The following is a 67,749-nucleotide window of genomic DNA, read 5'->3' as shown; positions in this document are numbered from 1 at the left end:
GGGGGGTGCAAACCACGCTTTCTAGTCCTTGTGTCCTGGTGCTTGGATGTCTGGGACCTGGCTGACCCTGGAGGACCTGCCTCCCCCGACCCTGCCCCGGGGTTAGCTGATTCCTGCAGATAGTTGACTACTCCCCGAGCTTTCGGTAGGAGCCAACCAAAGCCAGCCACACCTCGACTGCCTCCTGTATCAGTCTATCAGGATCTCACACTGGAGGGGGGGGTCGGCTCTCCACCTGCCCTAATCACCCCAGGGCAGGTGCCAGACAACAGGGGCAGCCCCCAGGTTACTCAGACATCCGATCCTAAACCCGAGCCGCCTGCCTCCCCAATTCCTTCCCCTCGAAACCACAACAAAGGCACTTGCCAGGCTCCTCCCTCAGCCCCTCTGCCTCCTTCACTGACCCACGTGGCTCCTCATGGCTGAGTGTGACCTGCTCCCTCTGACCATGAGTGATAAATTCTGTCTACAGTGACAGTCATCCCCTCATCTGTTGGCCTTATCGTAGCTGAATAATCATAACACCCGCATTTTAGAACATGGATATAAAGCGACTATTCATTCGCCAAGGAGGCCGTAGTGTAGGACGGGTTGGAGCTTAGGTGGAGGCTGTGGCTGGGGACATCCTGCCCCAGGGAGCAGCAGGACAAGGTTCGTGGAAAGGGCCCAAGTCAAGGCAGAGGGAGGCGCTGTGCAGAACAGGTAACTGAGGGCACCCACCTTCCAGGACTCCCCTCCAGTGGGCTGAGGCGTGTCCCAGAGACTTTTCGAGGAGGAAAAACAGAAGGATGAGTCGTCAGATCTGGTTAAAATAGCAATGTGCTATTGCTATTGTGCACCTGATGTGTCAGTATTCCTCATTATTTGGAGTCAGTTGTATCCTTTTATCCATCTGAGGTATGCAAATATACTTTATGATTTTTCTAGGTATTATATGGATTTTGTTCTTGTGGTTATGTGTGGTGGCACAGTTTGCTTTGAGGTGTTAGTTGCAACTGTGACTGGGATCTTTCGCTGTGTTTAGGAAGAGGCTACACTACACACACATACACAGAAATTTAAATATTTGAGTTACAAAGAATTCTCAACCTCTGTAGATTTAGACTGGCTAAATTGGAAAAGCTTGGCAATGATGGAGGAACACAGGGCTAGCTGAGGACAAGGCACCAGCCTGGGGCAGCACATTGACAAGTCCTTACAACAGGCAGAGGGACATTTCTCTACGGACTCAACTGCCTCGATGCTCATACTTTGCTGAGGGCAAGAGGCAATCTTAGCCAGACTCCCAGGATCCTGTGAGTCTACTTTAACATATAAAAATTCCTTTAGAAGTTTCCCTTTATCTCCAAACCCCCAAGATACATGTTGGCGATCATCCCCCAAGCACATGGCCCACCGATACACATCTGAAGGGTCTCATGACTCAGGTTTTACTAGACGGTAATAAGTCACCTTCTCCCGACAACAGCCAGCCCCCTCAGGGGCGTGGAGACCTTGCTTCCAAAATTCCTTAGAGAGTAAGCTCTCCCCAAACCCCTCCTAACTCCCAGGTATATAACCAGCCACTCCTCACTGTCCCAGGGCAGCCGCTCTTCCTGCCCACGGGTCCTGTCCCTGGGCTTTAATAAAACCACCATTTTGCACCAAAGACATCTCAAGAATTCTTTCTTGGTTGTTGGCTCCGGACCTCACCCCATCAAACCTCATCTAGATTCCAAAATTTCATCAGGAAGACCTAATTTGGGAGAGAATATGGAGAAAGACACATGTTAATGCTCTCCTGGTGGGATTTTGAGTTCCTGTAAATTTTCTTATGGAGCATTTGACTACACACATATTTAAAAATATATATATACCCCACTTGACTTAGCAATACCAATTCTACAGATTCAGCCAAAAGATTAAACTGGACAGTTCACAAAAATATGTCCAAGTTCATCATGTTATTGCTCATAATAGTGGAAAGGTGGAATCAATGCAAATGTGCATTGTAGGAGAATTATGAAATAAATCATGATATGGTCTTTGGAGGTAAAGCCTCGCAGCCGTGGGTATGGTAATGTAGCTAAACACATATGCACATGTTGACCTATTGTCCTAGAGAATTGTCCTTGAGTGGTTATTGGAGGAATAAGGCAAGTATCGATCAGCATATATTCTGTGGTACCACACAGAAAATATGCGTCTAAGTACACTTGAAGCAGGAGAGCGAGGTTCTTGTCTCAGGGAGTGGAAGAATGATTCTCCTGGACAAAGGAGAGTGAGTAAAGTGAGAGAAGTTTATTAAGCAAGCATACAGAGAGAGCTCTCAGGAATGAAAGGGGTCCAGACAGGGCTGCCCAGGGGGCCTGTAGGGCCGGTCTTTTATTGAAAGCCCCCCAGGGAACCTAAATCCTTTTCACACCTCTATTGATCTCACCATTGAGTAAGGACTAATGTTAACACCTTCGATGGCTTACTTGCTTTTTAGGGTCTGGTAATTCTTCATTGGTCACAAGTAGCTGTTCTAGCAAGACCCCACCTCTGACACCGGGACAGGATGGTCTGGTTTATTTATCTCTGGTTTACTTTCATCTCCACATTTCTGGGATCTTTGTGAGCCTGATCCCATAGCCCCCTACCCATCTGTCCCTGCCTGTCCCTTACTCACCCTCAGCGTCCAAAAAGATATTAAACATTTAACTGGGATTTCAGGCCACTTATAGATTTTTTTCAAACTCTCTTAACTTTTTAATTTATTTTTTTTAAAGCATGAATCATTTTAAACTCCCTTCCTCCGCCCACCCAGCTCCCTCGGCACAGAACTAAGTTGTATCATTGTAAAAAGCAACAAAAAATTAAGAAGATGATAACACGTACTAAACCAAAGTGCTGGAAAGAAAGCGTGGGTTGAAATAACAGGTCAAAATAAATAGTCCTAGAGGGCGTTTTCTGCCCTAACTCACAATAGCTATTGTTTAACATTGGGTTCTAGGCAATCGCTGACGACTTTCCATGGCTGATCTCATTCGGTGTCAGGACTGGCTTGGTCAGGTGGTATATTGTTTCCCCCACCAGGAGCTGGAAGTGCTCACAAACTTGGGATGGAGGGGAGCCAGCAGGGCAGGCTTGCCTGAAATCAGGAGCCAGCGGGGCCTCCCTCCTCCTCTGGGTCCCCTTTCCACATCCACTCTCCCTGTAGCTGACCATGCTCGGGGTGACATATTAAATATAATCCTGGATATATCCCAGATCTTTCTTTTCTTTTTTCCTGTTTGCTGTTTTATTGCTTCTACTTTTTTTCTTATCACAAAAGCAACTCATACTTAACATAGGGGAAAAAAATCTGAAAATACAGATTACAAGAGGATCCTGACAACCACCTGTAACCCATCCCTTCTGGGAGGATTGCCATCTATTTATACTGTTTAAACGACCTCGTATATATTCTTCTGGACCCTGTTCTGTATATATTTATTGTAGTTCAGTAAAGTGATATCCATGTATGCTGTTCTGTGACCAGGGATGATTTATCTGTTGCATTTTCCTCTATTTGGATGCTTGGTTTGTATCCTTTTTAAAAATTTGCTGTTATTACAACTAACACAGGGACGACTCTCTGATAATGAAAGAAATAAGAGAGCAAAGGGAAAGAAAAAAGAGGAAGACGCTTCACAATTCTGAAAAACTGGCCAAAATGGTCAAAACCCTGATAAGACTATAAAACTAGTCGGTAGTGTACCAAAATTATCAAGACTGGATAAACCAGGGACTGGGGATATTTGTTTCTGACAAATTATCATTTAAGCCAGCTTGGGTTGGTTCACATTGTTCCTGTCTGTCCGTCTCTAAAATAGATGTACTACTTATATGTGTGGATATATATGTATGTGAATATGTATAATATATATTTAAGCACATTATCTGGCTCCAGAAAGTGCAGAGTCTATCTGTGGGAAGCCTCGTTTTCCAGGAGGGGCTCCCCAGCTTCAGGAAGTAGCATCCCCCTCTCTCTAACAGATGAGACTGAGACAGCCTCCTTCCCGCTGTTTCTCCCCTCCCTCCACTCGGGCCCTTTGACCTGGTTTTTAGTACGACTCTGTCCTGGGGAGCTTTGGTCTCGTCCGAGACGTGTGCATTGAGTTCAGCCTAGCTTGGGGGCCCTGGAGGGAGCCAGGCGTGCCCTCTGGGGTGTTCCGAAAGGAAAGAGACCCTCCCTTCTCCCCACATGGGCCTGGCCTCAGAGAAAGGCCCAGAAGAGAAGTACAGTCGTTGCACCGACTTCCACGTGCGTGGCAGGGGCTCCCGCCTGGAGGGCAGCGAGCAAGCCAGAGGCCTACAGGCTGCGCAGGAAGGCAAACGTGGGCCTGCCCACGGGGTGAAACCTCAGACACAGCCGTGGCCCCCTGAAGGGGGAACCGAATCATCAAGAGGCTCCAGGTGTGTCCAGGGGGGTGGGATGGTGCTTAGGGCACCGCTCCTGACTTGTCTGCTTCTTGTTCTCCTGGGGCCTCACTCCTAGCTTCACAGTGATGCCAAAAGGAGCTGCTGATGGTCTTGTGCTGCGCTAGGGTTTCCAGGGAGGATGTCAGAAGAAATATCCTGCACTCCACTGTATCAAGAGGTTTGTTCTGAGAAGTGTGGGGGATCCAGCTGCAGGTGTGTGGACGAAGAGCATCTCTGGAACCAGAATTTGGTGTCTGGTGACCATACGCAGTAGTAAGCCTAGCAGAAGCTGGACTTACAGGTTTGCAAAGTAAGGAGGTCTTCCTGACTCCACACAGCCTTAGAGAATTCTGGAAAACCTAGAGACATGAAATCCAGAAAGTCAGTTTCTCCAACATCTAGCAACAGGAACCTGGGCCCTGGGCTGCTGATGGGGCCAGGCCTACCATTTCCAGAGATGAACTGGCAAGTGTAAAGAGGGGGCACTTGATGGGATGAGCACTGGGTGTTATGCTATATGTTGGCAAATTGAACTCCAATTAAAAATATATATATATGCAAAAAAGTAAATACATAAAAATGCAAAATTTAAAACTGAAAAAAAAAAAAAAGAAAGAAAGGCTCAGATTTCAAGACACTTTCAAGTGGGAAGGATCCAAGAGGTGATTTGAGAGCTGATTGGCAGCAAACATGACAGGACTTTGAGCCCCAAATTGTGGTGTCTGGGGCTTTTGAAAATAATGTTTAGAGGATATTTTTATTATAAAGGAAATAAACACAAAAGTGATGACCTTAAATCTAACCATTAGGTAGCTCCGTGGACGAGTTAAGAAAAAAGGAATCATATATCCCTTCAACAAATGTTTACTGCGTTTCTAGTTTCTTCTATGTTCCAGAGCTCTAAGCCCTCGAGGTATAGCAGAGAACAAACAGGACAAAAGTCCCTGCCAGCACAGAGCTTACATCTCAGTGTGTGAGAGAGAGAGAGACAGGAATAAAAACACGATGACAGGAGAATAAAACAGTGTTATGGGATGAATGGTGTCCCCCAGAATGCGTAGGCTGAAGTCCTAACTACCGGGACCTCAGAATGTGACTCTGTTTGGAGATGGGGCCTTTTAGGGATGATTCAGCTAAAATGAGGCCATTAGAGTGGGCTGGATCAGGTATGACTTCTGGACACAGGAAGCGATATGTCACACAGAGGGAAGGCCGTGGAGGGCACGACAAGAAGGCGGCCACCAACCTGCAAGACAAGGAGAGGGGCCTCAGGAGAAACCAATCTTGGGACACTTTGATGTTGCATTTCTAACTTCCTGACCCTTGAGAAAGAAATTCCTGTTGTTTAAGTCACCTGGTCTGTGGTATTTCCTTATGGCAGCAAATAGGTCATAGGATGTCCAATGCAATGGAGAAGGGTAAAACGAGGTCAGGGGCACAGGGCCGTGCAGGTGCCTGGGGGAAGAGCGTTCCAGGCAGAGGCTGCCAAGGCCGCGTGTGGGAGCCAGCATGAGGCAGTTGAGGGTGAGAATAACCACGTGAGAGCTGAATATGTGAAGATTTGGGATTTACTCTGATTAAACCCATTTTCCTAATTAATAAAAAATCCTTTTGAAGTGAGAGAGTAAGGTTCTTGTCTCACGGACTCAAAGAATGAATCTCAAGGACAAAGGAGCATGAGCAAAGCGAGGGAAGCTCAGTAAGCAAGGATCCAGAGAGAGCTCTCAGGAGTGAGAGGGGACCCACAGGGCTGCCCACGGGGGCCTCCACCGACAGTCTTGTATTTAGGACTGACCAGGGAGCTTGTGGCCTTATTCTTGTGATGTCCTGGTTTGAGTAAGGACTGGTGAGAATATGTTTAATGGCTTCCTTCTTTTTAGGGTCTGGTTATTCTTTGTTCATCACAGGTGATTGTCATAAAAAGACCCCCTCCCCACCCCACACACACCTAGGGCAGGGTGGTCTGGAGTGTTCCCTATCTCTGGTTTCCTTACATCTCTACATTTTGGGGATTTCTGTGAGCTGGATCCCATAGCCCCTGTCTATCTCTCCCTACCTAGCCCTATCTGTCCCTTACTCATTTTTGGTGTCCTTTACTGGCTTTATGAGATAGTAAGATAGCTAGGCAGATGTTAGTTAGATAATATCAAATTTAAGAAACTTTGACTTAAAATAATTTTGAATTTCTCAATCTCTGATTGTGATATCCCTTTGTATTTGTTAAAAATCTTATTTTGTAAAAAAAAAATAATAAAATAAAATCTTATTTTGTGTCCTCACTAAATGTTAATATTTTTATTCATCTATTTCTTACACATCCATTATTAGGTTTCAAAATATTTTCTGTGTTGATATCATAAATGGTATCTTTTTCCGCTATAATTTCAAAGGAATCAATCAACCTCTTTCTCTGTCGGTTCCCTGTAGTGCACAGTGACCTACGTAGCAACGTTCGCTTCCTCCCCGCTCCCTTTTACTAGCCAATTTTAGTGTTGAATATCACTTTTCTTTTACTTCGGTATGTGTCCATTGATTTCTCAGGCTTAAATGAAGTTTTCTGATTTCCAGCTATAAAAGCAAAGGGGAGGAGCGTCAGGTGGCATTTTGTCCCCTCCTTCCCATCACTGGCTAGTTGTAGAATTCCACAGTTCACCATCTGTGACACTTGCACTGGGTTCTGTACCCATCATCACTGCATTCCCCTCTTTAGCTCTAGGATCATACCAGCTTGATACTCCCAACGCCTTATCCTACACCGTATCCTTCCCGGAAGTGAGTCCTCCAGCACGCTTCCCCGGGCTAGCCCCCCATGGGAGCTACACTCCTTGAGTCCTTTTGTTGAAAGATGCCTGCTGCCTTTAAAATGGAAAGCTGGGATGAGCACTGGGTGTTATTCTGTATGTTGGCAAATTGAACACCAATAAAAAATAAATTTATTATTAAAAATAAAATAAAATAAAATAAAATAATAAAATAATAAAATAAAATAAAATAAAATAAAATAAAATAAAATAAAATAAATAAAATAAAATAAAATGAAAAGCCAGTTGTCTGACTTAAAGAATTTATGGGCTCACATTTCCTGTTCTTGAAGGCTTTGCTGGCATTGCTCCTTGTCTTCTAGGGCTGAAGGTACTTGGTAGAAGTCTCCACCTTCCTGGTAATATCGGCAACTCGACTGTTTTGCCTTGCTGTTCTGGAGATTCTTTCTATTAAAAATCCAGAAGTTTTATGGAGATGTTAAGATAGAATTTGTTATTGATGGCTCTGTGCCAAATTTTCTTGGGATACCACTTTAATTTTGTAGACTGGAGTCTTCTGATCGCCTGAACATCTTTCTAAAAATTTTATCTTTAAAGTTTTCCCAATTACCTCTTAGAGACACTGATTATATGAACGGCAACTCCATTTTGTTGACCAGGACTGTCGTTCCTTCCTGCTCCACCATGTGAACTCTGATGTATTCTTTTTTTTAAAAATAAATTTATTTTTTATTGGTGTTCAATTTGCCAACATATAGAATAAAACCAGTGCTCATCCCATCAAGTGCCCCCCTCAGTGCCCATCACCCAGTCACCCCCACCGCCCGCCCTCCTCCCCTTCCACCACCCCTAGTTCGTTTCCCAGAGTTAGGAGTCTCTCATGTTCTGTCTCCCTTTCTGATATTTCCCACACATTTTTTCTCCTTTCCCCTTTATTCCCTTTCACTATTATTTATATTCCCCAAATGAATGAGACCATATAATGTTTGTCCTTCTCCCATTGACTTACTTCACTCAGCACAATACCCTCCAGGTCCATCCACCTCGAAGCACATGGTGGGTATTTGTCGTTCCTAATGGCTGAGGAATGTTCCATTGTATACAGAGACCGCAGCTTCTCTATCCATTACTCTGATGTATTCCCATTTCATTTCACCCGCTCTTCTCCGTCTGTCCTGGTTGTCCTCTGCTCTGGCTCCAAAACTGTGCACTCTCTTCCGCATGCCTCCATTCGGTCGCGGTTTGATTTTCTTCTTTCACTTCTCCCCTGGTTCTACAAGCTCAGCTTTCTTATCTCTTCTTATCTCAAAATATCTTTTCTGAGTGAAAGTGTCTCTGATTTGTGGATTATCTCTGTTTTAAAACAAATACTTGCTTCATCATCTTCATCAACTTAGCGTGCTCTGTTAGGCCAGAATCTTTGTCCATTTCATGGCAATATTTTCAGCTGGGGGTTTCTATTCTACCAATTGTTTCTCCTGTTCCTTTATCACTTTAAAAAATGTTTTGTTGTTGTTTTTTTATTTTATTATATATATATTTTTTGCTAATGTCTTTAGGGAGATTCTGTTTAGTTTCTTTTTTTATCTAAAGATAACTCATCTTTGTTTGGTGAAATATTCCTGGACTATCTATTTTTAAGAGGTTTTTGTGGGCAACAGACAAAAATGGATTTCAGACACCTGAGAGTCCTCCCTATGACACACGATTATAGATAAGAATACGTCCTGTTAGTGGTTAATGAATCAGGGTGACATACCATATGCCGTCTTCCTTTTCATAACCAGACTGTTTCCTACAACTACGGACTCGTGTGATTGCTTCTTCAGCACGTCCTTTCAACCCCATGAAATGTGGTGTGTGTCTGGATTCAGAGATTCTCCTACTACCCACTCACTCACCTGATCCCACCATTTCGGATAAGAGATTGTTGGTTTGTCTTTAGGGTGAAGGCATGATTTCACATAACTGTGCTCTGCAGCATTGTCCAGGACTGCCAGATACACGTAGCCTTTCTCCTCTCCCATCCGGCCTCATCTCGAATGTGATGACACTTCACTATTATTTACCCTATTTTGGAGCAATAGATATCTACTAGTTTTGCAGATAATGAAGTTTCCATCTTTATTTCTTCTTCCTTTTCTCTTTCTTTTTTTTTTTTTTTGTTTTTTTTTTTTTTTGTTTTTGTTTTTGTTTTTGTTTTTGTGGAGTTTCTGAGAGAAGAGGAGAATCACGATCTTTACTAACCCACTTTATTTATTTTTTTTTTAATTTTTTTTTACTAACCCACTTTAAAAAGAAGTTCTGGCTCATAATAGTCCTTTACCTGGGCCTCCAGAGTCCATCTTACATACTACCACCAAGTCATGTCTAAGCTGCACATTCGGCAATGTCATCTTCTTGTTTAAAATCCTTCAACATCTTCTCTTTGCTTACAGGAGAAATTCAAACAACTAAGATCTGATTCTATATATCCTATAGTTCCTTTTTCCTGTACCTTAGCTGAAGGACATACTTATGATTTCCCAAATTCACACTGAATCTATGCCTTTAGATCTTTGCCCGTGATCTTTTCTCCTGGACTCGCTTCACCACTGTGACTGCCTCATATATGGCAACTCACCTCTTAGGACACAGATGGAGTGTAAACCACCTAGCAAAAATTTCCCAGTTTCTCTCCTCCACCTGCCAGGACACAAAAAGAGCAACAACCATTCTTTCCTGTAAGATCCCTTATGCTTACTACACTTTATAACCATGAACCATTACAGAGTGAATCTATTTAATCGAGCCCAAGTCCCCTCACGTTCTGAGATCATATTTTGTTCCTTTTGTACCCTGGTTCTGGATAAGTAACTGGCAAACTGTAGGAGCAGAGAGACTGGTTTTCCTGATGAATGGTGCTGAGCCAAGCATGCTGTGTCCTTGGAAATGGGGCGAGGAGATACAAATTGAGAATCAGGTGAGAGCTGATAGCACCCACTTGACTTCTATCTCTATAAATCCTCTGACTTGACTGCTGTGCTATTCCTGCAAATATCCTCAGAAATTCTGATTTAGTCTTTTCATTTTCCAGATGAAACACTAAGGCCCATAACCGAGAAACTGTCTGTTCAGGTGGTGTCCCTGAAGCCACAACCCAGGTATTTTGACTCCAGTGTTTCCCTTGGTTAATCCAAACGACTCAATAGTGATATATTTTCTTTTATGGACACTTTTAATAAAAAGATTTTATTTTATTTATATGAGAACGAGCGAGCACGAGCATGGGGGAGAGGCACTTTTTAATAATATTCCCAAATGATTTCTGTGGTTTTCAACCCAAACCGGTTTTTGTCCATTTATTTCAAATGCATTCCTATGGAGCACACTCCATACCCCGACCAAGCCACCAAAGGGAGCAAAACTCTTCTCGCCTTCTCAGGTAGATGACATTACCGCCCTCCCCACTGCCCTCTGACATCACTGCTCACTCCATAGCTAAAGCTTTGCTCAAGGCACAGTTCAGTGCTTCATTTCACTATCTGTCTCCCCAGACCTACTTTTATTTCTTTTTGCTCCTGGTACATGTCACTATTTCCTTTCGATTTACTCCCTTCTGCACAGAGATCTTACCTTTTCCATTTGTTTACCATTTTAGCCCTCACAAAGTCCCACAGTTTCATAGATTATCTTTCCCCTCCTCATCTGTTCCACGTCTCCCAGTTCTCACAGTCTGTTTCCCTTCTTGCAACGTGCTCTCCAAGGCAGTGCTCTGGCCCCTGACACACCTCAGGCCTCCTACACAAGGGTGGGTTCCTGTTCAGCTCTTGGTGTGAGCAAGTAGCTCTGCCGGGACTTTCCTGAGAAGCAGTGACCGTGCTAAGTCCTCTGGCACCTTCGTGGGCTCCTGTCCCCTAAAACTTTTGTGGATTAGCCTAGGCTTCCATGGGGAAAACCACATTTACAAATGCTAATGGGAATACCTGCCCTAGCCCTTGGGTCACAGCCAGGAGCATGCCGCTCCTCTGGAAATTATCCACTCAATGGTTTCTCTGGTTCACTAGCTCAGTGTGATCAGAACAAGGTCAGGCCATTAAGGGCACCTCCAGGTACAAGCACTGGGAATGAAGAAGAGGTTGAGGAAGCCGCCCTGCTGCCCACAGGAGGGAGAGGAGGTGAGTGCTCGGCAGGGAGCAGACTGGGGAGGATCTGGGACAGGCTGTGTGTTCAAGGCCAAGTTCCCTCTTTCTCAAGCAGAAGGTCCCATCCATCCACTGAGCAAGCATTTCCTTCTCAAATTTCCCTCTCTTTCCTTGGGCCCATGTACACCTCCCAGAAGTGCCTAGGACCACTCATCTCAGAACTCAGGAGGGGACCTTGGGATGTCGCCTACCCCAGTTCTGTGATTTCACAGTTGAGGGATGGAGGTGACATTACTTGTAAGTCCGAAGCAGAGCCGGACCCAGAACCTACCATCCAAAATCTGAATGTTCTGCTTATTTCCTGCATAATATTCTTGAGACACATGAAGCTATTTTGTGGAAAAGTCTAGGCTGCATGAAGTGAATTTGCACGATGGCTATGAGCATAGGTTTGACTCAAACTTGAGTTCAATTCCTACTTGGCCACTATGTGGCCCTGTTGCCTCATCTCTAGAACCGAGTCATCATTAGAACCTACTTCTAAGGGTTGTCTTAAGGATGAAATGCAAGGATCATGAACAGAATGTAGCATAATGCTTTGCTTGTGGTGAGGGATTAATGTCTGTTACTTGTCACTGGGCCCATCGGGCGCTCCTTTTCAGATGTACAGCTCTGTTGCAGAAGACCACAAGCCACCTATCTACAGGTATAAGATAATACAGTTCACTTAAACTGACCTAAAGTAAAATATTGGGAGCTTGAAAGGCCACCTGCCTGGATTCTCACATGAAGCAGGACATTAGCAAAGTGGAGTATACTCAGAGGTGGGCAGTGATTCCCCTCTCTGGGGAGTGAGGTTCAGAGGCTCTTCAGAGCAGAGAAAGGAAGGCTCAGGAGAGCCTACTATGCATCTGCAGACAGGTGACACGTTAGCACGGGGAGGAGAGATGAGTTCCAGGTCTGTAGCTTTGTGAAAAGTGTTTCTTATTCCTATTGAAGCTAAAGTTGTTCTCTGTCTAGTTCATACTGAAGAGTTCAATGCTGAGGAGACAAAGAGTTAACAGACCCAGTCTCGAATTTTTAAGACCTCGTGGTCTCTTAGGTATCATATGGATCAACAATTGATAGGACATCCAGCTGATTCCTGATCAAGGAGATGGTTCTATTTCTCTAGTGAGAAGGGGATGGGGGGCTCGTTTAGTGAGACCCGTCTGCTCAGAGTGGCGCTGGTAAGCTCAGATCTCTGTAGGCCAGAGAGTGGGCTGAGAACACAGCAGCCAGTATTTTGTTTTCTCTTTAGAGAAGAGAACAAAAGTGCTGAACTGGGACCATCTGCTCTGTGGCCTGCCCTTCTGGAAGGAACCCTACCAGGGAAGCAGACTCAGGGGACTTTACTACCCCAATGTTCAGGGAGAATTTTATGAGATTCCCATGATCTCTCTCATTCTCTCTCTCTCAGTCTCACCTTCTCTCTTCCTGTCCTCCTCCCTCCCTTCATTTCTACTTTCTTCCTTAAAAACATCAATCACCCTTCCTTTTGACAATTTTTCTCCCTTTCCCTAATCCTCCAGAGATTTCTCTCAGAGCTTATAAACAGTAGTAGCCCAAATTCCTAGACCCAAAGTAGACTTTCTCTAACTCTCATTTGTCAAATGGGAATCTTGACATAAACTAAATCATGTCAACTCTGGGTCCTGAGAGAGTGGTGGCCTGAGTCCAGGGGTCACAGAAGCATTGAATGATAGTGTTGTTATTAAAAACCTTTCAATCCCTTCACTGGTTTCTGATCCCAAGGGACATCTGGGCTGAACCACAGCCTGTGCTTAATGCATGAGTTGAAATTCATAATCAAGCCCTGGAAGAAAAATCAAAGGCTTTCATGGAAGAAATCACATGTAACAACAACAACAACAAAAAACTACTGAAGCGTCTATTTTTAAAAAACTTTTCTTTAAGCCCTATTTTTGAAAAATCTTGTTTGGTTTTGGGGATTAAGGACGTTGATCTTTGACACAGGAAGGGAGGAATAAAAGAATAAGAAAGGAAAATGGGAGGAAATAAGGCAAAATTCGCTTTGTGGTGACTGGGAAGGAGTCTGGGAGAATGAGGGGCATCTCCTGCAGGCGTGGCCGTGACATCATCTTGACCATAGTTCCTCTCTCTCTGGTAAGCAAGCAGGTTGGGTGAAGGGATCTCTGAAGCCTCCAGTGATTACAAGTCTTTGCAATTCAATGAGAGGAGAAAATAGCAAGTCTATACCTTAAAATCAGGGAAGTTAAATCATAATTAGTGAAGGTTTATAATTTTATGCTTGAAAAACCATTGAGAAGTCACACACACAAGACGACAATAAAAGTCCTACCAGTGGGACAAGTGACAAAATCATTGTATATCATCAATTGCATTTTCTGTGCAGACAGTAGCCAATTCTAAAATACTAAGTGAGAAGAATGTGACTCAAATACAAAGAGAAACCGTAAAATATCTAGAAATGAAGTCACAAGAAGTGTTCCGGATCTAGATGAAGAAATGTATTGAAGGACACAAAAAGGGTATGTCCAAAATCGCAAAAATGTGGAAGCTGAAACTTTGTTCTTGGAAAGACTCAATCAACCACAGTCAGTTTTTTTTTTTTTTTTTAATAAAACCTGTCATTTCAGTGCAGTATCAGTTAACAAAGCAATAACTTGTTTTTAACTTGATTAAGGAGTTAACTTATTTTGTAAGATTGAATCACTGAGAGTGCCTGTGAATTCTGACAAAGACTATAAGGTAGGCTTGACTTCTTTCTTTAGTGTCACATTAAAAAATATATATTAGGAAGATTATACAGTTGGTCCTTGACCCCACACAGCTGAAAATCAACCTATAACTTTCTTTCCTTTTCTTTTCTTTAAAATTTTTATTTAAATTCTTGTTGGGAGCAGCCCTGGTGGCTCAGTGGTTCAGCGCCGCCTTTAGCCCAGGGCATGATCCTGGAGACCTGGGATCGAGTCCCCACATCAGGCTCTCTGCAGGGAGCCTGCTTCTCCCTCTGCCTGGGTCTCTGCCTCTCTCTGTGTGTCGCTCATGAATAAATAAATAAAATCTTAAAAAAAAAATAAATTCCAGTTGGTTAACATACAGTGTTAAATTGGTTTCAGCTGTACAATGTAGTGATTCAACACTTTCATACAACACCCAGAGAACATCAGGACAGCTGCACACCTTCATCATCATCACCTGTTTCCCCTGCCCCCACCTCCCCACTGGGAACCATCAATTTGTTCTTTAGAGTTAAGAGTCTATTTCTTGGCTTGTCTCACTCTTTTTTTTCCCTTAGCTCATTTATTTTGTTTCTTAAATTCCACATATGAATGAAATCATTTGATATTTCTCTCTCTGACTTATTTTGCTTAGCATAATACCCTCAAGTTCCATCCACATCATTGCAAGTGGCAAGATTTCATTTTTTTTATGTCCAAGTAATATTCCATGATGATGAATGCCGGTTAACATCATGCAGCATGGCACAGGAAGAGACACACAGAAAAATGGACAAGAACAGAATCCACCCCATGACCTGAGCCTTTTTGGGCATTTGACATCTGACAAAGTTAGGATTTAAGTGCTGTGGCTCATATGCAAAATGCCCCGTCTGTTCTCTCCAGGGTGTCCTGTGGTACTGTCACATCCGGGCAGTCTTGGTCATTGTCCATCCCTTCCCATCATGTGTGGTTTTGTTTCTCTTCTCTGCAAGACTCAGTGTTTTATGAGAACAGAGACATGAACTCAGACATGTGCCTTTCCTGAGATAGCACATGATTAGAGAGTGGAGGCATTTCTGTGGGCTTGGGAAATTCATATTTCCTAGCAAAGCATGAACCAGTCTTCCTATCACTGCTAGGGACCCACATCTGTCAGAGCTTTTCAGAACAGCTTCTATCTCTGCATCTAATAATTGAAGATGAAACTGGAAATGCAGACATAATTTAGGTAAACACACAGATAAAACAAATATCTTTAAGAAAAACTAAACGTGAGCAAAGAAAAAAGCCATCAATTCTGGCTACTAGATGAGTGGGTGCAAAACAAAAGGAAACCAGAAATAGTTTTTGCAAGACATGTGATAAAGGATTAATGACCTTATATAAGCATAGAGTTCTCAGAAATCAGTAAGAACACAGGAGTAGGAAAATGAGGAAACAAGTGAACTGTGTGAACAGGTAACAAGACATAAAAATAACCAGTGAATGTTGGTGAAAATGCTCAACCTCAGAAATGATGTTAAAGAGATATATTGAAGCAAACAGGAAATATTATTATTCACTAATGTGATTTGCAAAGATTGGAACAATCGATAATAATCAGTATTGATAAAAATATTAACAGTCAAAGAAAGGTATTTTTATACACAGTAAGTGGATAAGTAGTACAACAGTTTCTCAAGTGGGCAGGTGGGCAATACCCATAATATTGGGGAGGTTGATATTTCGTGTCTAGAGATTTTTACAAAAGTTAAGAGTCCTATGAATTTCTAAAGATATATGTATAGTCATACAAATATGTGAAGTAAATGTATTTGCATAGACATTAAATAATGTCCCAGATAATATTCAAGTGAGGGAAAAAACTGCAATGGATCTGGTTGTGAAGTATGATTCTATGTTTTAAAGTTAAAGATTAATATTTACATGATTTAATTCACAAGGGAGAAGAACAGAAGCACTCTGAATTGTAAACAGTGGTTATAATGGAAAGGTAGGGTTATGTGTTTTGTTTTTTTCACCTTCCAGTTCTTACATTTCTCTATTAATTGGCAGTTTTCCAGTGTGTAAGTATTATTTTTTATAATCAGAAAAGTAATTGGTTGAAGTGAAAGTAAAAGATAAAATTCAAATCTTAGGAATATTTTTTTTCGGGCGTATTTTTTTCCCCAAATTTTTAACCAATATTCACTATCCCTTCCTTCAACATGGATTCTCTAGGAAGGTTAGAGCCAAGCCACCACCATTCCGGAGCTTCTGTAAGAAGCCCTGCACCATCCCGTCAGCTTGCCTCAAACTCTTTTCTAATGAACATCCTTCCCTGTAAGGAACTCTCTTGACTCTCCTGTTCTAACAGCTTGACTCCCCGTCCTCCTACTCACCCTCAGGGACTGCATCTTTGGCTTTGCCAGGACAGATGCCAGCCTCGCTCAGTGTGGTCAGATAGCAGTGCCTCTAAAAATGGAACTACTCTACCATCTGATAATTACACATTTTGGCATTTACCCCAAAATGCAAAACACTAATTCAAAGGGATACATGCACCCCTATGTTCATAGCGGCATTATTTACAAAAGCCAAGATACGGGAAGAGCCCATGTGCCCACTGAGTGGATTTTAAAGAAAATATGGGGTATATATTTTAGGGTATACCATATATATTATATACACATACATATGCTATAATAATATCTATAATGGAATATTACTTAGCCATAAAGAGGATGAAATCTTGCCATTTGCAATGACATGGATGGAGCTAGAGATTATCGTGCTCAGTGAAATAAGTCAGAGGAAGAGAAACATCATATGATCTCAGTCATATGTGCAATTTAAGAAACAAGGCAGATGAGCAAAGGGAAAAAAAGAGAGAGGCAAACCAAGAAACGGACTCTTACCTCTAGAGAACCAACTGAGGGTGGCCAGGTGGGAGGACGGTGGAGCGGCGGGGGAAACGGGGTGGCGGTGAAGGCTGCACCTGTCCTGATGCCACCGGGTGTTGTGTGGAAGTGTTGAATCTGCACCGTCCACTACCATCACGTGTATGTTAACGATACTGGAATCACAACTAAAACAAACCACGGCTTTAGTAGAATAGGTATGGTTTCTTCTTTAAACGTTTGATAGAGTTCCCCAGGGAAACCATCTAGTCCTGGACTTTTGTGTCTTGGGAGGTTTTTGATGACTGCTTCCATTTCCTCCCTGGTTATTGGCCTATGAAGCTGTGGTCTCTGTATACACTGGAATATTCCTCAGCCATTAGAAACGACAAATACCCACCATTTGCTTCAACGTGGATGGACCTGGAGGGTATTATGCTGAGTGAAATAAGTCAATCGGGGAAGGACAAACATTATATGTTTCATTCATTTGAGGAATATAAAAATAGTGAAAGGGAATAAAGGGGAAAGGAGAAAAAATGAGTGGGAAATATCAGAAAGGGAGACAGAACATGAAAGACTCTGAACTCTGGGAAACAAACTAGGGGTGGTGGAAAGGGAGGTGGATGGGGGATTTGGGGTGACTGGGTGACGGGCACTGAGGGGGGCACTTGATGGGATGAGCACTGGGTGTTATTCTGTATGTTGGCAAGTTGAACACCAATAAAAAATAAATTTATAAAAAATAAATAAAACAAACCACAGCGGTGCGTCCACCCTCAGGCCGAGAGGAAAGGTGACGAGCAGCCGGGCCCGCGGAGCAGAAGGGCCGGGAAGCTGCGGCTGCACCTGCCGCGGAGGAGCCGGGCTCGGGGAGGGGCGCTCGTTCCCACGCGGGTCCCTGGGCCGCCCGGACCTCCTCTGGCCCGGAGCCTTGGGCGTCTGACTGTCCTGCTTCTCGCCATCAGCCCCAGGAAGCCCGGCTCTGTCACAATGAGACTCCTCCATGTGGTCCTCACGGCCGCCTTCCTCCTCTCCCAGGTACTGCCCGGTAAATACCAGCCCCCCCAACCCGCCTGTTCGTGTTACTTTGCTCCCTGCTTCCCCCGAGGCCGCCACAGTCCAAGGGTAGAGGTGGGGGCTGCTCAAGGGCATCTCTAACCCGCCCCCCAAATAACTTCCCGATGAGTCTAGAAATTCCTGGAAGGGGGTGTAAAGCATCCTGCTGAAGGCTTGCTGGGCTGTCTTGCGCTCCCTCCCCTTCCCTGGGGAGGAATGAACTGGGTGATCAGGAACAATCCGTTGAATCACCTGCTGGAGGCAAAGATCCTTTACCCTGGCCCTGCCTGGGGACCGCTTGCTGCCCGTGTGGCGGTGGTGACCTGGCATCTCGCCGGGCAAAGCTTCCTGCAGACTCGGGTTGTCGGGGCGCCGCAGGTGGGGGGCCAGCGAGGAGCAGCAGGTGGCCCGGGTTACCCTCCGTGGACTCCCAGAGGTTCCCGCTGCAGGAAGGACTGTGTGTCCCCGCCAGTGCTGTCTTGGGGCAGAGTGACAGGGGCGGCGGTGGGGTGTCGGCCTGGGATGGAGGGGGCTTCCCTCCGGGCGGTCTCCCCAGGGGCCCTCTCCGGCCTTCAGGTGCATGCAAGCCCCCGTTCATTTTCCAGACAGCACCAGGGCCTTCAATTTTGAAAGGCCCTGCTACCTGCGGGGCGGAAACTGCCTGAAGCGAGGGACGCCAAACTGTGAGCCCTTCCGAGGCCCCTGCCGAGCCTTCACCGTCTGCTGCAAAGCGAAGGGGAGCGGCAGGAAGAGGAGCAGCCAAGGAACCCTGGCTCCCCGAGCCGAAGCGTAGCTCCCCTTGTCCAAGTAGCTGCAAACAACGTGCAAGTCTATTTAATCAGTTATTTTGTCCTTAGGATTGATTGGAGGCACAGTTGTGTACTGTGTGTGTGTGTGTGGTGGGGGGTAGTCAGTGAGAGGGAGAAGATGTAAGAATAAAATCTCTGTTATGCTTTAAATTTTGCAAATCCTTTCATTCGCACAATGTGTAATCCTTAGAGGGTTTTGGTTTGTCAACCCCACTTGGTGGATGTAGAAACCAGACTTAGTTAAATAACAAGATGACACCATCGGTAAAAGGAGAGTAATGAACACTTCTGTTTTGGCTGGTGTATAGTACTCTACCCAAATGCAAGGGAAGTTATGGTTTTCCTTAACAATTGCAGGGACTCTGGGTAGGAAAGGGTCCCCTAGAGTAGGGCGAGGCGATGTGAGGACAGGACTGGGTCCCGGGACTGGCTGGTGCAGCAGGGCAAGTGCCCAGTGGGAAGGAAGGCGCTAAGGAGGGAGCCCAGGGCTAGGGGTGTGGTGCTGGCCCCGCAGGTGTACAGAGAGACCACCCAGAGGGGAAGCCCCACCTCAGGGCAAGCCTGGGAGACGTGTGATTATTTTGTCTTTCTTGATCATTTTTCTTGTTCGGGGCACAGTATCTGCTGTAGTGTCCTGAGTAAGGCACCTCTCCACTCCGAATGTCACTGTCCCACCTCTGCAGAGGGAGCAAACCCAGGGATGACTGTGGCTTTCTATGATCTACAAAGCCAACTTGGAAGCAGTGGGGAGAGGAGGCAGGAGGTAGGGCCAGGTGTCCCGGGAAGCTGGAGGACACAGAGAAAAGATAAGTTTTACTAACACCCTTCCAAAACCTAAACGGTCACAGGAAAAAGAAAGGAGCGTGAAAGGAATTGTGACAAGCAACAAAGAGAACCCTCTCTACCACCAAGGCCCCATCAATGAACAACTAAAGAACATCCAGTGCAAGTTTGTACAGGAGCAGTGGATTATTAGCAGCTGTAAATCAGCGTATATAAGATACCCCGATCCAGATGCAAATGTTAGTTTCCTTGGTGTTCTTCATCGGCCCGGGCCTCCCATACAGTCTGCCCACAGGGGTTACAGGACTGGAGCATTCCTGGTGTCTGTAACGTGAGGCCACAGTGTGCCCTGTCGGAATGATTTCTCCATCCAGTCACAGAATGATCCACGACCACCAGGGGAATTTAGGATCCGATGGGTTATTTATTTTAGAGCCACCCAGGCGCCTCCCCATGAGTCATTTTAAAATTACTCATTTTCTTGTTTATATTTCTTCAACCTAAAGTAAAAACATCCTTCACTTTCTCATATATCTGCCACCATGCACAGACTCATTGACATCTCTGTCTTATAAACTCTCTAGAAAACCCCAGGCACGGCCCTAGGCCTCTATTCCCTGCTCCTCCTTCCCTTTTGCTCTTGAGTCAAGCACTGTCTTGGCGACAGCAGAATAAGCACGGAGCATCAGAGGGCAGAGGAGGGATAGGAGCTCTCATGGGAAATCTGGAACTCTGTCACAGGGAAGGAAGAGAAGAGGCAAAGAAGAAGAACCAAATATAAATTTTGTTTGTACATGTTGGATCTCTGACGATCCTTTTCTCAGCAAAACAGTCGAAAGACATTATGGTTCAGATCGGGCTGCCCATTCTGCTGAACTGTGCAGAGGAAATGCAGTGATTACATCAACTTTCATTAATTTATTTTTCTTAACTTGTATTCATTGAGCAGTAAGCAAAACAAAACAAAACAAAACAAAAAATCCCTACCTTCGTGGTGCTTATATTCTAATAGAGGAGATAAACAATAGACACACAAACATTTAATATTTTAAATATTTAGAAGTGCAAAATGTGAAAAAATCAGGGAAAAGAGATAGGAAGTCCTGGGTGTGTGGGCAGGTGTGCAGGGTCGGCCTCACAGGGGAGCGTGTGGCTGATGAAATCCCTTTGCTCCATCTAACTCCATCTGGTATGGGTTTTAGTTAGTTATCCCGAATCTGAGGCTGCGCTCACTCTGGGGCAATCCCTAGGAATTGTTAGGTCTCTTAAAATAAAGAGGCACATTCTGGAATATGTTGACTCAAAATGCTGTCCAGCATGCCCATGCATGTTGTCTTTTTGCTGTGTCCTCGCGTGATGGTAGGGACAAGGAGCTCTCTGGGGTCTCATCCATAGGGACCTAATCATCTGCCACAGGCCACCCAAATACCATCACACTGGGGGATTAGGCATTAAAGTATGAATTTTAGGAGGACACATTCAGATAACTCTAAAAACCTTGACATATTTCATCCTTCTGACATTTTAGGAATTTTGGTAATAAATATTAAGTCTTGATTTTTTTTCAGTTATATAAGTAATGCATTCTTGTTCTCTACAAAACACTCAAAAATCAAAATTATGTAGAAAAATGTTATAACCTATTTTCATGCCTCTACTTAGATTATCAAATAGTTTTTCTCTAGATGAATATTCAGTCAACTCTACATGCTTTTTCAGAGAAATAGTCCACGGCCTTCCCTCCCAACTCACATAAAGTCACCTTTATCATAAACTGTCAGTGTGTGCATGGTCTGTTTGTGGCTTCTCTGTCCTGGTATTTTTTCCTTTTTGGAGCCTCTGTCACATATTTCAAGCCTCACTGTCATTTTAAACAATAATAAGTGGTAGTGGAAGTCACCATTGTTACTCTTTATAAAAATATTCCTTCTTCTTACACATTTTCCCTATAGAGTGGATGTTTACGTTGCCTGGGTTAATGTCATAAAAACCTTTATTTTTAAGCCCTAATTTCTAAATGATCACTAGTCTATGGAAAGTTACTATTTGCCAGTTTATTATTCTTTTAAAATGTATACTTTTTACTGGATCCTAAGAGCCAATCCTTATGTAAAGAGATTAGTGGAATACCTTGCAGTAAGAAAGCACTCAGAATCCGGAACCACACTTCTGACTCTGACTTCACCACATACAAATATTATCACTGTAATAAGTATCTCCAGTCTTATTTTCCTCATGTGTACATTTAGGGATCATATTAGTACCTGCATAACGTAGGGCTACTTCTCCCCTGGCCACAGGGGAAGGTGGTAATAACGCCCTTCGGTATGTCTTCCTCATTGGTTCTAACTACTTATACAAATATAAGGTAAGTTACTATAAGGTAAAGTAAGGTAAGGTAAGGTAATGTAAGGTAAATTAATGTAAGATAAATCATATCTAGGGAGAAGAGGCAAAGGTATGAAAATTCTTGAGTCAACAATTCCCAAGGACACTTGTTGTAGACAAGGGTTCATCCAGAGTCTGGGGAGATCATTGTTTTTTGAGGAACCCAAGATTTTCTCGGTGAGGAATAACTGAAATCTCATCCCCAGCTCCGTGACACTGAGTCAGGGTCAGCTAGCCACACCCCAGTTATAGAGAAGAGAGGCAGCAGGTTAAATAAAACATAAGGGGTAGATTGCCTTAAATCACCCTGCCTCAAGACAAAGGCCTAATTTGGGAAGAGAACTTGTCACTCTTCAGGCTTCGGTTAGGGAGGAAAGCCCCTCTGCTTTCACCTACACTGGAAATTATGTTTGCTTTGCAGGACAAGAGCCAAGAACACGAGGTTTTCTGTCATGAGACATTACCATGGCCAGAATCAGCAGGGTCATCGCTGGAACAGGAGAATTTCCCTGAGCAGAGTGGGCAGGACCAGTCCTTATTAAGACCACGTGGCATGGCCGAGCACAGCGTAGATTTCAGATCGAGAGACCAGAAGGACCACCTCTTCAGGGGGAGTAGGGCCTTGGGAGGTGAGTCATAAGAGGTAGGTGACGGTTTTCATTCTACCAAGCACTAGAAAGATGATTGGAAAAATATGAGGTCCTCTTATGACTGTGTCTCTACTCGGAGTTGCAGTACAGACTCTCCGAGTTCCCTGAGAATAACTGGGAAAAAAAGTTATGCAAACCGTCCCAGGTTTTTCAGAGTAAATGCTGCATGAATCCCATGTTTATTTGACGGCCATTACCGTCCTTCCTTGGGCCTTAATTCATTAGGTGCTAACAAAAGAAATTCCTCCAGCTCTGAACCAAACGTTGCTAATCGCCGTCCTTGTTTATTTTACGTGCATTCATTGTCCACTATGTATTTCTGTTGGTTCTGTGATTACAATGGACATTCTCTTCTGTATTTAGTCAGCCCGATCAGACTTATAAAAGAGGAGGCTTTAAATGACTTTTTATTCAACCCCGTTACTCTGTCATTTGTCTTCTCTTTTCAAGGAACTTCAAAGAGGTCTCCACGGACTCGGCACCATGAAACTATTCTCCCTTCTCATTTTCGTTGTCCTCTTCATCTCTCAAGTCATGCCAGGTAAACCCTCTTTGGCATCTGCTTAAGCTGTGACCTGCTTTCTTGTCCAATCTGATGACATTTCTACAAATATGCTCTCCTTTCTTGAAGCTTCTACCTGCTGAGCTGTGTTTGAACTAAAGTCCTCCATCCTCATTCTCCAGATACTGTGTTTAGTGACTGGCTGTAAGAGCAGGAAAAGAGAGATCTTAAAGGTTTTCTAGAAGGAGGCAATTCATGTATTTAAAACCATGGTATTTTGGAAGAAACCTGAAGGTGTGTGCTCTTCCAAGCAAGAATAAAGGGAGTGGCAAGAAAAAAGGGAGAGAGGTAGAGAGGGCCTCACTTCCTGCCTGGTGTTCATTCCTGACATCCCAGAAGTACTGAATATCACAGAACAGCTCAGGGGCTTTATAGGGTATTATAACTCCTTGGATTTGGGGGGAGAAAATTGGCTTGAATGGTGAGCATCATGAAGGTCTGATGGGTCACTGAGAGTTTGAACGTTACTTCTTCCAGAAAACCAGCCATTCTCTTTTGTTGTCATATTGTGCTTTGTGTTCACCCACCTGAATCTTCCACCTCTACTTTTCTCCTCCTCTATATTCTATCTTTATATAAATGAATTCACCCAAATAGTCCATTCCTGTGTCTCATGGTTGGGGCTCCTATGCCTTCTAGAAGAGCACCACTTCGCAGAACTGACAGATGATGAGCCAAGGGGACAGGAGCTGGGTAGGGCAGGGTGCCCTAAGACACTGTCTTCCTTCCTGCTTTGTGTCAACAAGTCTGTTCACTGTGGACCCACTGAACATGATGATTGGTTTTGTTGCATCACTCAGAATAATGACCCAACCTCAGCTTCCTCATTGAACTGGTTTTTAATCCAAGAGCAGAGGAGAAGAGAGTATATTGGGCTATGAGAGAATGTATTTGGGGAAGAATAAGGAGAGGATTACAGGACTGCTCTTAGTGTAACTCTTGGTGACAGAGCTAGGGCAAAGAGATACTAGTGTTCTTAAGGATGGGTGGCCCTGATGCCCGAGCTGCTATGGTCATAGATGAAGACAAGATGGGCAGGGGGCCTTACATGATAGCTTTGACAATGTGGTGTGAAGATAGGGTGCAAAAGCCCATGATAAGCAGGTTTATGAAAGCTCTCTAGTAAATGCGCAGCTCTAACTATTTGCCCCAGTAGAAGGGGGGCAGGTTAAAGACAACGTAAACAGAGCAGAGACCCAAGAATGAAGTGAAGGAAGGGAGTAAACCTGCCTTCGACCCTTGAGTTCTTCCACAAAGGATATGCATGGCCCTATGGCTAGTCTGAGGCTCCACGTCTACAGCCTGGGTCCAAAGTTGGTGAATTAGCTAATAACCCATGGTGGGCAAACTGGACAATTGGCAGCACCAAGGCCCTTCTTTCTTGGGGCTGAGTGTAGGTTTTCTCTCTCCCACCTTCTAAGAGGCAGGAAAGGAAGACTTCTTCAGGACTAGTTTGAGACACATAGGATTTTTTTTCCCCTTCTGGAAACCTCTCTTACCTCAACCAGTGCCTGTGGGTCTTTTCCTTCAGAGACTTGGATTTTAGATCTTTAATCTTATTTTTAAGACATATCTGATAAACCCTAAAGACAGGGATTCTTTTTTTTTTTTTTAATTTTTATTTATTTATGATAGTCACACACAGAGAGAGAAAGAGAGGCAGAGACACAGGCAGAGGGAGAAGCAGGCTCCATGCACCGGGAGCCCGACGTGGGATTCAATCCCGGGTCTCCAGGATCGCGCCCTGGGCCAAAGGCAGGCGCTAAACCGCTGTGCCACCCAGGGATCCCAAGACAGGGATTCTAAGCCTCAGAATTATGGGTAAACTTCAGAGAGCTGGTGACATCCCTTAAATACTTTGAGGCACATTGTGTGAGTATACTTTTATATTTGACCAAATATGCATACAGATCTTTCTTCCTCAGATGAAGGGCTGTATTATCATCTTCTCAGTGGAATCCTATCCCAGGAAGATAAAAACCAAAGTCTTTTGAAGGACATTGACAATCCCATAATCAATCACTAGGGGCACACTTGCCACTCTTTGGTATGTCAACCCAAGAGGAATATTTGAGGACTTTGATTTCAGCCTCCAAATAACATCATAAATTTCTGTTCTTAACAAGCTCTCAAAGAGGCATTGTCCTCCTGTTTAACAAGCAAGCAGGAGTGACAAGGCAGGGAGGAGGAGGTGCAGGTGACAGTGTAGGTTCTTGAGCAATAAAGTCTCGGGGTTTCTGCTTAGACTGAATTATTTCTCCCCTGTATGGGGGGCTTGAGACTTTCTTCACAAAATAAATAGTTTTTGCTCTTTCTACAGGTTATAGGCACGGTGAAGTGTATCATTTTTGTGACTCACAAACAAGCGTATGCCTGAGAAGGAAAAAAAATTGTATGACTCGCATGCCAGGGATGTGCCCTGGAAGAAGCTTCTGTTGCGTAAGAATGAAATGAATGGAAGAATTCATGTTTAATGAATCTACCCTGAATTAAGTAAACTGAAAAAGTCATGCTTACTGTAGCTACCCTGAATTAAACTGGAAGGCTGAGGCCTCGTGATATCATTTTCTTCATTCAGTGATTCATTAATCTTGTTAGTACTTCTTAACCACCTACTCTGTGCTAGGAACTGTACTGGTGTATGGGGGGCTGGAGTATGGATTCAAGGTGTTTTCTGCTAAGAAAACTCACAGACGTGGAAATCATATCCAAGTTGGGTGGTTCAAAGATGTCTTCCCAGTGAATGCCATATATGAGCTGAGTCTTAAAAAAATGGGTAAGAATTAGCAAGAGGAAGTTGAAGAAGTGATGTGTTCCAATGTGAAGAGAGCGAGGTCATTATAGCACACACATGCCTGGCCTCACATTAGGGGGTAGCTTGAGAACCAGAATGTGATGAAATGAAACTAGAGAATATATGGCCCATAGATGGAGGACTTCAGATTCCATCTACCAGAAGAAATTTTACTTTATCTTTGAAGCTTTATGGAAACAACAAAAAAATTTAAATGGAAGTGGGGAAGAGAGATTGACTTGTACCAATATGGCCCCATGGCTGTTTAAGGTTTGAGTTGTAATTCAACAGTTCATTTTTTGGATGAAATTGTTTCAGGTTGGCCCATTGGGAGCTCTTTCAGGTCTCTCTTGGGTCCTCTCAACATGCCCCATTTTCTGAGCACTTTGTTTTCTTCTGGCCTCACCTTGCATTTTCTCAGTCCCAGTCCTGGAGCCAGTTAGCTCCTCAAAGATCCTTGGTTCCATCTACAGAGAACGGTATTTAGAAACAGAAATCTGAGGAGTGCCTGGCTGGCTTAGTTGATACAGCATGAAACCCTAGATCTCAGGGTTGTGAGTTAATGCCCCATCCTGAGTATAGAACCTACCTTAAAAAAAGACGTAAAAAAAAAAAAAAAAATGAAACAGAGATCTGAGTACTCGATATGCTCATTGATGCTGACATGTGCCTGATCCTTGTTTCTCTCTCTTGTTTATACACACACTTGAATATATCTGTATTTTAAAAACCCATGGTCTTCTTCAGTGTCTCCAGCATCAATCCAGCACCATGATGGTCCTTCTCACCTCCCTCATTCCTTATTTATAACCTTTTTTCCTCCATCAGTGACAAAACTGGCTCTTATTTACAGTGCATTTTCTCCTTTGTTCAACTCTGATATATACAAGTAGTTTTAGAATTGCTAATCCAAACCCTTGAAAAATAAATCAAACAACCAACTCCACTTTTCATGTAAGGTCTTTTCATCTTTAGTCTCGGATTATCAGATCAAAACAGTTTCTCAAAATCAGTTAGGTTAGTTCTTTCTTCTCCACTGCCTTTCGTGTGGTCATGATTAATGTATAATACCATTAGATCCAATTGTTGTAGTCTGCATTTCGTTTTTCTGCCCACGTCGAGCTGATTATTTTTAAAAATGTATATATATACTAAAAATCAAACTTCATGGTGTAGCATCATTTGAAGGGATTTGCAAATGCAGAGTGTCCCCTACCATACATCTATACATGATAGTCCTATCACCTACATTCCCCTTGTTTTATTCCTTATTGTCAGTCTCCGATGATCCCTTCCCTTGGCCACCACTGACCTGGCTTCCAACCCTATGGTTTTGCTTTTCACGAGTGCTATATAGATGAAATCAAATAATCTGTAGTCTTTATAGCTGGCTTCTTGAACTCAGCAGAAGGCCTTTGAAATCGGGATCCCTGGGTGGTGCAGCGGTTTGGCGCCTGCCTTTGGCCCAGGGCGCGATCCTGGAGACCCAGGATCGAATCCCACATCAGGCTCCCGGTGCATGGAGCCTGCTTCTCCCTCTGCCTATGTCTCTGCCTCTCTCTCTCTCTCTGTGACTATCATAAAATAAATAAAAAAAAAAAAGAAGGCCTTTGAAATCCATTCACGTTACTGGAATCAATCATTTGTTCCTTTTTATTGTGGCATGGCACTGCATTATGTGATGTGCCACAGTTAATTCACTAGTTAAAGGACATCTGTATTGTTAACTATTTTTAGCAAACATAAGCTGCTAACATTTGGATACATGTTTTTTTTTTTTTAAGATTTTTTATTTATTTATTTATTTTTTTTTTTTTTAAGATTTTTTATTTATTTATTCAGAGAGAGAGAGAGAGAGAGAGGCAGAGAGAGAAGCAGGCTCCATGCAGGGAGCCTGACGTGGGACTCGATCCCGGGTCTCCAGGATCACACCCCAGGCTGCAGGCGGCGCTAAACCGCTGCGCCACAGGGGCTGCCCTGGATACAGGTTTTTTAATGGGAATGTAAGTTTCCATTTCCCCTGGGTAAACACCCAGGAGTGGGATTGATGAGTGATATGACAAGCATACATCCAACTTCATAAGAAAGCACCAAATGAGCTTCCAAACTAGCCTTACAACTTTGCATCCCCAGCAGCAGTGTCCAAGAGTTTCATTTGTTATCAAAAGAAAGTCATTAAGAAAAGAAAAATTGTACTCTATTTCAAAATTAAAGAGTTTCTGCTAAAGATGGCATTTCCCCCTTCTAATCAGCTTCTAATCAGGCTTCTGCTACACAATCCAAATCCTATCTGTGTGGAAAATCATTCTGTGTGTTCTAAGAAAGTGAATCTAAAGGAATCCGCTATTTGGAAAGGCATCTTTGGAGAGAGAAAACTAACACTACCTGCTAAATCTTGGTTGCCTATGAAACAGTGGGTTGGTTTCTAGAATCTCTGAGTTCTGATTCTATGGCTGGATGCCTGGGTACCAACTTCGAGCTTTCTGCACCCTTAGGCCCTTCTGATCCATTTATTTCCCTTGTTCTTCAATAACCAACTGGGAGCCATTGCTTGATACGCAACAGTCATTAAGGGGTATGAAAATGAGAACAAAATCTCAGTGGATTTTCCCACATATTGTCAATACACACACATATGCATGAACACGCATGTGCGCACACACACAACTCAAGCTCTTATCCTCAATCAATTGATTGATAGGTATATATGAACAGATTACAAGGGGCTTGGAGAACCATTTGAATTCTGTAACTACAGAAGATGGAAGCTGAGACATAGAAAAGGAGAGGCCTTGTCCAAAGTCAATCAGGTAATTAGTGGTGGGGACTGAGCTTATAACTTCAATCCCACACTGCCCCTGCCCTCCATTAGTTCCATGACCTGCCACCTAACCATGCCCTCAGAAAAACCTGATGCAGGACCCACGTGAGTGGCAATGTTTTATTCAGCAGAAGTCAGCAGTGGAGAGTCTGGACCCTGCTCTGAAGATTCACTGGAGGCTAAAGCTAAACTCGGCAACAGTGCTTATTCCGACTTTTGCATTCTGCAGGCAGGATGGAGCATCCATGGGTCTTTTGGTGCTTACAGACACCACCCATTCTCTCACATTCAAGAGATTTCCGCCTTTTTTCACGCCCTGAAAAGGAAGGAGAGGTGAAAACAAAAAACAAAAAACAATAAAGCATGTTTAACCAAAGCTACCAGAATTGATCTTGTACAGCAAGGATCTGCAACCTGCAGTCCACAGGGACAAAACCAACCCTCTACCCATTTTGGTGTGACTTGTCAGCTTAGAATCACTTTTTATTTTTTAATTGTAAAAAAAAACTTCAGAAGAATAAAAATATTTGATGATATATGAAAATTATATGAAATTTAAATTCAAATGCCCATAAATAGTTTCATAGACATTCATTCACAACTTGTTCATTTACATATTGTCTATGGTTGCTTCTCATGGCAAAGATAAGTTGTCATGACAGACCTCATGGCCCAGAAAGCTTAAAATATTACCTGGTCATTTACCAAAAAAGTTTATTGACCTCTGCACCATAGTGTCTTTCTTTTTCAGATGAAGGAACTTTAGATGAGAGAAAGCAAGTGACTTGGTTATGCTACATGGTTAGGGACACAGTCCACATGTTCTTCATAAAAGCTTCCCAATCGCCTTCTCTTTTTCAAAAAAGCAAAATCTTACAAGTGTGTAGCACAAGTTAGACAATAAGCATTAGACAATAAGTGGGCATTCTCACTCCTGAATACTGTCCCTCCCATCTCTCATGCTATGAGAGAGTCGTTGAATACATCGGGACATTTTAAATGCCACCACCATGGCATGTAGCTAGCACTGGTCTTCTTGGCTTCTGTGAGCTAAGCTGGAAAGAACATGGTACAGGATCAAGTTGGTTGACTATAGCAATTCAGGAAAAAACTTGAGAGTAGCGACAGCCTGAATGATGCCAAAGATTAAGAGAGCAAGAAAGACAATGATGATCAGCCACAAGGAAACTATGAATAAGTCAGAGGCTATGGCTTCTAAAAGCACTATGTTGTGATGGAAAGCACACTTGGCCAGGAATTAGGACACCTGGCTTCTGGTTCCTGTTCCACCAGGACCAGAGTTTTTCTCTGAGAGTCACAGATTCTCCTAATATTTCATAAGAAGGCAAGGTAAAATTAATTATATATATGTAATTACAAGTTATATATGTAATACATATGCTTATAAATAAGAATGTATATATGTGAATGTGTTGTGTTCATGTATATTTATGATTGATATCATTTATAAAAATATGAATATATATCCACCTATATTCATATCTATATCTCTCTATTTATCTATATCCAACTGCCTATGTCCATTAGGCTGTTCACCAAATAGGTCTGGCTCTTTAGGTTCTTCTCACAAAGTAGGATTTATCTTTTGTATGATTGGGTGGGGCCATAAGACTTGCTCAGTTAATAAATTTTAATCAGAAGTAATGTGTCCTTTCAGGGCTAGAGCCTTTCACTGACAATGTTGGGTTCCTCAGAGCTCTTTTCTTTGACATGGCAACCAGCAATATCCAGGGTGGTGGCTGTTCCATCAGCTAGGTCTGAGCAGCTGCAGTAAACAGACCCATGATGGGTTTGTATCATTTGAGCAACAATTAAATCATGACTCTCTGAAGATGCCAAGATTCAGACCACAGCATAACCTGGCGCATGCTGAAGTATGCATAGGGTTGCCAGGTAAAATGTAGGATTTCCAGCTGAATGTGAATTTCGGATAAATAACATACTCTTTTAGTATGTATAAGTATATTCCAAATATTGCATGGGATGTACTCATCCTAAAAAGGTATTTAATGTTTACATATAATCCAATAAGTAAATTTATTTTATGAGATTATTGAATATTTAGTGAAAACATCATCTGAGACTAAACCCACTTAAGCTTGAGTCAAATGCTCCTACATAGAACCTGAAAAGACTTTGAACGAGTTACTTCATTTTTTAGTCTCATTTACAAGACAGAGAACACTTACCCATAGTGTTATGAGGTACCTGGGGGACACTACATTAAAAATTTTTATTGTGATGTTTGGTAAAGAGGGAGCGGTCAATATTATATTTTGTTATTGTTAGTGTTGTTGTTACTTCATATGGAAATAATTTGTAAGCTGTAGAGATCCTGTAAGTGTTATCTACCACCGTTATGACTTATGGGTTTACTACCAACGAATTAAGAGCAATCTTGGGAAAATCTTTTAATTTTTCTTAAGCTACCCTTCTCCTTATTTGTAAAATGGAATGTGTAGTACATGCTATGCTTCTTTCAACTTTGTCACTCAGTTTTTGTACTCTGGTACCTCACTGGATCATGTGTCAACGTGGCCCTATTCCTCTCCATGACCATCAGTCATATCATCTGACCAGTAGGAGCTGCAGCTTACCTGATGTCATCTGGACAAGACACACAAGGAGGAGAAACAGGAGGAACAGTAGCCTCATAATGGGAAATTAATTCTTGGGATTATAGGAAGAACTCCCAAAGTCTGATGGTGGCTCTTTCCTCAGGGCGCATCAATGGGGGCAGGGGACCTAGAGAAAGAGTGAAAAACTCGGTTAGAGAAGAAAAGCATTCCTAGTCCAGATGTGTCATTAGGGCCTGGGTATTACTGGAGACTGTTACAACTATGGACACATGATTACAGATCCAGCTTTCCTCCTGTCACAAAGGAAGAGCTTTACAGTAAGTCAGCACTTTCTAGTTGATTTTCACTTCTGCTTATGACTCTGAGGCTTTTTATTTTTGAGAAAAAAAATCACTAAAATATGGAATTATTTTAGCAAATCACCTATCTATCCATTCACTTTTACTGCACGTCTCTACACCTGACAGCTTCCCCTTTAGAAATACAAAAAATGTTCCCTTTTTAGGAGTTAAAAAAGAAGGAACTATCTAAATGGGAATGAGCTTCTCTGCTTTTTTTTTTTTTTAACTCCTAATAATTTGGTTTTTTTTCTGCTACCCATTTAAAAGACAGAGTTGATCCGTTCTAGACAAGCTTTTGCAACACCAAACTTTGCATAGATCAAACCCGGTGAGACTTTAAGGGCCAAAGTATTGCTTAATACGAGATTTCCTCACACATCCTTGTGGGAAGGGAATTAAGTAGTAGTGAAACATAACAAGGTAGAACACTGAAATTCCTCTCCATCTCTTCCCTCTCTCCTTCGTATTGTTTATATGTCTCTCTTTTTCACCATACTATGAATTTCTAAAGCAACAAGTCCTGCTTTGTTACCTCAATTTCTCAGCACCTTGATCAGTGCCCTGGCACTGATGAATATGTGCTTGTATGGAAGAACGAATATGTGGGTGTATGAATAACAGGATGGGGAGAGGAAATAAATGAGGGATGGAGGAAGGAGGGAGGGAGCGGTGGATGAGAAGGGGACACAGGGAACCAGACTTCTCTGTTTATCTAACACAGGTCACTAATGCTGAGGAGTCAAAAGAGCAGACCTCAAAGATATCATCCAGACTCTGAAGTAAGCAGGGATCTTTGGGGGAATAGAAACAAAAAGAATTTCGCTTAATATTTAAAGAACTTTGGGGTCAGCAGATGTTGTCGGTATACGTCTTTGCTCTGCCACTTATTAGCTGAGCGATCTTGAAATAACCTTTTCAAGTCCCAGTTTCTCCTTCTGTACACTTGATGATGGATAGAGTATCATCCTCCTAGCCCTGTCTCAGAAAAAGGATCTTAGAGGAAGCCAGTGGTAGACCAATATCTTTCTATGCTGAGAGTCATGCTTTAAGTAGGATCACTGCCAGGGGTTTCAACCTACATTGTGAGGCGGGTTTTTTAGGGTTCCAGAAATCACACAAGATGTTGGTTTCTTCCATCAACATCTGGGATGTCTCAGAAAAACACTGCCTTTTAAAAACTTGAATTTGGCTAATTGTACTTTTGTTGAGCCCATGGATCTCAAAGCTTGTAGTGAAACTTTGGCCACTATTGGCATGGAAGAAAGACAATATATTTTTTTTAAGTTACCAATACTTATTTATTTATTTTTACATATTTTTTTAATTGGAGTTCAATTTGCCAACATAAAGCGTAACACCCAGTGCTCATCCCATCAAGTGCCCCCCTCAGTGCCCATCACCCAGTCACCCCCACCCCCCGCCCACTTCCCTTTCCATCACCCCTTGTTCATTTCCCAGAGTTAGGAGTCTCTCATGTTCTGTCTCCAAGAAAGACAATCTTAAAAAAGAACCTGGAATTGCAGGTTCATACACACAATTCTCCCTCGGATTTCATTTATGAAACACAACTATTGCTTATTAAGTTTGCATAATTTAATAAAATAATATTAAGCTACTTTTGACCTTCACTCTAGTAGAAGAGAATGGGACAAATTTTTCTGGAATACCTATTATGTGCTAGGAATCTTAGAAATGATATCTGAGTTCATACAACTGTCATGTGAGATACTTTCTTAAAGCAAACAGAACAAATGCAGGTTGTATGGTTATAATAAAGTCTGGATATGAACCCTTTGAGTTTATTTTACAATCTTTTCTGCTAAAGTAAGCATGATGGCATTTGCCAGATGAAGGAATGTAGCCATAGCGAGATAAACTAGTGGGGTGTGTGTAAGTGTCTGTGTGTCTGTGTGTGTGTGAAAGAAAGAGGAAGGAAGGGAGAAGGAGAGGGGGAAGGGGAAGGACATGGGTAGAGGGAGGGCAGAAGCATGAGTGAAGAGTCCTGATTAAAGGTTTTCTAAATTAGCCTCCCTCTATCAATAAGGAAAATGTGACACAGATCAGGCTGGTGCCCCCTGAGCATGTTGACCAAATAATTCATCATCCAAACTGGGACACTTTTTAGAATGCAAGGAACTTATTACTAAAGTATGCTGGAACAACAGGCATAAACTGGGACTGTCTCAGGTGATTTGAGATATTGTTACTCTCTAAGAAATCACCTGTGTTAATAAGCACACATTTCTTTGCTAGAAGTCCTCGAAGCTGATGGTCCTCCGTACAACGCCCTCATATCCCTGTTCTGGAATGACCAAGAGCATACCACCTGGCCACAAGGGGCTTCTAGGTCATGGTAACTGTTCATGGCCTTGGCTTATCTGTGCTACTCATCTTTTGCTCATTTCCTCTCTCAGGTCAAAGGCTATGGGCTGATGAACCTTGGAAGAGATAGCACTCCCTCCACACATTTGGAAGTAACGACATCAACTTAATTACTATGCTCTTCTGATTTATACTAAGGTGAAACACATTTTCACTTCTAATCATGTAGCATTCACAATCCTAAGCTAACAGAGATAGCATTACCACAGCCAATTATTAATCTGGGAGGAGACCTGAGAGGGCTCTCTTGCTTCCCATTCTTCGTGGTACAAATTGATCCACCACCTCTAGCTTTCATCACACTAAGATCGGTCAAATTATTTTTGGAGAAAGGTCGGGATATCAATGAATGACTTATTTAATATTTTGGCCCAGGCATAACCTGATGGCCAGCTGAGGACCCATTAACTAGCCTTATCCTATAGTATCTCTGCCAAGCACGCCCCTTGACTCCCATCCCCATCCACTGTGTGCCACCAAAGTAGCCTTCCCTGCCCCACCTCTCTTCCATCTGAAAGAACTCAATCTGTTTCTGACATTTTGTGTTTGTGCAGAAACAACTTAGTGATAAAATGGTTCTGCTTTCGAATTCCGTGATCTGCATTTGAACCTTTCACTAAGTAGAGATCTATTTCAGTTTAGTGATATTGACCTAAAAATAGAATGTTTGCAGTAATCTGTTTAAACAAGTCACACTTAATTCTGTGCATTCACTGTGAGCGTTTTACTTCCTTGACTCCAGGAACATCACTTTTCTAATAGTACTAATAATAGCAATAATAATAATAGAAAAGAATGTATAGACAGAAACCTTTTGCCCTGCCTCCTATACTTGTATACTGAAAGCAATCCTTTTTTGTAGATTCCCCGGATATCATGCATATATTCCCACCCCTTCTTCAACCACTGATGGCTCTCTCCTGGGAAACTTACTTTGCGGTTGATTCCTCCTCTGTTCACAGGCTGTCTGCTGCCTGTCATTCCAGCATCTGGGAGTGGCTGCCCATTGCCATATAATTAGGGGTCAGATCAACAATGGGCAGAGGGAGGTCACACAGGATGCATTGTGATCCTTTACTGACAGGAGTCACTTTGGTGAGAGGAGGGGGATGAGACAGATCTGAGTGGTATCAAACCCCCAGAGGAAGAGGAGAAGTGGGGACTGTGTAGACACTCCTTCCAAAGAGTTTTGCTGAGAAAGTAAGCAAAGACAAAAAGCAATAACTGGTCAATGACATAGTGTCAAAGAAAATGTCTGTGTTTGTTTTTAGTTTTTATAGATTCAGTAGAGGGGGCAGCAGGGAGAGTATTGTTCATGAGTAAGCAAGAGAAAGGACAAGAGGGACCCAAGTGGAAAGGTTGGTCTTAGACCAGAGCACAAGCCCATTAATTCATAATCCACATAGAAAAGCTATCCTCTTCTTGCTACTGAAATCAGAAAGGTATTCCTCCCACCTGAGAGTCATAATAAGACTTGTAGGAATGTTATGGCAGTAAAACATTAATATATTTATAGGGTAAAACTTAAAAGTTTAGAAAAAAACTAAAAATCAAAATCCCAGTAGAGAAGATGATAGAATTTCAATAAACTGTAAAACCAAATCACATTTAAAATCAGATGAAGTCTAATCAATAATAAAACAGGCTAGAAATAAAGAATAAAGAGACATGAGTCATCTGAGGTATTATATCAACATGACAAATCAGACCAAGGAGATGAAAAGGATGAACAAGCTTGTGGCTGTTAATTAATGAACAGGAATTCGGAGCCAGGAGCAAAAATGAAAAATTTAAACTTGAAGAAGATTAAGGATTTTGGAAGCCAAGGAAAATATTGACGGTCAGGAGAGATCTAGAAAAGATGAAAGTTTCCAGTTAATAACCTGAGCTAAGGAAAGCTGCTGAAGAGTTTTAAGAAGATTAATGTTTGAAAGTATGATCTGTAAGATCCCTCCCAAGTTATTGCAAAGTAAGAGATTGATAAAGCTTAATGCGGCCCTTCAGACGAAGAGGCCCTGGGTGACAGGAGTATGATTCTGAGGGTGTGATTTCACTCCTTTTCATATGTGTTCTGAGGGGCACATGACACAGGGATGCGCAGAGGGAGTGGATGTTGGCAGAGGCACCACGGGCTTTTGCGTGAATAAACATAAAAAATGTGTATGATCCTCTCCACAATGGTGGCACTCTGCCTTTATTTTGTCTGTGGCTCATTAAACAAATCCAGGTTTTGGTGCTATACCCTGGATATATATCAAAACATATAATTTTTAAGTAGTAAAGTAAAACTTCATAGTTTAAGGCCTAAATATCTTAACAAAACCAACGACAAAAACCAAAACAGAATAGTGATTCAGCACCGAGAATCCAAACCATTTATTCAAGGAAGCTTCTCTCCAACTGGGGAGAAAGTAAGATGATAATTTATAAGTGCCGAGTAAGCATAAGCATTGAAGGTAACAATGCAGGTCTTTCTCCAAAGCGACACTGAATTTCCGTTTTCATTACATTATGTAACTCTGCCTCAGTGTTTCACTGGGAGAGAATCGCAATGGGACCAATGGGACCAGAGCTGCCCCATAGGACTTTGTGTTGATAGGAATATTTTCCATCTGTGAGGCCCAACATGGCAGCACTGGCCACAGGGGGTTATTGAGCACTTGACTGGGTCTGACTGAGGATCTGAATTTTAAATTCTATTAACTTTGAATTAACTAAAATTTATATTCAAGTAGCTGCCTGCAGCTAGCGTCTACTGTAGCAGACAATGCGGGCTTAGATGCAAAGCGATATAGTGCGACCTCAAGATTAGACCTCTCCTGGCCCACAGCCTTCTCTTCTCATTCTTGTTGCCTATTGGAGTGCCTGACCCAATGCTGCCTCTTCGTATTTGTGAAGGAATGAGTTTATGATGGCTATCTTCTATTTGTGTTTATTAACACTGTCGGGTTCTAGTTCGTTCCCTGTAGTTCGTGAATTCCTCCCTTTGCTTGGGAGGTGATAATCTAGAATATCACAGCTGGAAGATACACTAAAGGGCTTCCAGTTCAGGAAAGTCAAACAGCTTGGTCATTTGGCCATAACGACTGAATCTTTCAGGAGTGCTGTGTTGAGAAAGACTCTGAGGCCATTTCAGCAAGAACTAGAAGAATGCCACCATCAATGGGTTACATGGTTGGGAGGTGGATGTGAAGAGGGGAAGGAGAGGTGCCCCTGTTATGTATTGCTGCAAAACAAATCAGTCCCAAACCTAGTTCTTTTTTGTTACTTTATTATTACCACTCATGGGGATTCTAAAGATAAATTAGGATGAGCTGGATGTCTGGGGCTAAGAGATGCTCATGGGTCAGCAGTGAGATGGGGCTGGAAGCATTTGGAGGCTCACACACATGCCTGGCACATGGGCTGGAAGGTTCCTTGCAGGGGCTGGAACAGCTGGAGCTGGTGGGGCATCTGTGTCTCCATGTAGTCTCTCAGGCCACAGTTTCAGAGCCACCAGCCTTCTCACACAGGGCCTCCAGGCTCCTACGGTGTGTGTCCTCAGAAAGAAAAGCCCAAGTGTGGCTTTGTGACCTCAGCAGCCCCTTAGCATCACTTTGGCCACTCTCTTAGTTGATGAGATCACAAAGCCTTGCTGGGGTTCCAGGGGAGGGGACATGGACTGCACCTCTTGGTGGAAGACCCACTTGGTTCTGGAAGAGTGTGTTTGGAAAATACAATCTGCTCCATGCAGAAGCAGAGCAGAGGCACATGTGCCAGATAATGACTTATTTTTTAAAAAATATTTTTATTTTATTCATATGAGATAGTACAAATGAGTAAAAGCATGAGCAGGGGAGAGGAGGAAAAAGAGAGGGAGAAGCAGAGTCCCTGATGAGCCGGGATCCCAAAGTGGGGCTTGATCCCAGGATCATAACCTGAGCTGTAGGCAGACGCTTAACTAACTGAGCCACCCAGATACCCCAATGACTCATTTTTCAAAATGAAACCCAAAGGGGTTAACTGTCTTTCCCAAATCATTTAAGACCAGCCCCGCTGCCCTGGCAAGAACCTGGAGTTGGGTTTGACCTCCTGGAATAAAGATGACAGGGCCACTCGAGAACCCACCCTGCCTGGCTGCTAGAACAAGGGCAGCTCTACCCCTCCCTGCTGCCTCCTGGGGCTGTGGGCTGTGGCCTCTGTCGGGAACAGTACAGAGAGCGCCCCTTCTTCCTTCTGCTCTACAGATGTGAGATAGGCAATGCCTAAGTCCTCCTCCCCCATTCGCCCCAGTGAAGATTTTCTTCCTTTAGGACCAGTTCTTTAAGAAGGAGCTGAGCATGGAACACCCAGGTGGCTCAGTGGTTGAGCATCTGCCTTTGGCTCATGGCATGATCCCAGGGTCCTGGGGTCTAGTCCCACATCGGGCTCCCTGCAGGGAACTTGCTTCTCCCTCTGCCTGTGTCTCTGCCTCTGGGTGTCTCTCATGAATAAATAAAATCTTAAAAAAAAAAAAAAAAAAGCGGAAGGAGCCGAGCAGATTCAATAAGAAAGAATTGGCTGCAGTCTTTAAAATTAATATCTTTTTTCTTTTGTCTCTATACTTGCAACAACACTATAGGCTATTTATAGTTTTATCCATTTAAAAGATGAGGTGAGGGAGCTTTAAAGATTCTAAGTAACTCAATTCATTGTTTACTCCTTTATCTGACCAGAGTCATCATTGTGATGATAATGATGGTAATACAATAGCTACAATTCATTGATCCCTTTCTCAGTGCCCACAACTGTGCTGTAGCTCTTCCCAAATCATATCCCAACAAATCCATATAACTGGCACGAAACCAAGTCCGCCAACCTCCTGGGATCAACCTTTCGTTTATATCAGAATCATATACCTGAAGTTCCCTCCTCAAACATGCAGGTAGGTAAAATCCCTTTTTAAGATTTCTTAGGATTTCCAAGTGTGCTTGTGCTCATCTGGCATCAAACCCCAGCTGCCAACATCTCCCGCTGATGTAGGAAAGACATTAGGATTGGAAGCTGACGGCCAAGAAAGAATTCCTGTGAAATCTTTGGTGCAAAAGGGTTGTTTTATTAAAGCACGGAGACAGGACCCATGGGCAGGAAGAGCTGCCCTGTGGTCATGAGAAGTGGCCCATTGTATACTTTCAAGTTGGGAGGGGGGCAGGGAGAGCATAGGTCTCTAAGAAATTTTGGAAGCAAGGTTTCCCGGACCTTTAGGGATCTAGCTCTTATTGGGGAAGGTCATTTGTTACAGTCTATTAAACCCTGAGTCATGAGACCCTTCAGATGTGTATCGGTGGGCCATGTGCTTGGGGGATGATCGCCAACACATATCTTGGGGGTTTAGAGATAACGGAAATTTCTAAAGGAATTTTTATATGTTAATGGAGACTCACAGGATCCTGGGGTTGGGGCTAAGATTGCCCCTTGCCTTCAGCAAAGTATTAGCATGGAGGTGATTGTGTCCCTAGAGGAATATCCCTCTGCCTGTTTCAATGACTTGACAATGGGCTGTAGGTAGTAAGGATATTTAATAAGTTTTCTTCTGCCTTTGTTCCCACATCACCACCGCCTTTGGATCCCAGGTATGGATCCTGCAGCTGCTTCTGTCTCTTGCTTCTCAGACTCAGTGTGATATGGTCCCTTGTTCCTTGGCTGAGATCCCACACCCCAAAGGCCAATTGTATGTGACAAGGTTTTATGAATGTTGGAAACAGTGGATGGGGCAGGGGTGTGAGTCACTGCAGAAAACAGAAAACAAATTACCAGTAGACATGACAGCCTTTTGCTGCCACCTCCTCCTCCAGACTCTCCCTCTGGTGTCCCTCCTCCTGCTGTCCCCCTGGGCATCAGCATATGCCGCCCCAAACATGCCACTTAGACATACAGATTATTTTGAGCTGAAGGCAATTGAGAAATAACAGATGCCAAAAAAAGCTCTCTGCTCTCCCCTAGCATTTGCCCAAAAGCAAGCCTAGACCTAGACTCACCAGCCCAGAGATGGTAGGAGAGGAATCCACAGAACAAACTTGCTAACATAACTCTTGTCTTCCGTTAGTCTCCCCATCTGGTTACTTTCCCACCTTTTGCTGCCCTGAAAGCCTCAACTCCTTTTCCTTCCTCTTGTGACTTCTCTGCATTTATTGCTCTTTGTTACGATGTTCTAAAAGTCCCAGATTCTAACCTCCCTCCAAGTTACTCACCCCTGGGTTTCTCCCACACATATACACACTGTACATGTTAATAAATTATATTTTTCTCATTTTTATGAGATAGAGAGTCAATCTCTCTATTAGCAGTTTAATTTCTAGGATCTCAGCTAAGAACCTAGGAAGGTAGGGAAAGGGTCTTTCTTCCTCTAAACCCCATGGGTCTGAGACCCTGGTGGTGTCTAAACAGCGTCCTAATGAACAACTAAACTTTTATTTTCAATACATAGATCCATTTAGCACTTATTTTTCTTTATCTCCATATTATGTATATTTCCAAAAGCTTTGCTTTCAAAACTAAAATGTCTATTGTGTTTGCTTAAACCATAGAGCAATTTTCTCTTTAAAAGTCAATCATGGGGATCCCTGGGTGGCACAGCGGTTTGGCACCTGCCTTTGGTCCAGGGCGCGATCCTGAAGACCCGGGATCGAATCCCACATCGGGCTCCCGGTGCATGGAGCCTGCTTCTCCCTCTGCCTGTGTCTCTGCCTCTCTCTCTCTCTGTGTGACTATCACAAATAAATAAAAATTTATAAAAATAAGTAAATAAATAAATAAATAAATAAATAAATAAATAAATAGATGTCAATCATGGGGATCTCTGGGCGGCTCAGTGGTTTGACGCCTGCCTTCGGACCAGGACACGATCCTGGAGTCCTGGGATCGAGTCCCAGTCGGGCTCCCTCCATGGAGCCTGCTTCTCCCTCTGCCTGTGTCTCTGCCTCTCTCTCTCTCCGTGTCTCTCATGAATAAATAAATATTTAAAATAAATAAATAAATAAAAGTCAATCATTCACCTGTTACCCAGGAATGAGTGAAATTACTAAAAATCTGCATTTTTCCCCTTTTGACCCATTATAGAGTAATTATTTTTCCATAATAGAGGTGAGAGAATACCTATTAGAGTCTAATCTTAATCTGAGTTCATAAAACTCCGGAACACCACACAACCAGAATTACAGGAAATTGGTTCCCTGATTCTGAACAGTGATTTAACTAGTTTTACATTTTACAAACATATCTTAGGGGAGCGGCTTCCCGCTCCACCATGGTCTTGGCAGTTGGCTTTCCTTATTTCTACTTCTGTCTTCTGCAGCATTTTTGTATGGGGAAGAAACATCTGCCAATCTCTTCCCGGTTATGAGGGCATCTGAATGGAAAACAGAAGCCACTGCTCCCAATACAAGATAGAGGAAACAGAACCCTTCCAGAGAGACCTGAAAAGAAAAAGGAGGTTAAAAATTTGTTCACACACCATTTCAGGAAGACTCCAAGCACGAGTCATCATCCCTTCATAAATCCTTGAAGGGGCACCTGGGTGGCTCATTGGGTTAAACATCTGACTGTTGGTTTCAGCTCAGATCATAATCTCAAAAAAAAAAAAAAAAAAAAAGATCATAATCTCAGGGTCCTGAGATCAAGCCCTCCCTTGGGCTCCCTGCTCAGCAGGGAGTCTGCTTCCCCTCTACTTCTCCCTCTGCCCCTCCCCTAGCTAGTGCTCCCTCTTTCTCTCTGAAATCAATCAATCAATCAATCAATCAATCAATCAGTCCTTGAGGCAAAATCTTCTTTCCCAAGAACAGGGCTCTATGACCATGATAATTTTGACATGGGTGTGACTTCTCATAGATAATTTTCTGACGAAGGTACTGGCTCTGCTGTGTCTCTGTGGATACTTGTTCTTGAAGAATCAGATGGCTGGACACTCTAATTTGTGGCAGAGTGACTTGGGCCACTGGATGTGTTCAAGGGGAAGAATGTTGAGGGTTTTGTGCAAATGTGTCTCTACCCCAAGAAAATAAACTAGAGACCACTAAAGGTCAGTAGTTACCAAACAGAAAAAGCAACCCGGAGGCCGTTTGTTTGCTTTTCATTCTCCCAAATTATCTGGTTCATTGAGCATTTGGGCTTAGGTGAGAAGCGAAGACGCAATGAAAGGGTAATTATTGCTTTATAAACATTTAGTCATCTGAGTGCTATCATATGAACATAGCAAAGTTATACAAACGAGATTTACAGTGTTATTTCATATTTTTGCTGTTTTCTCAAAACCTTCTCTCTCTTCTTCCCTCCCTCCCTTCCGTCCTTTTCTTTATCTTTTTCTTTATCTTTTTTTTTATCTTTTTCATTTCTTTCTTTTTTTTTAAATTTTATTATAATGACTGTAAGTGTCAAGACAAATTAAAGGAAGGAGTAGTAACCAAGTGAATGATGCTAAAGCTCGCCCACACTCAAAAAGATGTGACAGTGAACAATATACTCCTGATGATTTCCCTTGTGGAGAGACTACACAGGGACACACACTGGCAAAAGCTTCCAAAATGTATAATGGGAGCCCTAGTCCTATTATGAGTTTCTCCAGGTGACTGAAAACCCCACTGATTCTAAAAGGATAAAAAAGACAGCCAGGATTTCTATCCTTGGAGTAAAATGAACCCTATTTCTACTTAGGAAGGCACGGAACTTAGGCTTTAAGCATAGACCCTTTGATCTTGCCATGAAATAGCAGTGGAGCATTACCCACTGATTTAGTCCGTTAGGCCTGAGTTGAGAAAAAAATGAAACTGAGAACTCCCTTAAGATCTTCTGCACCTTTCATGGTAAAGGGAGAGTATTTAGTTGGAATGAATGATTCAGATAATCTATTTAGTCTGGAAAAAATTAGTGAGAAATTTCAGTCTATCTGCAAATTATTTCAAGCTTCTTAATTCTCAGGTCCATCTTACCTGGAGTAGGTGACGAGAATAAAACTGGTAATATGAAGAAGAGACAATGGATCTTCATGGTTGACAAACTCAGGGACTAGCTAAGGATGGAGAGCAAGGTGATTTTCTTTCATTTTTCGTAAAGATTAAGGGAACTTGGTTACTTGCAGAAGCAATGTTTGCAATTCTAGTAAAATTACACTACAGTGAAAAGGTTGCATCTTTCCTTCTGTCTCTTGTGTCTTGCCAAGACACATAACATGTCTCCTGAACCACAGGATCCTATGCCTCAGAAATTGCTATCATGCTTCCATTTGGGATGCAGAAAGCATATGCACAATTGGATTCTTTCTGGCAGTGGATCCAGGTGGTGTGGAGCTAGGCCTGGTCTGTGTCCATTTGGTAGCCATCCTAGGATGCGGAGCCTGGGTTTAATCTGTTCCCATTGTGGTTCTTCTAAGCTCCCAATTTCCTGTGCTCCCTGCAAGGGACAGGAGGCAGAATGAGGCCAAAATGGTTTTCAATTCAGTATGCCTAGGGGATAGTCAAGCCTGGCTGTGAATCAGGACTTGGTCAGACCGAGAATCTCTATGGATACTCTGGGAGTTTGGGCAGGACAGAATAGGTTAACTATTGGACCTGAGAGAAGACAGGAAAAGTAGGTTACCTTCAGCAGGCAAAGGACCCCATGACACCTGAATTTTCATATACGATTGAATTTATGTGAAGAGCCTCTAAAATTCACCACCAATTACGATACAGACTATGAATTAGGGTGATATCTTGTTTCTCCTCTTCAAAGAAATACTGACGGGCCAAAGTAACTGGATTGTCACTTCTTGATGTCACTTCTTGATGACACTTTCTACGCAAATGAGGATTCTAGGAACCTGCCTTTGTGACTTCAGGTTATTCGTAGAGTATGATCATTCTTGTTCAGATCCCAAGTGGCATTTGAAGATGTTGAAGGTAACATGGTGTTTTGTGTGGCAACAGTTTGTTTTTCTTAGAGTAGACTTCTGGGGGTATGTGATGAATTAATAACTAAACCTCCAATCGTAGGAACAAGGCTTCAGTGGTGTAGACCTACCGAGGAAATGCTTTTGGGTGGAGAGATCTTCTTGGAGATGTAAAATCGCAGGACAGAGCGTGTGCTCCACCTCCACCAGGGTGCACCTTTTCCAAATAAATACAAACTACATATCTGAAATAAACAGGTCTTTTTTGTAATGGTGAGCGCAGGGCCCTTACTCAGGGAAGGAAATCGGACACAGAAACCATGAAACCATGGGCATTTCTATGAAAAAAGATACATAAATAAAATGTTGACAATTTTTGCAATTTTTTTCTCCACTATACAGCGTAGCTTTGGATCTTTTGTGTGGCTGATGAAAGGAGGATGGGACTATGGCTAGATGGACCTCCTCAGAGCCTGAGGATCACACAGAAGTGAGTGGCCATGGACACGCTTGTAAGCCCCACTTTACTCGATTATTCAGGCAACCTTAGCCATTCAGGGTCTTTTGTGGTTCTATACGCATTTTATGATAGTTTTTGTCTCTGTGAAAAAATGCCATTGGAACTTTTCTAAAGATGATCATTTTAAGTTTAATTCACGTTTTTCATAGGAAAAGGAATAACATCTTTGTTGGAGTTAACCAAATTCATCATTAATACTCACCTGATAAGGTAGAAATAAGACTGAACATTAATTTGATCATAAAGACATCCCTGAGTGCTGCAGACCATCTTTTTCAGTAAGTTGGGAAATCTGTATTTCTAACACAATTTTATAGCCCTCAATCTATTCTATTTTGTTTTTTAAAGAAAAAATGGTATATATTTAAGGCATACAAAATGATTCGATATGTATCCATAGTGACATGGTTACTACAGCCAAACTAATTAACGAATCTCCTCACATAGTTACTGTCTCTTGGTTGTATGGCAAGAGCACCTGAAATCTATATTCTTAGCAAATTTCTGGGGTTCAACACTGTATTACTAACCCCGGTCATATGCTGTACACAGGATCACTAGACTTTCTCATCTTACATAACTACCACTCTGTAGCCTTTGGCCAATATCTCCGTTTCTCTCAGGACCCCACCCCTAGTAACCACCATCTGACTCTGCTTCTAGTATCCAGCTCTTAGATTCCACGTGTCCGTAACAACAGGCAATAATATTTCCTTTCTGTGTCTGTCTTATTCCACGTAGCATAATGCCCTCAATGCTGTCCACATGGTTGCAAATGACAGGATTTCCTTCCTTCTGAGTGGCTGAATAATATTCCATTGAATGTATAGCACACTTCTTCACCCATCCATCCGCTGATGGATGCGTAGGCTGTTCTCATATCTTAGCTATTGTAAATACCGCTGCAATGAGCATGGGAGCACAGATAGCTCTTCAAGATTCTGGTTTTGTTCCTTTGAGTCTATACTCAGAAGTGGGATTGCTAAATCCCCCGGTATATCTTTTTCTTGAGGAATCTGCTTACTGTTTTCCACTATGGCCATATCATTGTGGTCGTACTAATTGACATTCCTATTAATAGTGTACCACAGAGGCCCATGGTGGCTCGGTTGGTTGGGCATCTGCCTTCAGCTTGGGGTCATCATCCTGGGGTCCTAGGATCGAGCCTTGCATTGGCTCCCAGGGAGCCTGCTTCTCCCTCTGCCCCTCTCCTTCTTGTGCCCTCTCAAATAAATAAATAAATAAATAAATAAATAAATAAATAAATATCTTTAAAAAAAATAGCATACCAAAGTTCCTTTATTTTCTACACCCTTACCAACATCTGTTTTATTTTTATTTTATTTTTTATGCTGGCCGTCCCAGCAGGTGTGAGGTGATAGGTGGTTTTGATTTGCATTTCCCTGATGATTAGTGATGTTGAGCATCTTTTCATGTGTCTGCTGACCACTCAGAGCAAAGGAAACAACAAAATGAAAAGACGACATACAGATTGGGAGAAAATGTTTGCAAACCATATATCTGATAAGGGCTTAATATCCAAAATATGTAAGGAAAACATACAACTCATTAGTAAAACAACATACAAGCTGATTTTAAAATGGACTGAGGACCTGAATAGACATTTTCCAAAGAAGAAGTACAAAGGGCCATTGGAGTTTTGATATTGATTCCATTGAATGTGTAGTTGCTTTGGAAGCACGTCTTAAACGTAAGAGAAAAAAGGGGGACGTGACATGCCCTTGCAGGAGGTAATGGTGAGGGTGTGAATTACCATCACCTGGTGGCAACTCTTTGTCTAACTCACCCCAAGATGCATACATGTTTTCATTTTCCTGCCTGCTTAAAGGGAGTGTGTATATCCAAGGCATCTTATGAGTTCCCCCCTTTTTTTCTTTTTCCCTCTTAATGAACTAACAATGTCATGGTCCTCTCAAAGATTACCAGGTGTCCATTTTCTTTTTATTCACTTTTATCCTCTTTACTTCGGGTTACTTCCCTTTATTCTAGCTCTTTAGGGTAGACATTTATGTGGTTGATTTGTGAGATTTACTCCCGTTTACCTTAAAAGCATTTGGTATTATAAATTTCTCTCTAAGCACCGCTTAAGCTGCATTCCCACAAATTTCGGCATACTGTTTTCATTTTTAATGAGTTTAAAATATTTTCTGACTTCCTATGTGATTTCTTCCTGTACCCATTAGAAGTATGTTGATTAATTTCCACATATTTGGGGATTTTTCAAGATATCTTTGTAAATTCCACTGTGGACACACACAGTGTATATCTGTGTAACACTGAATAAATTGTTTTCATTTTTGAGACTTGTTTTACAGCCCAGTATGAGCTGTATTGCATAACATTTTAATGGATTCTGTGATTATTGAGTAGAGTGTCCTATAAATTTCAATTAGGTCACACTGAATGGTAACGTTGTTCATGTCTTCTGTATTATTGCTTATGTTTTGTCTGCTTTTTCTTTTCATTACAAGTGAAATAGTGACAATATCTAATTGTATTTATGTATTGGCTTTTCCTCTCATTTCTATCAATTTTCCCTTAAGACTTTTGGGACCTTGTTATTCAGAGCATGCTAATTTAGCATTAATATATGTTCTTGGGGAATTAACCACCTTATCACTGGGGAAAGTATCTCTTTTTATCTCTGGTAATGCTCCTTCTAAAATGAACTCTGATTTATAGGCAATTCGCCAACATGGCCAATTCCATTTTCTTTAGATAAATAGTTTCCTTAGCATACTTGCTTCCTGTCTTTTATTTTTAATCTATCTTTGTCTTTCCATTTGATATCTCAAGTGGATTTCTTATAGACAGTACGTATCTTTTTTTTAAGGTTTTATTTATTGATTTGAGAAAGGGAGAACGAGTGGTGGGAAGGGGCAGAGGGAGAGAGAGAAGCCGACTCCCCACTGATCGGGGCACCCCAACGCGGAGCTCAATCCCAGGACCCTGAGATCACAACCTGAGCTGAAGGAAGACATGTAACCAATTGAGCCACCCCGGCACCTGTGTATCTTATTTTTTAAGAAGTTGGCAATTGGAGGAAATTGAAGCAGTCATCAAAAACCTCCCAAGACACAAGAGTCCAGGGCCAGATGGCTTCCCAGGGGAATTTTATCAAACGTTTAAAGAAGAAACCATACCTATTCTCCTAAAGCTGTTTGGAAAGATAGAAAGAGATGGAGTACTTCCAAATTCGTTCTATGAAGCCAGCATCACCTTAATTCCAAAGCCAGACAAAGACCCCGCCAAAAAGGAGAATTACAGACCAATATCCCTGATGAACATGGATGCAAAAATTCTCAACAAGATACTGGCCAATAGGATCCAAGAGTACATTAAGAAAATTATTCACCATGACCAAGTAGGATTTATCCCTGGGACACAAGGCTGGTTCAACACCCGTAAAACAATCAATGTGATTCATCATATCAGCAAGAGAAAAACCAAGAACCATATGATCCTCTCATTGGATGCAGAGAAAGCATTTGACAAAATACAGCATCCATTCCTGATCAAAACTCTTCAGAGTGTAGGGATAGAGGGAACATTCCTCGACATCTTAAAAGCCATCTATGAAAAGCCCACAGCAAATATCATTCTCAATGGGGAAGCACTGGGAGCCTTTCCCCTAAGATCAGGAACAAGACAGGGATGTCCACTCTCACCACTGCTGTTCAACATAGTACTGGAAGTCCTAGCCTCAGCAATCAGACAACAAAAAGACATTAAAGGCATTCAAATTGGCAAAGAAGAAGTCAAACTCTCCCTCTTCGCCGATGACATGATACTCTACATAGAAAACCCAAAAGTCTCCACCCCAAGATTGCTAGAACTCATACAGCAATTCGGTAGCGTGGCAGGATACAAAATCAATGCCCAGAAGTCAGTGGCATTTCTATACACTAACAATGAGACTGAAGAAAGAGAAATTAAGGAGTCAATCCCATTTACAATTGCACCCAAAAGCATAAGATACCTAGGAATAAACCTCACCAAAGATGTAAAGGATCTATACCCTCAAAACTATAGAACACTTCTGAAAGAAATTGAGGAAGACACAAAGAGATGGAAAAATATTCCATGCTCATGGATTGGCAGAATTAATATTGTGAAAATGTCAATGTTACCCAGGGCAATATACACGTTTAATGCGATCCCTATCAAAATACCATGGACTTTCTTCAGAGAGTTAGAACAAATTATTTTAAGATTTGTGTGGAATCAGAAAAGACCCCGAATAGCCAGGGGAATTTTAAAAAAGAAAACCATATCTGGGGGCATCACAATGCCAGATTTCAGGTTGTACTACAAAGCTGTGGTCATCAAGACAGTGTGGTACTGGCACAAAAACAGACACATAGATCAGTGGAACAGAATAGAGAATCCAGAAGTGGACCCTGAACTTTATGGGCAACTAATATTCGATAAAGGAGGAAAGACTATCCATTGGAAGAAAGACAGTCTCTTCAATAAAAGGTGCTGGGAAAATTGGACATCCACATGCAGAAGAATGAAACTAGACCACTCTCTTTCACCATACACAAAGATAAACTCAAAATGGATGAAAGATCTAAATGTGAGACAAGATTCCATCAAAATCCTAGAGAAGAACACAGGCAACACCCTTTTTGAACTCGGCCATAGTAACTTCTTGCAAGATACATCCACGAAGGCAAAAGAAACAAAAGCAAAAATGAACTATTGGGACTTCATCAAGATAAGAAGCTTCTGCACAGCAAAGGATACAGTCAACAAAACTCAAAGACAACCTACAGAATGGGAGAAGATATTTGCAAATGACATATCAGATAAAGGGCTAGTTTCCAAGATCTATAAAGAACTTATTAAACTCAACACCAAAGAAACAAACAATCCAATCATGAAATGGGCAAAAGACATGAAGAGAAATCTCACAGAGGAAGACATAGACATGGCCAACATGCATATGAGAAAATGCTCTGCATCACTTGCCATCAGGGAAATACAAATCAAAACTACAATGAGATCCCACCTCACACCAGTGAGAATGGGGAAAATTAACAAGGCAGGAAACAACAAATGTTGGAGAGGATGCGGAGAAAAGGGAACCCTCTTACACTGTTGGTGAGACTGTGAACTGGTGCAGCCACTCTGGAAAACTGTGTGGAGGTTCCTCAAAGAGTTAAAAATAGACCTGCCCTACGACCCAGCAATTGCACTGTTGGGGATTTACCCCAAAGATACAAATGCAATGAAACGCCGGGACACCTGCACCCCGATGTTTCTAGCAGCAATGGCCACGATAGCCAAACTGTGGAAGGAGCCTTGGTGTCCAACGAAAGATGAATGGATAAAGAAGATGTGGTTTATGTATACAATGGAATATTACTCAGCCATTAGAAATGACAAATACCCACCATTTGCTTCAACGTGGATGGAACTGGAGGGTATTATGCTGAGTGAAGTAAGTCAGTCGGAGAAGGACAAACATTATATGTTCTCATTCATTTGGGGAATATAAATAATAGTGAAAGGGAAAATAAGGGAAGGGAGAAGAAATGTGTGGGAAATATCAGAAAGGGAGACAGAACGTAAAGACTGCTAACTCTGGGAAACGAACTAGGGGTGGTAGAAGGGGAGGAGGGCGGGGGGTGGGGGTGAGTGGGTGACGGGCACTGGGGGTTATTCTGTATGTTAGTAAATTGAACACCAATAAAAAAAATAAAATAAAAAAAAATAAATAAAATTAAGAGTTTTAAGCTTCAAAAAAAAAAAAAAAAAAGAAGTTGGCAATCTCTTCCTTTGAGATAGAATCTTAGCCACACTCTCTTGTGCAACCTATAGAGCCAAGTTTCCAACTGTCATTATTTTTCTTCTGCCTGAAGAATTATTATTATTATTTTTGATAGTTGATGTTGTCTGGTGAGGAATTTTCTTAGCTTTTTGTTATTGTTTAAAAAGTTTTACCTTGGGCAGCCCGGGTGGCTCAGCAATTTAGCACCACCTTCAGCCCAGGGCGTAATCCTGGAGACCCAGAATTGAGTCCCATGTCGGGGCTCCTTGCATGGAGTCTGCTTCTCGCTCTGCCTGTGTCTTTGCCTCTTTCTCTCTCTCTCTCTCTCTCTCTCTCTCTCTGTGTGTGTCTCTCGTGAATAAATAAATAAAATCTCAAAAAAAAAAAAGTTTTACCTTTGGGCACCTGAGTGGCTCAGTCAGTTAAGCCATTGCCTTCAGCTCAACTCTTGATCCTGGGGTCCCTATATCGAGCCCCACATCAGGCTCCCTGCTCAGCAGAGAGTTGGCTTCTCCCTCATTTGCAACTCATACTCCCTCTCTTGCTCACTGCCTTTCTCAAAAAGATAAATAAAATCTTAAAAAAAATAAAAGTTTTACCTTATTTTTTTTAACAGATTTTATTTTTCAGGGCAGCCCGGATGGCTCAGCAGTTTAGCGCCGCCTTCAGCCCAGGGCATGATCCTGGAGACCCGGGATCGAGTCTCACATCAGGTTCCCTGCATGGGGCCCGCTTCTCCCTCTGCCTGTGTCTCTGCTTCTCTCTCTCTCTCTCTGTCTCTCTGTCTCTCATGAATAAATAAATAAAATCTTTTAAAAAAATAACTCTCAGATTTTATTTTTCAGAGCAGTTTTAGGTGCACCACAAAACTGAGCAGAAAGTACAGCTATTTCCCGTCTACCTCCTGTCTGGACACATGCACCACCTCCCTCAAGATCCATATCCTCCCAGAGGATCTGTTACTTACAACTGATAAACCTATATTGCCACATCATTATTCCTGGGAGTAGTTCCAGACTGGTTCCCTTTAGAGCTCAACAGCGCTACTACAAAGGCAAGCCCTTTCTGAGGACTCTCATCATGTTGCTGTGGGAACGCACAAGTTCCAGCCTGGTACGTGTTCCTTGAACTGTCCATCCAATCCCTCAGGTGTTTTTGTTTCCCTGTGGATTTGCCAAGTTTTACCCCAGACGTGCTCAGACCAGCACTCAGGGCAAGATTCAAAGGAGCCCTGTGCTGCACTTGGGAGCTCCACCCCCATCTAGATGCCCCCTTCTGCTTTTCCGCCCGGGGAATGGGGGTGTTATGCTGCCTGAACTTTGATTCCATCTCTCGGACTCAGAAGGATTGCTGGTCTGCTTGGGTTTTCCTTCCCTGTGCTTTGGCCTGGAGTCTGCTTCCTGCAGGAGACTGGAGACAATGGATCTCACTCATGTGGCCCCCGTTCCGGCAGCCACAGTCCCATGCTGCTGGCCGGCCGGTGCCTAGAAGGCTTGTCTCACATCTCTACTTCCCTAGTTGCATCATGTTGGAGGGCAGTTTCCACAGAAGTGCATGCTTTTTTGATAAAAAGTGGGATCTAAGTTCTTCTTTTTGGGAATCTGCTCACTCCCCTCTTCCTGAGAGCCTGGTTCTCTTGTCTTTCCATAGGGCTGATGTGGGGCAAGTTGGGCCTCCCATGGCATCTCCTGGAGTCCTTCAGTATCCACATAGAGAGGACACTGAAGAGTTAAACTGCAGAGCCTCAAACCGCTGGAATGTACTTCGGTAAACACTTTCTGCGCAGCTTTTATGCTCAAGACACTTTCCTAGGCAGTCCAGCAATGATTAAGACAAGGTCCTTGCCCTTAAAAAATGATGCAATCGAATAAAGAGATTGGAAATATGCAAATATATACACCGCAGAGGTCAAACAGATTCACAGAAGGAACACTCAGTCAGAACCCTGCAGTGAATCAGGGGAAAGCTCCTATTCTTTTGGGAAAGCGGCTCTCTTTGTAAGGAGGAGGTAGGATTGTGATGGTCCCCGGGGGATGGGTGAGAGTTGGAAGGGCTACTATATGCCAGGTATGAGGTCAGCAGGAGCAGGGGCGTGGGTGGTAGGAAAGCAAGGGGAATATTTTGGGAGGAATAGGGAGTCCAACCTCACCTGGGCACATAATTTGCAAAAGAGGAGTCAAATCTGATAATGCTTGTAAAATGAGTTTAGGCCCCTTTGGAGATTCCTCCAGAGATTATCCTGTGTTTGAATTAAAGATGAGTCAGTGAACACTTTCTAAATTATCACGTGGTAACAACTGCCACAATAACCAGACTTTAAAAAGAACGATCAAGCTTCTAATTCTTTTGAAAAAAAAAATATTTAATTCGGTTTTTCTTCTATAAACTTCCAGGAGGCATTTTCACACTTTACAACGCTCCCATCCCATTTCTGGATTTTTTTATTTCTTTCTTCGGCAGCATTTTCGGCCAGTGGAAGAACAGCGGCCTATCTGCTCCTCCTTTGGCAGGCAGCTCAGCAAGGCGCACCGACCGCTCCTTATTCTGCAATAATACCTCTGCAGGGTATTTATAATTCCCCCATTTCCTGCAAAGAAAAAAACAGAACGTGCCGGAAAGCTTTAGGAAGGCTTTGCTCCGAGTACAAGGCTTTTGGAATTCCCCAGATGTCTGATGTCTTCCCTTTCTCTTACTCTTCCCCTGAGCCCCAGTACACACTTCTCCTTAGGGTCAGGTAGGGAGTTCAGTTATAATCCTCATTGTACACCTCACAGGGATGAAGACATACATCCATTTCTTTAAATTAAGAAATGAGGAAACACATGGTATAAAGATACTGGTTAGAATTTGGTAGATAGGGATCCCTGGGTGGCGCAGTGGTTTGGCGCCTGCCTTTGGCCCAGGATGTGATCCTGGAGACCCAGGATCGAATCCCACGTCGGGCTCCCGGTGCATGGAGCCTGCTTCTCCCTCTGCCTATGTCTCTGCCTCTCTCTCTCTCTCTGTGTGACTCTCATAAATAAATAAAAATTTAAAAAAAATTTTTAAAAAAAGGATTTGGTAGATACCAGTTTGTAATTTCCTTTACACATAAAATATTATTCTGATCACTATTAATCCTTCAAGGGAATTGTTTGTTTTTCTTTTATTTTAGGGTGTTTTCTTTCTTTTTTTAAAAAATTACTTTTTCTTTTTTCTGTAAAATGAGAAAGTAGAGAAAGGACTATGCAACCAACTGTGCTTCTATAGGCTTTTATAGGCCACAGCTCAGCCCCACAGGGGCGGTGGGGGAGGGGCATGGCCACCCTGGGGCCCAAGCCTTGGAGCCTACAGGTGCAGGGGCTGGTCACAGTGGTCCCTTGGGGGCTTGCCAAAGACTCTACTTGCAGTCACTAAGCTAGTAAGTGGAAGTCTGTGCTACTGATCTCAGATTAAATCCATCTCTCCTGTTGGTGTTAAAGTTTTTGTATCACTTTCTTTATGTCTCACGAGTAGGTAAAATGGTCTTTCCATAAAGGGGTGGTCTTTGTGAGCTATTTAGTCTCTGGGAAGATTGGAAAAACAGCTTCAAGATCCCTGATGAGTCTCACCAGAAAAAAAGAAGATGGTGACATCTGTTCCCATACAACAAATATACCTGGTCTACAGTTCCCTGAAGAATGGAGAAAGGCAGACTCTGAATGACATATTTGCGATTCCTTCACCCCTCTGGCCTCCCCACCCCATCTTACCTGGAACAGGCATCAAGAACAGCAAGGGCAACAGGAGGAGAAGGTAATAGATCCTCATGACCAACAGGCTTCGCGACAGGCTGAGACTGGATGGCAAGGTGCGTGCACTCGTCCACTTTATAAGGTTGCAGGACACACAGCCATAGGTACAAGTAAGCAGCGGCTGCAATTCCTGTAATAGTACAATGATGACAATATGACTTGTTTCCTGATGCTTCATGCCAGTGTCTCTTACCCCACAGACCACACCCACTCACCCCAAGTTAATTGCAAACCAAAAGGGTGAAGCAAACCTGATGTGAGCACACAGCTATCCTGATGCCCTCTAGGCTCCAGGAGTGCATCCAGGTCTGGCTCAGAGCTCGCTATAGGTGTAGGTGGGAAAACCCCCTTCCTCTTGGGAGCAATCCTAGGGCATGTAGTTGAGAGCTCCTTGCCCCCATTGTGGTACTTCTAAGCTATCTTCTGAAAGTCCTGGGACCATAGCAGTCCAGCTTTGGACATATTCAGAATCCAGGTGTAAACTCAGGCTGGGTCACACCTCAGGTGTGCCTGAAATGGAAATTAGATGGGATCAGCTTCTAGGTAGTAGGAAAGGGAGGAAAAATGGGCTACTTTCCAGAGTCCTTGACCCTATGCTCCTTGGCGTGTGATGTGGGCTATAACATGGGTGAAACATGGCTTACATTTCATCATTATCTGAAAACTGTCAGATTCATGAGTCAAGGTGTCTCATTTTCCTTCATCAGAGGAGGAGAATGCTAGGATGATGTATCTGGTGGACTGGTACCTCCTCCTTGTTGATGACACTCCTTATACAAATAAGGGGCTTAGGAAGGTACGTTCAAGACTTCTGGCTACTTACTCATGGCTTGGGAGCATTCAAGGAAGTCCAGAGATCAGGTAATTTCCACTGGACATAGATTCAGTGTTTAAAGTTTCAATGTTGAAAAAAAAATATTGGATTTAAATGTTAAGGAATCCATTAGTGGTTTGTATTTGTTGAAAGACAATTTAATTGGGAGCTGAAGTCACCATGACGTTGCCTGGCTGTGAATGCAGTTATAGCGGATCCACCGAGGTTCCAGGTATATTAGTTCTAGGAGTGTGCATCCAGGACTACGGTACCCATGGAGTTCTGTAAGCAATCTGAGCACACCTCCTACAGATAGACAAGTGCCGTGTGCTTGGGGTCAGTGGGATGCAAGAGGGTGAGATGAAAAGAGGGACCAGATTGGGTTCTTTCTCTCAGAAAGCACCTGTGATATGCATGCAATAAAATAAGCTATAGAAGGGGCATTTTGACAAGTGTCATAGTAAGGGTTCTAGCACAGGGCTATGGAAACATAGAAGAAAGGTAATTCACAGTGAACGCCAGGTTTAGATGATTTAAGAAAAGGCTGGAGTTGTAGACACTTCATCTTTTCAAAAGCAAAATTTCCTCAGAAGTTCAGAATTTAAGACAAAGCAGATATTTTTAATCATTATTAGAGAGAGGAGGGAGGAAGGGCAGAGGGAGAGAAAGAATCTTAAGCCCACGCGGGGCTCCATCTAATGACCCAGAGATCATGACCTGAGCCGAAATCAAGAGTTGAATGCTTAACTAATGAGCCGCCCAGGTGCCCCCAAAGAAGGTATTTTTAAATGAGGGAGGAAGCGAGTGTGGGGCGGGATGGGTGTTGGCTGTGCAGACAGCCTTGCTCAGTCTTACTTCCATAGGACAAAAGAGAGGGCGGGGTGGGTGTTGTAGAGAAAGACAACCTGCTCTCAGCCCGGGCGCTCGGAGTCACCTGAGCATCAGGTCACTGGAGATGATTTACTTTTCCACATGGAAAACAGATCTCCACGGTGAACTCTTGGTCTAACTGGTTCTTTCAAAGACTGGAAGGCATTTTAAAGGCAATGCCACTATTTTATGAAGTTCTTTAGAAGCCCTTTACCTCATCAGCTAATTTGGAAGCTGGGGCTTGGGGATGGGGCTCTGGCAGTGGCTCCCCACACCTCCCCAGCTACACAATGAAAAATTCATTGAGGAGCATTTTGAGAATGTTTACAAAAGTCATGAATGTTTGTGGTAAAAATTCAAATAGAAGAGTTAGACAATGTTCTTCACTTTTCCTCTACTGGGGGAGCCACTGGTAACTATGGTGTGCCTTCTTTTTGGCTTATCATACCTTTTTTTTTTTTTTTTTTTTTTTTTTTTAATGTCAAACATACTTCTAGCTTCTCCAGTCCTGGCAGTTACAGATCTCCCAGCTGATAATGAATTCGGGCCTGTGGTGTCTGACACATGAGAGAGAGTTGGTGCCACTGCCTGGCCCTGGAACCTCGAGTCATGGAGCTTAAAACTGCAGGCCGCACACACTGAGGTGCCGGGCGTGCTCGATTTTTTCTCAGCTCTGACAGCAGTTTCCCGATGTTGATAAGGTTGACGAGGGGAGATGTCAGTTATTTAACATTTTTTGTGTTAGACTTTGTGCTAGCCTTTTTTTTTTTTTTTTAATTCTGTTTTGAAAATATGAAGCAGAGATTTGGTTGATGCAAGTCTGGGGTCCAGGAGCAGCACGAGGTGGAGGGCAGAGTGCTGGACCAGGGTTTGGAGAGAGGAGTTAGCAATTGAACTGTCAGCCCTGTACACTGCTTATTTGGGTTTCCCCGAGTAAGTGCCTTAGTCCTCTGAGCATCTGCACCTCAGCAGTAAGCCTGGAGAGGAGCGGTGGCGCTGGCCGAGGGTGGAAGCCCTGGGAGTGAAGGCTGTGGAATTGACTGGAAACTGCAAATTACCAGGTGACCCAAGGATCACCCTGTGGCCCTCAGGAAGTGTAACCAATGAGGGGATGGTGAGTGATGTTCGGGCAGCTTAAAGATGATGGCCTGGGCTCCCAGCAGGGGAATCCAGATATCCACTCCTTTCTTTATCTTATCATAGTCGAAGGGTGGCCTAGCCACTCTCCTTTACAGCCATTTTAGTCTTGTCATGACCACTGCTGGGGGAGTCACCCAGGCAAAGAGACACATTATCCCAGTCTTACAGTTGAGGAACCTGAGGCATTGGTTGAGTGACTTGCCCTAGGCCACCCAGCTAGTCAAGGCCATGCTGTGAACTGCAGGGAACTGTATACATTTTCCAGTAACCCCTGCTCTCAAGGTACCATATACATTGGCCAAAGAGATGCCTCGGCATAATAAGGGAAGGCAGGAGGTGGTGAGAAGCCAGGATATTCCTCTACCTCTATGTTAGGAGGCATCTCCTCTGTGCCTCCAAATCCTACCAGAAAGCTGCTTCATCCATGGTCCTAACTTCCACCAAACAGGTCTGCCATGACCTGTTGGGTGCTCCATATCCTAAGGTTTGGAGACATTATCTCCATCCTCCTTCAGCCCCTCTGGTCCTAGGGAAGAGTAAGGAGCAGGTGGGGCTAGTTAGGGAGAGATAAGTAGGTGGCTATGGGATCAGGCTTACAAAAGTCCCAAAAATATGGAGGTGAAAGTAAACCAGAGATAAATAAACCAGATCATCTTGTCCCAGGTGTCAGAGGTGGGGTCTTGTTAGAACAGCTACTTGTGACCCACAGAAAATCACCAGACCCTAAAAGGGAAACGGGCCATTAAAGATGTTATCACCAGTCCTTACTCAGTGGTGATAGCAATAGAGACATTAAAAGGATTTAGGTTCCCTGGTTGGCTTTCAATAAAAGACCAGCCCTACAAGCCCCCATTGGCAACCCTGTTGGGACCCCTCTCACTCCTGAGAGCTCTCTCTGTACCCTTGGTTACTAAATTTCTATCACTTCACCCACTCTCCTTTGTCCAGGAGATTCGTTCTTCGACTCCGTGAGACGAGAACCTCACTCATCCTGCTTCAGGGACAGTAGTGCCTTTCTGCTATTGCAAATTCTGAGGTGACTCACCATACATTTGGCTTCTTAGCTCTCGTAAATAACTGTCTATATTGAGTTCTCCCCATTTGAGGCTCTTAAATTTATTACAGTTTCTCTGGTTGGCCCTTGATTATACTCAAAGTCCATGCTCTACATTCACAATATTCAAGTCCTGTTAATTCTTCTGCTTATGATATTACGGTATTGTCACCAGCTAGAACAATGCTTTGCTCTGCAGTGTCCTCCTGTATACCTCATCAACATCCCAAAATGTAGCATAAAGTAGGATCCTTGAGACAGTGGTGGGGGGTTGCACGTCGATGCCAGCTTGTCATGGCCTCTCGTTGACCTGTTCTCATACCCCTGTATGTTTCCACTGTAGGTGTATGTGAGGTGGTTTCTAGCACTCCGATTTATCACCGCTATTTTAGATTAATTTTTCTACAAAATAATGTAAGCAAGGAAACAGGAAAAAGAAAACCTGTCTCCAGCTATGTAACCATAGATTATCTTTACTTCCAGAAAGGCAGCAAACTGGAGGCCTCTAGTTGGGGACCATCCATGGGGGTACTTTGTTTTGCAGGTGAATTAGGCCTCCAGGGAGGTATTAAAGCACAGCTGGGCACGTAGTCCCACCTGCCCTGCTTTGTGCCTTGATAACGTTTGCAGAGTTCCTGTGGGCATCTGAGCTATGCCTTCCTGCTTTAGGAGATACTGTCTTCCCTCCAAACCCAAATCAGAGAGCTACTTCTCTCTGGGCTAAGAGAAGCAGAGGCTTGATTTCACACAGGCTAACTGGGTTGTCTGTTTTCACCAAATCATCCAGTGTGGACAAATACTTTGTATCATCTTTGCTAGCCAACTCTTGTCCCTTCTTTGCAGCTTCCCCTTGCCTTTCTGTTGATATTTTTCCCCTCTTTTTTTTAGTACACCGGATAGAGCACAACAGAATATAAAGTGCTCACAATACAGTGAGAGGGGTCCCAATAGGGTTGCCAATGGGGACTTGAAGGGCTGGTCTTTTATTGATACAGTAATACCATAAGCAGAAGAACTAACAGGACTTACATATTGTGAGTGTAGAGCATGGCTTTGCTAGCCAAAGATGACACAAAGTATTTGTCCTTCTTGGCATTTTTATATCTAGCAGACATGAACAAAGTTCGTCCTTCCTTCAGCTTCTGGTAAATGCCCCTGTATTGTGAACACTTTATTTTCTGTTGTGCTCTATCCACTGTACAAAAAAAAGGGGGGGGGGGATATCAACAGAAAGGCAAGGGGAGGTGTGCAAAGAAGGGACAGGAGTTGGGCCTGAGTGTCTCACCAGGAGTCACAGCATGTGGTTGGGTTGATGGGGTGGGACAGAGTCAGAGCCACCACCTAGATGGTGAAGCATAGAGCCAGTTAGGGAGCAGTGAATAGTCTAGTTTGGCCAAAGTCAAGCAGACGAGCCTGTGGACAGGTTTGCATTTGATTGGAGAGATATGCCATGGATTTATGAGAAACTAGATCTAGGATTTAATTTCTCAAGCATGCTGACCACCCACTGACAGCTCCTTCAAGAAAGGCTGAGGGCAAGGGTTGAGAACGCTGTGCACATACAATCCGGCCAATGAGCCTGGTGGGAACTCTTTCCCAAATTCTTGAGTCATAAAGGGATTTACATCATCTTTCTGCAAACGGTGTCAATAATGGCTCTGGGAGCTCGGCCACTGTGAGGTGGATACTGATGCCCAGGCACCTTCACTGGGTCCCCTGCTCCTCCACACCACAGCAGGAGTGTGGTTCTCTAGCAGCGAGACACAGTCTGGAGGAAGAAGGTCTCGAAGAGGCGCTGCCAATTTTCTCTGCCCAGAGGCTGTGATGTGGGGAACAAAGGCAGGAGGGAATGTGGTAAAATTAACTTTCCTGACAACCTGCAGCCCATCGACAACTCCTTGAGACAGGCAAAGTGTGACATTCCTCCAGGAACGCCAACTGTCTTCAAATGAATGCCTTAGCTTGAGGATAGCCAGACCTCCAGGATCCTGTGAGTCTTCTTTAACAGATGCAAGTCCTTTTGGAAACTTCCCGTTGTCTTTACCTTCCCTGATTCCAAAGAGCCACTGCTCACAACTCCAGGGCAGCTCTTTCTGCCCAGGGGTCCTGTTCTTTTTTACACTAAAGACTGTCTCAGGAATTCTTTCTTGGCTGAGTCTCTGAACCCCAACATTTCCACATCAGCTGTGCCAAAATTCTGACTCAGAGCCTGTTGGGGAGGCCAACTGAGCATACCACCTCTGCCGTGGTCTCACACTGAGACTCACTGAGGCTCTGGATATCATCCACAAATTAAAATTGAGGCAGGAGAGTGGGGTTCTTGTCTTATGGAGTCAAAGAATGAATCTCACAGACAAAGGAGAGCGAGTAAAATGATAGAAGCTCAGTAAGCAAGGATCCAGAGAGAGCTCTCAGGAGTGAGAGGGGACCCACAGGGCTGCCCACGGGGGCCTCCAAGGACAGTCTTGTATTTAGGACTGACCAGGGAGCTTATGGCCTTATCATTCTTGTGATGTCTTGGTTTGCGTAAGGACTGGTGATAATATGTTTAATGGTTTTCTGCTTTTTAGGGTCTGGTTATTCTTTCTTGGTCATAGGAGATTGTCATAATAGAAGACTCCCCCCCCCCTCCCCCCCGTTTAAAAAAGAAAGACCTCCCCTCAACCCCCTTCCCCACCTAGGGCAGGGTGGCCTGGAGTGTTCCCTTATCTCTGGTTTCCTTACACTCTGCATTTCAGAGATTTCTGTGAGCCTGATCCCGCAGCCCCCACCTCTCTCTCCCTCCCTAGCCCTGCCTGTCCCTTACTCAAAATCGTCCTACACTGCCATTTCTTTAGATGCAGAATAAATTGCTTTGAAGAGACGGTGCTGCTTTTCTACTTTCCCCACACTCAAGGTTTTACCTTCACACAGCCATGGCCATATCCCTATTCTTCCCAAACTGGACCACTCTAGTCCAGCCAGGATCCCGGGCTCCCCATCATTGCCCATGCTGAGGGACCATCCCTCAGGATATTACTCATGGATCTAGCAGACCCAGGGAGATGCTTACCTCTGGGGAAGGGAGAATAAAATAAAGTGAGTCCATATCCACATTCTGCACCAACTCTCCTCAGAGAGACCCTGTCATTGCTTCCTTGGGTCGTAAGTCCAAATCCCCCCAAATTAACCTCCTTGACAGTCCTTTGAGGGGGTGCCAGGTTCACCTGATGCCATCTGAGACTGTTATGAGAACAAGAAGAAATGAGAGACCTTGTGTGGTAAAATGGAACCTCTCGGGAGACTAGAGTTAGAAGATTGTGTTGTGTCCAAAGGGAAGCCCTTAACCAGAGCCTGCTGTGTGCTGTGCTGGAAGCGCCTTGTGGCCAAGTTCCTGGGCCCACCGCCTTCACGTCATATTCAGGGAGGGACTTGAAGGGTGGGCTCTTCCACTTGAGCACACACCCAGGTCAACTCCTGCAGGAAAGAGAAGAAAATGTCTTCTGAATGAATACAGCTTTTTTTTGGGGGGGTGGGGGGGTGGGGGGTTGGGATGGCTCTTCCTAACTTACATAACTTGATGATACCCTTTCAGAGAAAGAAAATGCCCAGATGGTCCAGAGGGCACAATTTTAGTCAAAGATGTAAAAGACCTATACAGGGCTCTAAAAATTAGTTCTTCCCAGCTAATGGGGATAGAAGGAAAGAGGAACAAATCCTTTCCCTAGTGGGTCACCATGTTCCAGACTCTCCCTTGAATTTTTCTTTTTTTCACTTATTCTTATTTCTCCCTCTTGGTTAAGAGGAAGTTTTTCTCCTTCCTTGGCTCTTCTCTCCATGCTCTTTGAACCCACTGCTTTTAACCACACACCATTACGTAAACCCTTCTTTCGCCACTCTCTTACTCTTGGCTCCTTCACTGTAGTCCACACTCACACTCAATTCTCTATTTAAAAATAACCTGTAATTGACCCTTCTTCTCTCCTTAAACCATTATGTCACCCTCTTCTTTCATTCGTTACCAAATTTCTCAAGAGTGGTCTGTGCTCATGTGGCCTCCTGTGCCCTCCACCCATTGCTCTCCAGTTGATTGCTTCCTGGTATCTGTCTCAAGAAATTCATTCCAAATAGAATGAAATGGGATTGGTACTAGCATTTACCCAAATAATGAGTGGAAAGAATTAAGGTGGTGATACCCCCAGGCACTGAAGGGAGGCATGTTCTGGAGAGAGAGCCAAGCTGAAGAGAGGACACCTTTTAGCAGGCTCAAACTAGTTCAGGAATTTGAAGCCTTAGCAGGGATGTGGTGCTGTGTGCCTTTCCCAGAGCCTAAAATCACACCTAACAAGGTAGGGGATGAATCTCCTGACTCCTGAGGGCAAAATCAAGAAGGGATTAAGTACATAAAGATTCATATGAAAGGCTACCCAACCATCCTCCTACCTATCTGTCAGCAATTTTTTATTTCCAAATGGAATGATGTGTGTATGATGCATTACTTTCTGTTTATATTTTTTACACTCTAATCAGATTCTTTGACTGCATTTCATGCTCAGCCCCAGTGAAAACCCATCACATAGCAACTCTTGCAACAAGCCTACACGGTCTGCTGGCTGCTTCTTTGGGAAGGACTTTTAGGGTACAGGTGGCTCTTACAACTCATCAGTGGGCTGGGGGCTGGGATGGAGGAAGAGATGTACCCAAAGGCAAGAGGTGGTACCGCAGGGGAAAAAAAAAATTAAAAACCTAGGACTCCTGCCACTATTAGGTAATCAGAACCAATGTTTTGAAATAAATCTATCAGCCACAGTTGCCATAGGCAATGGGAAACTGTCAGATGTTTTATAAATAACGAGTGGCATCTACGGAACTGTCATTATGTCCCTAGTGGATGTACATGTTTGTAATTGGCACCTTAGTGCATTTTTGTGACAAAAAGGTGTGTGGTCATTATTGTAATCTATATTTTTATATTATAATCTATAAACCTATTTTTATATAATCTACATTATAATCTATAAGGAAATTGAGGCTAAGAGGAATGAAGTAACTTAGTACAGTACTTGGAGCCTTGATCCGTCAGGTTCACAGATTATGTTGAATTACGGTCATGCTACTCTACCACTTGAGGTCATTATAACTATGGGTTTTTGGTTTGTTTGTTTGTTTTTTAGTTTTTATTTAAGTTCCAGTTAGTTAACATACGGTGTAATACTAGTTTGAGGAGTACAATTTAGTGAACCAACACTTACATATAACTCTCTGTTTTTTTTTGTTTTTGTTTTTGTTTTTCCCAAAGGTTTCATGAGTGGGGTTTCCAGTAGAAAAGTGCATGATGCTATGAGGTAGAAAAGAATGCAACAGGACTGAGGGAAGTGAAGCCATGCCTCACCCACTTGACCCAGACTACAGAGCTGCTTCTGCTTTGATAATTCCCAGATAAGTGTCTATGGAAGTGTTCATCATGGCATTTATGATGCCAGAGCATCGAGTGAAATGCAAGCAAATGATGAATTTAGCATCTCTATTTCAAGTTCCTCTTCCATATTAAAAAAAGGGGGGGTTGGTTGCATAGATAAGGAAACAACAAAGTTTTTTCTGTAAAGGGCTATGCAGTAGAAAAATATGAGGTTTTGCTGATCATAGTTTCTGTTGTAACTACTCAGGTCTGCAGGTGTGGTGCAAAAGCAGTCACAAGCAATATGCAAACAGATGGGGGCATGGCTTTGTTTTAATAAAACTTTATTTCTAAGAACAGGTAGTAGCTGGCTTCAGCCAGTGCACCATGGCTGGTGGACCCCTGGCTTGCATTTGTGAGACCATGAGAGCTGAGATGGCCTCCGGTGATTCCTAGCTTCTAGTATTCACATTCTTGTGTCATCCCCTCTTTTTCCTTGTGGACTAGCCTTATTGACTCATTTCTAACACATGGAGTAAGGCAGTAGTGATGGATGCCACTTCTGGGCTTAGGTTATAAAGAGACAATAGATTCAATTTTGGGTGCCCTCTTCTCTCTGACTTGCTGACTTTGAGGGAAGCTAGATGCCATATTTACGGCTGTCCTATGGAGAGGCCCATCTGGCAAGGAACAAAAGGAAACTTTTGGCCAACCCAGCAAGGAACTTAAGAGACCCTTAATCTTTTTTTTTTTTTTTATTGAGCAAATATCAATTTTATTTATTTATTTATTTATTTATTTATTTATTTATTTATTTTAAATTTTTTTAAATAAAATAATTTTTTATTGGTGTTCAATTTACCAACATACAGAATAACACCCAGTGCTCATCCCATCAAGTGCCCCCCTCAGTGCCCGTCACCCACTTACCCCCACCCCCCGCCCTCCTCCCCTTCCACCACCCCTAGTTCGTTTCCCAGAGTTAGGAGTAAGAGACCCTTAATCTAACAGCTTTCAAGGAATCTACTTCTGCCAACGACTGCTTGAGCGAGCGTCACAAAACGGATCCTTCTCTGCTGAGCTTTCAGATGAACTACAGCTGTGGCTAACAGCTTGACCAGAACTTTGTGAGTCCCTGGATCCAGAAACGCCAGGCCAAGCTGTGCACAGTTCCCACGACCCACAGAAACCCAGATACTCAACATTTGCTGTTGTGCAATGGGTAACTACTACAGTGAGCTCGAGGAGAAACATTACAAGACATTCAGAGGCCTGTGTTCTGGGGCCAGGGTTTGTGTGAATCGAATTTAGGTACTTACCCATCTGGGCAACATTTAAAGGAGTAAAGATGGGGCACCTGGGTGGCTCAGTCAGGTGAAGCATCTGCCTTTAGCTCAGGTCATGATCCCAGGGTCCTGGGATCCAGCCTCACATCAGGCTCCCTGCTCAGTGGGGAGTCTGCTTCTCGCTCTGCCTCTGCCTGCAGCTCCCCCTCCTTGTCCTCTCTTTTCTGTCAAATACATAAATAAAATCTTTTAAAATACAAAAAGAATAAAGGAGTATTCTATATAAAACTCCATATCTCTGGCTTCGTTAGAAAAGCTTAGTGATTTTCACCACTAGGGCCCACATTCCTACATGGGAACGTCAAGGTGTATCCAAAGATCTCTTGCCCCTTCCCGTAGAACCAAAGCCCCCTAAGTCAGAGCCCCCACTTGTTATCTTTCACTGGTTTGTCTCACTTCTTCGAAATGCCTGGCTCTGATGAGTCTGATCTTGCTTTGAGATCTTTCCTATAATAGAACAAAGGTGTTCTCTTACCTCCCGGTCATGTCTTGAGTCTGGGACATTGGCCCTTTGTGCGATGCTGGCTGTGTCACACTGCCCACGCCCACAAGTTCTGCTGCATGGGCCTCAGGGAAGGCCCAGCTCAGAGCCTGGGCATGAGGTATGAGTGGTTTGCCTCTGCGCCTGTCCTTCGCTCTCCCTTCCCTTCCTCATCTGGAAGACCTCTCTCCCTCCCACAGCCTTTAAGGAAAAACACTCTTTAGCGCTCAGGTGTGTGCACACACGCGCCTACACACAATTGTAGAATTCACTGTCACTCAGAAGCTACGTTTCCCTATTTCCCTGTTCTTGACATAGAAGAGTTAGAACAACTTTTCCTTCTTCCACCTCATGCAGAACCTCGCCGCCCCTCTTACCTGATGTCACTTATCTCTGACACAATCTCTGTGAACCCTTGACTCTCTTCCCTTTTCTCCACCCGCCTCCTCCCCTTCACCTTCTTACAATCGCATGGTTTCTATTTTTCTGTGTTGCCTGTGTTTGGATTCTCACTCTTTTGAGTGCCAGGTACTATCAGCTCATTAAAAACACAGTCTACCTCAGATATGGATATATGTACCTACTGATTTAAACTACCATGACTCAAAATTTATCTTGATTTATCTCGTGTGGAGGACATATTTGTGTTTGTGTTATAAGAATTTCACAAGATGCATGTTTTAGGAAACACTCTGGCCTCGGGCCAAATCTTGGCTTTAGCACGCTACTTAGGTACACATAGCTCAGGACACCTGCTCAGACCTGCCTACCCAGCTACGGAACTTGTCCACCCGACGACAATATATCAAAACTGGGGGGTGAGGAGGGGCGGACTAACAAAAATATCTAGCTGTTGTCACACGTAGTACATATTTGAGAAAAATAACTTAGATAATGGATTTTATTTCTCCTGGAGACTGACATTTGGCGACCACCCACCCTTGTGTTCATAGCGCTGTGAACATCATGGGTCGCTGGACAAGGGAGACCGGGTGGCCAGGACGGGGGGTGCAGCTTTCCAAAGGGCTAGCGTTGCTTCCGTCAGTTCCCTGTAGCTTCCCGGGAACTAGATTTTCTTCTAGAAAATTGGTGCCGAGAGTCACTGTTTGCCTTGTTCAGTTCCCTGACATTTTTTTTTCTTTTTTAAGATTTTATTTTATTTGGGAGAGATAGAGAGAGAGCGTGAGAAGTAGAAGGAGCAGAGGGAGAGGGAGAAGCAGGATCTCCCTGAGCAGGGAGCCCAAGGAGAGGCTCCATCCCAGGACCCTGGGATCATGACCTGAGCAGAAGGCAGACGTTTAACCAATGGAGTCACCCAGGTGCCCCCTTTACTGACTTAATATTTGCCTCTTCCTTGGACAGATGTGGAAGCTCCAAGTATGAGCCTGCAGACCCACAACAAAGCCGCACCCACTTTTTCAACAAACAAAAACGATGCATTTCTTCATCCTTTGGAGATAGTTTCTTACAAAGAGGAAAGCCCTTTCCTCTAGTGTGAGAGATCTGTTTCTATTTTTTCTTTCTACCTGCGCAAGTAAACAAGACGGCTATTCATTCTCCTCCCCCCTTATTTTATTTGCTCTTCTTTGAAGTTCCCAATGTTCCCAACGTGCCCCCCTCACCTTCTCCAGGAGGACAGACCCGCTGGGTTGGATCCTGATTGGAAGAATCCAGCTTCACTTCCTGGGACAGGAAGGGAGGGGAGGTGCTCTTCCCGGATCCCAGGGAGCGTCGAGGTGGAGCAGGGCAGAAACCAAATGCTGCTTTGTTGAACAATGAGCTTCTGACTCGCCGGAAGTGAGAAACATCTTAGCAATTAGGGAACTGTGTCCTTCCTCCCTCTGAGTTAAGCCTGCGTCGTCCTGAAACGCTGATGTCTGGCCTGGGGAGCCCCGTGTCTCACAGGGTCGGGAGCTGGACACTAGCTGTGTGCCCTTCCCCTGCAGGCACCCACGAGCCAAGAGCCAAGCCTGAGGTGTGCGGCCACCCACACCCTCCTCGGGAAGCCCAGCCCCTCCCAGCTTAACGTTCTCTGGAGCACGAGTGTCCCCAGTCTCCCTGGTTGTCCTGTTGCCGCCCAAGGAGCCCAGTCCAGCATGTTCCGGGGAATGGGAAGAGGTGATGGGTGGAAAGAGTGACACCCCTCGCTGTAGTAGGATTGGGGGAGAGCTTGAGGGTGGGCGGGAGGACGACGGGCTGGGTGCAGGAGACTGAGGCTGGAGTGGGAAGAGCACAGTGGAGTAAGACTCCCTTTTTAGTTTATTTTTTTATTATTTTTTAAGATTTTATGTACTTATTCATGAGAGACACAGAGAGAAGGAGAGACACAGGCAGAGGGAGAAGCAGGCCCCAAGCTGGATGTGAGACTCGATCCCGGGACCCCGGGGTCATGACTTGAGCCACCCAGGTGCCCCAAGACCTGCTTTTTAAAGGATCTAAGTGAAGGGACTTTCCTTCTGGAATGTGGGGAAAATATTAATTTGCCAGACTTTAATTTTTTGCCTTTCTCTGGTAAGAATTCTAGAAACATGAGTAAAATATCCTATTGGTACCTGAACGGTCCATTGCAAG

The 67,749-nt window shown here is 43.4% G+C and overlaps 1 protein-coding gene and 3 long non-coding RNA genes across 18 annotated transcripts; 1 reads left to right on the top strand and 3 right to left on the bottom strand.

Annotated features, from left to right (window-relative positions):
- Window positions 1–28,909: 28,909 nt before the first annotated feature.
- Window positions 28,910–35,200, bottom strand: LOC112659156 (uncharacterized). The gene is made up of 3 exons (XR_003136216.3): window positions 35,060–35,200; window positions 31,422–31,569; window positions 28,910–29,119 (listed from the first exon to the last, which is right to left on the bottom strand). It is a non-coding gene; the product is annotated as an uncharacterized LOC112659156 (long non-coding RNA).
- A 28-nt stretch (window positions 35,201–35,228) lies between these two features.
- Window positions 35,229–52,922, top strand: LOC112659157 (uncharacterized). 14 transcript variants are annotated; one of them, XR_003136217.3, is made up of 9 exons: window positions 35,229–35,326; window positions 38,821–39,029; window positions 41,439–41,576; window positions 43,058–43,166; window positions 44,409–44,496; window positions 44,676–44,804; window positions 51,169–51,436; window positions 51,974–52,090; window positions 52,784–52,922. It is a non-coding gene; the product is annotated as an uncharacterized LOC112659157 (long non-coding RNA). The 14 variants fall into 14 exon arrangements; XR_003136224.3 differs by having other exon boundaries at window positions 44,409–44,518; XR_007402676.1 differs by having other exon boundaries at window positions 43,058–44,016.
- Window positions 40,741–43,917, bottom strand: LOC112659158 (uncharacterized). Its single transcript, XR_003136227.3, has 3 exons — window positions 43,715–43,917; window positions 43,069–43,148; window positions 40,741–41,559 (listed from the first exon to the last, which is right to left on the bottom strand). It is a non-coding gene; the product is annotated as an uncharacterized LOC112659158 (long non-coding RNA).
- Window positions 52,665–61,043, bottom strand: LOC112659155 (beta-defensin 103A-like). Of its 2 annotated transcripts, XM_049095000.1 has the most exons (3): window positions 61,027–61,043; window positions 54,055–54,226; window positions 52,665–52,910 (listed from the first exon to the last, which is right to left on the bottom strand). In XM_049095000.1, the coding sequence occupies exons 2-3, from the start codon at window positions 54,110–54,112 to the stop codon at window positions 52,765–52,767; spliced, it is 204 nt and encodes a 67-aa protein (XP_048950957.1). In that variant the 5' UTR covers window positions 54,113–54,226; window positions 61,027–61,043; the 3' UTR covers window positions 52,665–52,764. The 2 variants fall into 2 exon arrangements, with proteins under 2 accessions (XP_048950957.1, XP_025301424.3); XM_025445639.3 differs by lacking the exon at window positions 61,027–61,043 and having other exon boundaries at window positions 54,055–54,277.
- Between the last annotated feature and the right edge of the window lie 6,706 nt (window positions 61,044–67,749).

The sequence above is a fragment of the Canis lupus genome, chromosome 16 (assembly GCF_003254725.2).
Source record: "Canis lupus dingo isolate Sandy chromosome 16, ASM325472v2, whole genome shotgun sequence".
Lineage (NCBI taxonomy): Eukaryota > Metazoa > Chordata > Mammalia > Carnivora > Canidae > Canis > Canis lupus.
This window is presented reverse-complemented; position numbering and strand designations above follow the sequence as displayed.

What these genes read in the sequence shown, in the direction of transcription:
- LOC112659155 (XM_025445639.3), bottom strand. Translation starts at nt 54,274, where the DNA reads ATGAAGCATCAGGAAACAAGTCATATTGTCATCATTGTACTATTACAG. An exon ending in GTTCTTGATGCCTGTTCCAG is followed by an intron (nt 52,911 to 54,054) that starts GTAAGATGGGGT and finishes TTTTCTTTGCAG; the next exon opens with GAAATGGGGGAATTATAAAT.